Source organism: Capricornis sumatraensis, chromosome 8, assembly GCF_032405125.1.
Source record: "Capricornis sumatraensis isolate serow.1 chromosome 8, serow.2, whole genome shotgun sequence".
NCBI classification, from domain to species: Eukaryota; Metazoa; Chordata; class Mammalia; order Artiodactyla; family Bovidae; genus Capricornis; species Capricornis sumatraensis.
In genome coordinates, this window is record NC_091076.1 from 24,164,364 (window position 1) to 24,219,193 (window position 54,830).

The following is a 54,830-nucleotide window of genomic DNA, read 5'->3' on the forward strand; positions in this document are numbered from 1 at the left end:
ACTGGACTGAGCCCAGGCAAATGATCCACAATAATGTCACCAACACAAAGTCCACATGCTGAGTTACTTCTGTAAAGTAGTAACTTTTGCAACTAAAGTAGCATACAGGTGACCCTCCACATCCATGGGTTCCACATCTACTGATTCAACCCACCATCAATCAAAAGTATTCTAAAGAAAATTAAATTCCAGAAATTACCAAAAAGCGAAATTTAAACTTACCACGTACTGGCAACTATTCAAATACCATTTACATTATTAGCTTTTATAGGTAATCTAGAGATGATGGAAAGCTTCAGGAGGATGTGCACAGGTTTTTTTAGGCAAATACTAAACCATTTTCTATACGGTGGCTTCCCTGTAGGCTCAGCAGTAGAGAATCTGCCTGCCAATGCAGGAGACAAAAGAGACACAGGTTCGATTCCTGGGTAAGGAAGATCCCCTGGAGAGGAAAATGGCAACCCGCTCCAGTATTCTTGACTGAGAAACCCCATGGACAGAGAGCCTGGCGGGCTACAGTCAATGAGGGTCACAAAAGAGTCAGAAGACAATAAAAACTGCTATTTTATACGAGGGTTCTGGACCCGATCCCCTTCAAATACCAAGGGACAAGTGTACTCATAGATTCTGGAGATTGAACAAGGATTACCTTTAGGTGCCAATATTCTACTTACCAGGGCTTCCCTGGTGGCTCAGATGGTAAAGAATCTGCCTGCAATGCAGTAGACACCAATTCAGTCCCTTGATCTGGAAGATTCCCTGGAGAAGGGAATGGCCACCCACTCCACCAAAGTTAAATTGTTAGTGCTAATAATGCAAGGACGTAAAAGTAAAGAATAGGATGCTTGTTTAAAGCCAATACTAACTTCTAAACTCTGTCTTTCATCACTCGAAACCAGAAGAATTTACAAGCCCCAGGATATGAAAGATTAGTGAAAAGCAGCAAAATATCTGGAAAATTCTTATTGTAATGGTTATGCTGCCTCTACTTTAATCATGGTTAGGTAAAATTTTATAAATTCATATTTACTAATATTTGAGAGAAACTTTATCTGTAAATTTTTGATCACCCTCTAATTGATTCATCATTTCCAATGGCCTATATTTACACTTTTGAAAAAATTAATTTATATGCAAAATGAAAATTAATTCTATATAATGCTATTTTAACTGAAGTGTTAAATCAGGAAAACCAAAGGTAAATACAGGTAAAAGATAGCTGAATGAAGGTTGGAGACCAATTCTTGTAATTCTGCTTATATCCTAATTCACTAGGAAATCCATTGCCATTATTTAACCTGAATTGTTATTAAAATGCAATGATTTTGCAACAACAAAAAAAATCATTGTTAAGTGACAACAAATATAGTTGGCACTTCTCACTGTTTTAACTTTTTAATGAATTCCCATGTTACTCAAAAGTCCCGTACTGAGCTCATTAACATAGCAAAGAAAGTCTTCAACAAATAGGGTAATTTAAACCTAATTCAGTGGGGCTGGCCCGAGTTGGACCAGTCTTGAAACTGAAAGTACAAAGACTTCATAAACTCTTAAAAATACTGAAAATATACTGTTGCACTTTTATGTTGATTATGATCATTACCAACACTGTTATAATTGCAGTAATGATATTTGTTTAATCAGTGTGATGATACATTGATTCTAATTAGTTAAGTTACTTGGAAAATGGGAACTACTTGTCACAAATTTCGGGATAGCTAGAAAATTCTTCACTCTTCTTATACTCGCTTGTAAATAGATGTTTCAAATTATTGTTTTTCAGTATCAGAGATGGAAGGGAAAAATATACCAAAATAACCTGACCTGTAGAGATTTTAAACAGTATTCACTTGCTAGATAAATTATAACCCTCCGACTATGGATGAAGAGCATTCGACCAGAGAACCACTGTGTTATGTAATGAATTCATTGATCCTTCCACTTACCAGCTAATTCTCACATATTCCTTCCTCCTAACTCAGTTGTAAAAAACATGATCATCTGTCCCATAAGATCACAAGGATTCTCAAGGACTATAGCAAAATGTGCCAAATAATTTATGTGGGGTTTGTCAAGAGTAACACAGTCTTCTCCATCAGTCTTCTCGTGCCCTTGGAATGGGACTTATGCTATTGGCTCTCAGATCCTCAGGTCTTCAGACTTGGTCTAGAATTACAGCACCAACTTTCCTGGGTCTCCAGCTTGCAAATGGCAGAAATGAAACTTAACCTCCATAATCATATGAGCCGATTCTTCATAACAAATATGTGTGTGTGTGTATAACAAATCTCTCTATATATAAAACAAATCATCATATAATAAATATATACATACACACACGTGCACACCCCATTGGTTCTGCTACTCTGAAGAACATTGTCTAATACAGTAATCTTCCTATTTTTAGAGCTTTTAAATTTTTGGAGCTTTTAAAATTTTGGAATCTTGTGTTAATTTATAGTATAGAAAAAATAATAAACATAATTTTCACACAACATAAAATATATATGAGAAGGACAATCAAATTCCGGTATTCCCTGGAACAGGAGTTACATTTAATAACTTTTATTTACAATTCAAGAGAAAAAATTCTGAAAAAAAAATTATTATTGAGACCCCTTCATAATGACCGATTACAAATCCTTGAAGATTTCTGCATCTTAAGAGCCCAGTTATTTTTAAATTATTAATGTGATTAAATGTTCAAGGAATTGCATGTTTTTATTCTTGAAATTATGAATGAGAAAACAGAACTTGAGGAAGGTGTTCTGAAAAAACCTAAATGGAATATTCTTTAGTGGCCATTTCCCCTTTCTTGCATTGCAGAAAATATGTGACAGTTATTGTGTTGATACATAGTTCAAATTTTTTACAGTAATCTAGGACTGCATTATTTCCAATATATTTCCAATAATATTTCCAATAATACAGCCTGCAAAGTATCACCGTTGGGAAGAAGTTAGCCTCACAAATGAAAGGCTGAAATTAGACATCCATCAAGAGAAGACTGTCTAGGTCTTGGTTAATTTAAAATGTACCACCCTGGAGGTACAGTTGTTGGAAGTCCGCCTTCCAAAGCAGGCAACCCAGGTTGATCCCTTGTCCAGAAAGATTCCACATGCCTTGGGGCAACTAAGCCCTTGCACCACAACTACTGAAGTCTGAGAGCCTAAAGCCTGTGCTCTGCAGCAAGAGAAGCCACTGCAATGAGAAGCCCAAGCACGGCAAAGAAGAGCAGCCCCCACCTGCGGCAACTAGAGAAAGCCTGAGAGCAGCCTTGGAGACCCCACACAGTCAAAAATAAATAAACTTTGTAAATGGCATGAAAAGGGTGACAATAGATGAAATGTTTACTATTTGTCACTGTAAGATGTTGGGTAACCACGATGTTCTACCAACTCCTCAAACTTGTAAAAGAACCACGATAGATTCACTCAATTTATATTAACGTCAATAAGATTTTACAAGGGAGGAAATGTATAATACCTTCAGTACTGCTGCTGCTAAGTCGCTTCAGTCGTGTCCGACTCTGTGTGACCCCATAGACGGCAGCCCACCAGGCTCCGCCGTCCCTGGGATTCTCCAGGCAAGAACACTGAAGTGGGTTGCCATTGCCTTCTCCAATGCATGAAAGTGAAAAGTGAAAGGGAAGCCGCTCAGTCGTATCCAATTCTCTGCGACCCCATGGACTGCAGCCCACCAGGCTCCTCTGTCCATGGGATTTTCCAGGCAAGAGTACTGGAGTGGGGTGCCATTGCCTTCTCCAGCCTTCAGTACTAGTGCTGATTAACACGGTATGAGGCAAAGGGAAAGGGAAGTCGCTCAGTCATGTCCGACTCTGTGCGACCCCATAGACGGAAGCCCACCAGTCTCCTCCATCCATGGGATTCTCCAGGCAAGAGTACTGGAGTGGGGTGCCATTGCCTTCTCCCGAGGCAAAGGAGATGATACAAATCTGAGTGACAGGAGAACCAAGGTCTCTTGGCACAAAACCCGGCAGGAGGCTGGAGTCAGTTTGCACCAGCCCAGGTGAAACAGCCTGGTGAGGATTTGCTGGGACTGTGAACACTGATACAATGTGCTGTCAGACTTTGATCTAATGCTGCAAAGGGAAAGGATAGTCCCATTCTGACCAATGGAACTTAACAGAGAGCACAGAGTTAGGGCCACATGTGCAGGATGCTAGTGTGGGATTAAGGAGACATCACAAACCATTGAAGACAGGATGGTTTGTTTATTAGCTTTGGAAAGAGAAAAACTGGATCTTTACCTAATTTACATATAAATATCAACTCTATTATAGAAGTGTTAAATATGTAAATATGAGGGTAAAACTATAAAGTTCGTAGAAAAGAGTATCCACCTATATATTTGTGATCCAGAGATGGGGGAAAATTCTTAAATAAAACTTCAAAAGCACAAAACATAAAGCAGAAAATGGCGAATTTTGTGAAAATTAGGAATTGATTTTCAGATAGAGAACGGCAAAAGACAATGTCTAAAATATAGTAAGGAATTAATATCTCAAATATACAAGGAGTATATGAGTCATTAAGGAAAAGACAATAACTGCAATAGAAAAAATGGGTGGAGGGATAAAAAAAATTGGTTTACAGACAACACACAAGTAACAAGCTTACGAAGAGATGCACAAATCATTAGCAACCAGAAAAATGCAAATAAGCAGTTACGTTGTATGCATTTGACCAGAAAAAAACGACGCCTGCATCATGCCGTGTCCATAAAGGAGGGGCAGTGCTGGTGTGGCCTCTCTGAGTTTCCCAGTGAAGCATCACTCTACTGTCCAGGAGCGCCGCCCAGCCCACTTCCGTGCCCTTGCCTTGGCATGACCCCGCTCTCTGTTTTTCCAGTCAACTGTCCTTGCTGTTGTTGCCATTTAGTCACTCAGTCGTGCCTGACTCTTTCACAATCCCATGGACTGTAGCTCGCCAGGCTCCTCTTTCCCCGGATTTCCCAGGTAAGAATCCTAGAGCGGGTTACCATTTCCTTCTCAAGGGGATCTTCCTGACCCAGGGATCGAACCCATGTCTCCTGCATTGGCAGGCGGGTTCTTTACCACTGAGTTACTTAGGAACCTTTTTCCAGTCTAATAACTTTCATCAAAAAATAATTTTGCTTCAAGTACACAGATTAACGTCTTAAGAAAATTAAATATTTTATTGCAGGGTTGCTCTCACAGGACATAGTGACAATCTCTGATATCTCTTTTGTTGGTGTTGTTATAAAAAAAGAAACCTCCCTACTTAGAAATAACTTTTGTAGATACAGTTTTTGTTCTATCTGCTATTCTTGCAGCTGCAGGAGAGATGGGATATTTCTATTTCTTATTTTGAGGAAACTTCTTTCTCCAGAGATTAGTAGGGCCTATAGTCTTCAAGGCTAAGTGCTAGAAACACACTGTTCAACCCTGAAAGAGGCACAGTCCTGAGAGAAAAAGAAATCATATGGAACATAAAAGGTCAAAATAGGATTATTAATCAATGGAATATGGAATATTTACAGACAGAAAATGGAATGTCCTTAGGACAGCAGATCAAACTCCTTTAATCAATCCTTTGATCAAAGGAGATCAAACCATTCAATCCTAAAGGAAATCAACCCTGAATATTCATTGGAAAGACTGATGCTGAAGCTCCATACTTTAGCCCCCTGCTGCGAACAGCTGACTCACTGGAAAAGACCCTGACACTGTGAAAGACTGAGGGCAGGAGGACAAGGGGGCCACAGAGGATGAGATGGTTGAATGGCATCACAGACTCAATGGACACGAGTTTGAGCAAACTCCAGGTGATCGTGAAGGACAGGGGAACTTGGCGTGCTGCAGCCCATGGGGTCCCTACGAGTCGACAAGACTGAGTGACTGAACAACGCAATGACAGATGGAATAAGGAACACGAAGATTACTGACATCCATTATGACTGTATTCATAATACACCCTTTTATTCTCCATTATGAATTTCTGCTTGTAATTCTGATGCATTTACCAATTTTATTTTATCATAATCTCTATAACTCATGTGCATTATTCATGTGTATGTATGTGTTTACATATTTAGCATTGCTATGATTCACAGAATCACTCATAATTCCTGTGCTCTAACAGACCCAACTCCCTTCCATTAGAGACACTGTTTTCCTCAGTAAGAGGTAACTGCTGCTGGCTTCCCCAGGTTGAGAAAGGACTAGGAGGGGAAAAAGACTTCCTCTCAAGGACATGAATCATATCCAATGCAAAAGCCGCCTGGCTCTGAGTTTTGATGTTGTCACTATTCCTCCACTTCTTGACACGTTTGTTGCTGGGAACGTGTAGAAGGCAAGGAAACAGAGGGAAGGGAGCAGCCCTGGAGGCGGTTCCGGAGGCACAGGCAGAGAGTGGCTCGTGGCTGGACTTGTAGGTGCTGCTGAGAAATGAACAGGGATCAAGGCGGCAGTCTCTGGAGCAGGATTCCACCCTCCAGTCCTCCTGGGCCGTGTCCACGCCCCACACAGAGAGCTCCGAGGACAGGCTAGGGGACTACACCCCACGACAGCGGGGGGACAGGACACGACTGCAGGGAGTGAGAAGGCCTGACAGCGAAGGGCCTGGAAAGGGCCCCAGGGTCCCCAGAGGGGCCTGGAGAGGGAGCGGGTCTGATTAGGGGAGGCTGGAGAGGGGTCTGTCCTGAATGATGCTGAGATTGTGTCCAGAACCAAACACACAGCCACAGGCTCAGCCTTCAAGTCGGTGTCCAGCCATCAGTCCTGGAACTAACAGGCTGTCCTTATACCAAGAATGACACACAGTCTCAGGATTCCATCTCTTAAGCATTTATTAGATCTGCTGCCTTCTGAGGACACAGAACTCTCTAGGTCAGTGTCCCTGCCCCTGGGGACTCACAGCCCCGTTTCCTGAGCAGAGAGAGAGGCAGCTCAGTACTTGTCAGGCAGGCCAGCAGGTCTGAAGTGGTTGGGGTCTTTGCCGCTCCGGCCCCATTCGTTGGCAAACTGGTCAGCCTTCGAATCCTTCCGTACCTGGTCCCTGGTCATACCCTTGAGCAGAGGGTCTGTGATTCCCTGAATAGTCTCTCTGGCATTACTGGAAAGGAAGGCAGGGAGGGGATTAATCCAGGACTATGAGCCACAGCCCCACACTCCCCATCTCTCCTCTTTCCAAGAGATCAATGCCTCTGAGAGGAGCCAAGGAAAGAGGGGCTACAACCCTGAGTCTCCCTGGGCTCAGCCCACCTCAGCCCTGTGCTGGGTGAACAGCACCCATAGGGGCAGGGTGGAGAGTCGCCTGTCCCACCAAGTTGCTCTGCTCTTCAGCCACTCAGACCTCACACTGGGCACAGAGCAAGAGGGTGGGTAAGAGGAGGAGGGCCCACAGCCTACAGGAAAGTTCTCCAGGGCTTGGCCCCTCCAGGTTGTCCTAGGCAGCCAAGCTCTGCTCACCCATCCCTGCATCCCCAGGGGCCCTGGTACCTGATCACTTTAGCAGCCCAGGCGCCCCCTGGTCCCCTCTGGGCAGCGTCATAATTTCCGCGGGCGTGGAAGTATTTGTCTGCACCCTTGTAGTTGGCTTCTTTCATGTCTCTGTAGGCTCTCCACATGTCTTTAGTCCCTGGGAGGAAAAGAAAATGATGAGATGAATGTGATCATGTTTTGGTGAAAGAGAGAAATAAATCATTTCCTCCCACTGATTCTAGGTTTCAGCCTTCGACTAAGCCCTTGGAGATTATTATATTGGCTTGAAATGAATACTTCTTTACTTCTCACTTACTTCCCTGATCTGAAGTTGTGAGTATCACACTTGGTGCAAGGTTTATTCTGTTTGATTTCATTCTAAGTCTGTTGGAACTTTGTTTCTGGAGGTGTGTGATGTGTGTGAAGAAGAGGTCAATGCCCTTTCTTTAAGGGATGTTTGCTTATGCAATGAACCTCCACCTGGAAAGAAGCAGGAAAGGCTCTGACCAGAGCTTGAGAAGGACGATACTGAGAAAGGCTGTGGATATAGGATACTCCCAGCCTGGTCAAGGGGAGAAATCCAGCCCTGGAGACTAACTCAGGCCTGAGTACATCTGAATACTCAGGGCATGTTTGCACATGGGCAACTGTCAGGATTAAATCAGCAGGTGATAAAGCTGAGCTCCCTAAGAGGGCTTTGAAGAAACAGGGTAATCAGATGCAGAAAAAGGGCAACTGAACCACCAGCTCTAAAGTTCAGTGTCCTCTCCAGTAAAATGGAGGAGTGATGCCTCCCTCAGGGTGGTTATGCAGAAGAACTGAGGAAATACAGGTTGAGTTTATGGAACATTGTAGGTGCTCGCTATGCTCTCACCCCTCTGGTCCGCAGAATATCAGGGCAAAAATAAATCAATAAAGGAACTAAAGATCAGGGAGGATGGGCAGAAAGTCCAACCTAGATAGAATAAAATGGCGAAGGTTTAAAAGATTAGCTTATTAGGGAAAAGAGGAAAATATAATATGGATTATAATCATAGTTTATGTAATATCTCTGTGAGATAACTTATCTTTATTTTAGGTATTAGCTATTTCAGGTGTTCATAAAAATAGTTTTGTTGAAAGAAAGTGAAGTCACTCATTCGTGTCCGATTCTTTGCGACCCCATAGACTGTAGCCCACCAGGCTCCTCCATTCATGGGATTTTCCAGGTATAAGCACTGGAGTGGGTTGCCATTTCCTTCTCCAGGGGATCTTCCCAACCCAGGGATCGAACCTGGGTCTCCCGGATTGTAGGCAGACGCTTTACTGTCTGAGCCACCAGGGAAGTTTGTAGTTTTGTTGAGGGCTATGATATTCTTACTATAGCTATTCACCCTGAGTTGCAGATTTAAATAGTTCCCTGGAGTCTAGAGTTGCTTAATAAGTGCTTCCAAATGCACAACATATTTGTCCCTTGGGTGCAAAACCAGGTAGTGTTCTTAGTATTTCCTGTGCACAAAATCAAGGGGGTGCTCAATAATGGACAGATTTACAGAGAGCCCCAGGGACCGTGGTTCAGGGAAGGGACCATGTGTGGATCCAGGCACCTGCATTCCACAAAGCCCCCCAGACCATGGGTGATTCTCATGCAAGTCATCCTTGAACAACACTGACCTAAGAGATGGAAGATACTTTTATCTGGGTCTGTGTGAATTTAGATGGAATTAAGAACAAACTCTAAACAATTATTCAGTAATTATCACAGAAAAATAATAACAAATAGTTTTGGGAAATAAATTATGGCCAGTTTGCTCTGGCTAGTGAGGTCTATGTCTCTTGCTGTAGGATTCTCACCAGGTCTCCGCCTCAGCAGAACTGTCATTGTGGAAACTCATGCTGCCATTTACTCTGGGGAGGAGAACTCTATAGGGTTTCCTTCCAAAGGCAGCAACCCCCACTCTCTGCCATCTGCTCAGATAAAGAGCAGGACGCATGTTCACAGACCCCTCACCCTCCACGTGTACTCTTATCTGGGAGGCAGTAGAAGGGCCGAAGTTAACAGCAAGGTCTCAGGATACTGGGTTCAATCCTGCTCTGCTGGAGGACGTAGGAACCTATCTTAGTATCTTGGGGCAGCAGGTCCTCTGATAAAGGGTAATGGTCCCTACATTGCAGGACTCAATGATTAAACCCTGAGGGAGAAAACGAGTCGATTCCTGCACATATAGCTCTTAAACAGTCCTGAGCAGCTACTGAAAAATCAGGTATTTTAGTTATAAGTATCAGTGGTTGCATCTACTTCTTTGCTACAGACTTGGAAATGAGCCGTCTCTAGTTGCCCACGAGGGGGCAGCAGAGCCTTACTGGCATTTTGGGAACATGTACCCCGCCCTCTAGATATCATCCTCACTCCAGCTGAAGGTACAGACTCAAACTTTATATGACCTCGGGCTTGGGGATGCCCAGAAAGAGTGCAAAGCTGGCCAGAAAAGCTTCGGGAAGTGCTACCATGAAAACTAAACTCCTTTTCTGCCCACCTGTGGCCTTTGCCCTGTGGGGATGTGTCCTCTGCTCAGGTGAATCCTGAGGAAGAAGACACAGCCTCCCCTGGCCCATCCTTTGGTCCTTACCTTGACCAGCTTCCCTGAGGAATGTCCCCCATCCCTGGCTGCTGACGCCCAGGATCAGGAAGCAGAAAATGATGCCCGTGGAAAGGTTCATCCTGCAACAGAGAGATGAGTGGACTCAACCAAGAATGACAGGGCTTGGGGCTGAGTTGTAATGTGGATACACTCTTACATTCCAAACATAAACCCCTCTGAATTTTATTTCGATAGATAGATAGAGGATAGGTTGTAACACGGAGGATCCAGCTCTCATTTCCACTGAATCCTGGGAATCCTAGTTATTTCCTGCATGAAGGATTGCAACGTGATTTTAGCATAAACCACTTTCCAGTCCAGTCATCCTCTATCAGCCAGAAACCCAGCTGCACTGCAAGTTTCCCAAAGGCAAGAGGAGTCTGTTTGTGCCGCCTCTCTGTGATACGAGACGAGGTGAACGAGGCACAGGTGTCTGTGGCCCGCGTGCCCACCCCATCACTGCCTGTACAGGAGACGCAGACAAGGAGAGCCCTACTCCCTGAAGTGCTCACATCTGGTGGATTCTAATGGTCAGAACAGTGGATTCAGGAAGGAAGCAGAGAGCTGAGCCGCAGCACAAGAATGCTGCTGAAGAGAAAGTCTCCAAAGAGGAAAAGTGTTGGGGAGTTCTAGCTCCTCACCTTTGGCTGTGACCTGCTGCTGAGGCTCCTGGTGAAGCTGAGCTGCCTGTGCTGCCTGCCTGGGAGATGGGGCCGGTGCTTTATATACTGACACTTGGGCAGTGGAGCAAATGAGAAATGGGGTGGAAGCAAAAAAAAAAAGAGAGAGAGAGAGAAGGAAAGAAAGTTTGGGAAATCCCTCCTGACCAGAACCCAGCATTCAAAACAGCAGTGTTATTCTTCACTCACATCTAATTTTCCTAGATTGTGCAATCTGGCAACTTTCAGAATGTAGCATGTTGGACCTTTTCTTTCCATTTCAAGTCTCACTCCAGTGGCAAACGTGTTTTAATCCCCCACAGTAGTGTATTGACATTTGCTGTGAAGGGTGTGTGTGCTTAGGTAGTCAGTTGTATCCCACTCTTTGGGACCCCATGGACTGTAACCCACCAGGCTCCTCTCTCCATGGGACTCTCCAGGCAAGAATATTGGAATGGGAAGCCATTGCCTTCTCCAGAGGAGCTTCCTGTCCCAGGGATCGAACCAACCTGGGTATGTTGTACTGCAAGTGGATTCTTTACCATCTGAGTCACCTGGAAATTTCAAAGATTAACATTAAATAAAGAGAGTTGAGTAAAGAATGTGAGCATACAGGGCAAATGAAACAGCAGAACGGGTCCCTTATAAGGGACAGCTCAGGATGAAGCTGGGACCTCAGGCTACAGCAGCAGGAAAGGAAGGAGATAGAAACTCAGGAAAATCCAACTTCTAGTGCCCACACGGGGTGGATTCAGCCCTGGAAAAGGCAGTCTTCCAGCTTCAAGTGTATTCATGATCAGATGCTGTTGATGGTCATAACAGTAGGTCATATTGAGAGGTTATTATAATCCCGGGAAGGATGAACTATAGTGTAGAAATCTGCTGTGATACTGCATAGAAATGACACCATAAAAATGAACAGGAAAAGTCCATATGTCTGTTAAATTATCAGGATAGAATATTCAGGAAGGATACAGAGAAAGCTGATTTATCACAAGAATGCTGGAGTGTATGATGTCAGAAAATAGCTGTATCAATCAGAAAAGCAAGACTGGGCTTTATTCTGTGAGTTCAGGAGGATAATCTTGGGAGGAAATTTCATGCAGGTGCTCTCTCAGGGATGGTGTCTCTGATGAACTCCATGCCCCATCTCTGCCTCTTCATCCTAAAGGGAAATTTCAAAGGTCACTGGATTTCCCAGAGGAGGAGGGAAGATGCATGTGTAATATGTCAGAGATGGTGGGGACCCAGAGGACATGGAACTGCTCTTCCTCCCTGGGCTGGAAGCCTGAGGATGGCAGGAGGGCAAGTAAGGCCCAGCCCAGGAGCACCACCTCAGGATTCTTGCCTGGAGTGTTCACAGGAGAGAAGGAACGTGAGCCGTGCATTGGAGACACAGGGACGCCATCTCCAAGACAGATGCAAGCAAATCATGGAGACCTGTGAACTGAGACAAGGGGAGATGGCAAATTAGAGTCTGGAAGGATGTGGGACTTGTGCTCAAGTAGTAATCCCGAGAAGAAGGAGGGCGAAGCATTTCCAATTTGTTACAAGACTCGGGGAAATGTGAGCAGGACGTTAGAAAGAAGAGCACTGTCCCAGGAGGAAGCACGCTGGCTGAGGATGACACTGTGGTCTGGGAACCGCGGTCTTGGATTTGTTGTTGTTTAGTCACCAAGTTCACATCCGACTCTTCAGTGACTCCATGGGCTGTAGCCCCTCAGGCTCCTCTGTGGGACTTTCCAGGGAACGGTACTGGAGTGCGTGGACATTTCCTTCTCCAGGGGATCTTCCTGACCCAGGGATAGAACCCACGTCTCCTGCACTGCAGGCGGATTCTTTACCACTGAGCCACCTGAGAAGCCCTGTCTTAGAGTAGAACCTCTCAGAAATAGGATGATGCCTCTTTCTGGGTCTGGGACATATTTTATTTCCTGTAGGTATAATGAGATGAACACGTAGGGCAGATAACTGTCTAAAGGATTGCTCTGTTTGCTTTTTATCCAAGGCAAAGCTAAGCAATATTTAAATATTCTCAACATTCTCAACTCCTTGGGAAAGTTGGGGTTCCCTGAGGTTGGGGTAGTGTAGGTCCCTGAGGTGGCTTAGCTGACTTGGTCCCAGGAGTAGACATGGTGGGGAGAGGGGATGTTGTCACCATCTAGTCATTGGCCCTGAACATGCCCTGGGGCAGCTCCTCAGAGGGGGGCTGTGATGTCCACATCTCTTCTTCTGCCTTCCTTGGGGCAGAAATCAGGGGCCAGTGATCACATTCTTTTGCAACTCTTCGACTCTGTTTGGAGCCATTCGATACTGGAATTCTATTTCCCACTTTCTTGCATCATTCCAGTCATTTCTTATTTGATAAACTCATTAGAGACAAAGCAAACAATTTCTAGACACCAAGTCAAGCATTGCAAGTTCTCTTCCTTGTTACTTACGGCACTCAGTCTTACTGGAAGGAACACCCAGTTCCTTGCAGGGCCATGCTTAGAACAATAGAAGACAGTAGTAGTCAGCTCTTTTTACTTGTTTGTCCTGCAAAAGAAAACCATCCTGTCATGGTGATTTCAGGATCTTCAGGCCTTAAAGGGATTTCCCAGGAGTCTCCATGTGAAGTTGTGTCCTGGTTTGCAAGATGGTCTCTGTTAGTGTCTGTTGTCTCTGATTAATAGTTAATAGTGAGTGACAATTAGCAAATTGTTTTATTTTTGAAAGAGACCTGGTTTATATAATAAATTAGAAGGTACCCATCCCCTAATAGCCATATGTAGTAAGACTACTGAGGGGTTTAAGAGACCTTCATTTTCTGTTATAATTAAGAGAAGAGAAGGACACCAAAGCTTTGCTACAAAAAAACAAAACCCCACAGGATACACTCTGACTATTAATAACACTTAGGGCCTAGGTCCCAAAGTTTATAATATAAAAAAACACCTGTATTTGTTGCAGCTGCAGAAGAGAGAATAGTCTCCTCGCACTGGCAGTTGGGAGGACGCATAGCTTCTCTAAAGCCAAACCCTGGAATTCTACTAGATAGCACCCAGAAAGAGAGAGAGAGATACCTGTGAAGTTCACAGTTTACCAAAGAAAAAGAAACACAGCTTTAGCACCAGAAAGGCTGGCTTCCCTCCTCTTCATCCTACAGTACACCGGGGAGATTAAAAGAAAATAGCACTGAAGAAATTATTAATGCCGGGTACATTGTTGAATATGTGGCTGCATTTTTTTTTTTCTCAAAAACAGAAAAGACATGTGAGGGTTGGAATTGACACATCAGAAGAGGAAACACTGCACAGCTGCTCTGAGCTTCCTGAGGATCTCTGTTTATCTGGTAGAGGGCAGCAGCCCCCTGATTCTGAGGTGACCTGCTAGGAGGGGGTCATCTCTGCTCGAGGGGGCTCCTCACTCTGCCCCTGGTCCAAGAGTGTAGGAAAACAGCCTCCACAGACTGCTGGTGTCATAAGGAAAGACCGACTTCCTAGCATCGCACACAAATCTGACGCCAGTCACTCCAAACCTGGAAACAACCATCTAAGAGACCAGATCCACCGCGTTTCTCCTCTCAGCAAACTGCTGGCAACTCACAGGTGAGACTACACCCACAGTCATGCGTGTACACCCAGTGACTTCTGGCAGAAGCCACAACAGTCGACACCAACAACAGCTACAACACAGCACAACATGACACCCTCTGCAATGACTCTGGTTAATCTCTCAGCATAAAAGCTCTTCAGCAGCACTATTCTGAGCTGGTTAAAACCAGTTCACAAAGGTAGACTCTCCACACAGACCCAAGTGAGTGAGATTAATCTGAATTCCTCTTTCCTCGTTCAAAGTTAAACTTAACATGGAGCCTCAGATCTCCGTTTAATCAACTCACGGTGGCACATCATTTGCTAATTTAGATGAAGGAACAGCCTCAAACTTTGTAAGTAAGCACCTTTTTGTTGTTGTTATTGCAAAGAGACATAGATGTCTTTAGGAATTTAGTTAAGTATTAAATAAGCAAAAGTGGCTATCACAGCTCTCTTCTTCCCAGTATCCCCTACTAAGGCCAGTGGTTTTCCAGGAGAGTCTGCTAAAATCTCAGGGGACAGTTAATAGTATGTTACACAGGTTGGTGTAGAAAACTAATCAAGATAGAGATATACAGCTCATTTTAAAGAAGTAGAGTAATTGATTCCAAAGTAAGAGATGGGCAACACAAGAAAAGAACAGTCCCATTTCACCTCTAAAGGTGCAAACAATTCAAACAGAGAGCATAGTGTTACCAAACCAAATATGAGCATTAAAAATCCCTCATAAGTGAGTAAGGTTTCCTCTTGGAATGCAAGAATTGGTCAACATGACTACAATTAATGTAATTCATCACATTATTAGCTAAAGGAGAGAAATAATATTATCTTGATTGATCAAAAAAGGAGGGTTTGATAAAGCTGAAGTTATGTTTCTTTTAAAAAATCCTTTAAGATAGAATCACAGATGTAGAGAAAAAACCTTGTAGTATCCAGGGGATAAAGCAGGGGGTGAGGAGAAATAAATTAGGAGACTGAGATTGACAAACACATAATACTATATATAAAATAGATAACTATGGACCTACCGTATAGCAGAAGGAACACTTCTTAATACTCTGCGATGACCTATATGGGGAAAGAATGTAAAAAATAGTGGACATATATCTAATTGATATACTTTGCTGTATACAGAAACTAACATAACATAATAAATCAACAATAAGAAGGATGTTTTAAAAGAGAGTGAAAAATCCTTTAGAAAATTACATTTTAAAGGAAACCTTAATTTTATAAAATTAAGATGAAATAAAGTTAAATTAATTTCATAACATTAACAGATTTTACAATGGAAAAACTTTTAGCTCATCATTTGAAGAATTAGGAATGAGCAAAGAATGCCCACTATCACCACTACTGTCTAACACAGTTCTGGAAGCCCTGGCCAAGGCATAGAAAATAAAAAGAAAGAAGAGATATAAGGATTGGAAAGGCAGAGATTAAAAACTGTCATCATTTCCATCACTATAATCATCAACACCTGAACCTCAAAATCAACAAATTACTCCAATTAATAGGTAAATTTAATAAGATGGCCCACACTTGATCCAAAAACCAACAGGTTTTTCCATAGTAGAAATACCCAAATAGAAAACATGACCAAAACAATAAACTATTCATAGTAACAGCAAAACTATAAAACTCCTAGCAATTACTTTCACCAGTAATTCACAGAACTGCAATGAAGAAGGTGTCAAATCGCTAACACCTTAAAAGATGATTCAAACATGGAGAGAAGTTTCTAGCTCACTGATGGGATGACTTAACATTAAGGATGTTAATTCGACCCCAGATTAATCCACACATGTAATACTGAAAATTTCAGTTGGATTTTTCTGGAACAGAAGATGATTGCTCCAAAATTCACATACAGAAATAAAAGTCGATGCATTAAAAAGTCAGCCTCAAAAAAGGAAGGTATTAAGAAGAGGAACTTACTATACCAGGCGTTAAGATAAACAGCAAAATACAGTAATAAAAATAGTATTTGCTCAACTAAAGACACATGGACCAATGGGACAGAACAGAGAGTGAGAGCTAGGGTCACATGTATAATATATGTTCAAGAAGACATCACAAATCATTGAAGATAGGATGGCTTGACAGTTTTGGAAAGAGAAAAATAAAGCTGGGCCCTTACGTAATAGGGCTTCCCTGATGGCTCAGACAATAAAGAATCTGCCTGCAATGCAGGAAACCCAGGTTTGATCCCTGGGTTGGGAAGATCCCCAGGAGAAGGGAATGGCAACCCACTCCAGTATTCTTGCCTGGAAAATTAGACCCTTACCTAATACACATACATAAGTTGACTTCAGAATGTTAAATATGTAAATGTAAGATAAACTGTAAAGTTAATAAAAAATAATATCAAAGAATATATTTGTGATCTAGAGATGGTGTAGAAATTCTTAAATTTCAAAGGCACAAACCCCAAATCAGGAAGGGGTGAATTTGATTACATCAAAAATAAGAACATAATTATAGATAGAGAATGGGAAAAGATGATATTTAAAATATGGCAAGGGATTAATATTTCAAAAATACAACGAACTTCTATGAGTCAGTAAGGAAAAGATGGCAGCCCCAATAGAAAAATGGATGAAGTGTTAGGAAAATAATAGTTTACAGACAACATGCAATAAGAAATAAGCTCACAAAGAGATGCACAAATCATTAGTAACCAGAAAAATAAACTGACAAGCAGTCATATTTTGTCAGATCAATACAAATGATACCTGCGTTGTGCCATGTGTATCAAAATTGGGACAGAGCTGGTGTGCATACCCTTAGTTTCACAGTGAAGTGTCACTCTGCTGTCCAGGGGGGCAGCCCAGCTCACACACCCTACCGCAATGGGGAGGATTTCTATAGCTCTGCGCTCTTGCCTTGGCATGAACCAGCTATCCGCTTTTCCAGTCTAACAGCTTCCATCAGAAAAGAATTTTGCTTCAAAGACATAAATTAATATCTAAAGTATAAATAAAATATTAGAGGGTTGCTGTCACAGGACATAGTGACTATCTCTGATGTCTCTTTTGTTGTCATTAAAAAAAAAAACTCCTTTGTTAGAAATAACCTTTGTCGATACAGGTTTTGTTCTTCTATTTGCTATTCTTGCAGTTGCAGAAGAAATGGAACATTTTCTATTTCTTATCTTGGGGAAAATTCTTTCTCCAGAGATTAGTAGGGCCTGTAGTTTCCCAGGCCAACTGCTAAAACCACAGTGTTTAACCCTAAAAGAGGTACAGTCCTGAGAGAAAAAGAAATCATATGGAAAACAAAAAGTCACAATAGGATTATTAACAGATAGAATATGGAACATGAAATTACTGACGTCCTTTCCCTATTATTTTCCATTATGAATTTTTACTTGTGACTCTGACACATTTATCCACTTTTATCTTATCATAATCTTTATGAATTCATGTGCATTATTTCTGTGTGTTTGCACATTTAGTGATGTTGTGGGTGTGTGTGTGTGTGTGTGCAGACAGAGAAGCATATATATGTAAACTACAATGTAAATGGACACTTGCTGTTTTTCCTTATCTCACCCCCATGAGGACAGGAAGTAAGTTGCTGGTTTTCTTCACCACCATACTCAGTGCCTAGGAAAAGCCTCGACACAGCCAGGCTTAACGAATCTCACTGAATGAACATCTTCAGCGAGGAAACTTCAACAGTATAAAATAAACATAAAGACAAAAATGAAAGCCATACTAATTTCCTGAGCCTGGACGAGAGGGGGAGGGGCAGGAAGAACCTCTGTAGAAAATGTTTCCAGTCTATTATCTAAGTGTATGTAGACATATGAACACGTAAACGAAACAGGGTGGTACAATACTATCATTTTATGCTCTGCTTTTTTGCTACACAACTTACCGTGATAATGTTTGCATGTTACTACCCTTCCCTGTCACAGTGGCAAAGCTGAAATTCACATCTAGTCTGTGAGGATGGAGCCTTGGGATTCTTAGCCTCAGGTCATAGAGCTCACACTGCGTGTTGTGGCACATAAATAAATGCACGATATATTTTAATTCAGTTCTTTTAAATGCTGATTAGCTTAATCATAACTCTCCAGTGGAATGTTCCTCACGTGGGAGCACTGGCCTGGTCTGCCTCGGGTCCCCAGGGCCTGGCCCAGCCCCTGCCGCGTGCCGGAGGAGCATGAAGAGGGAGTTGGAGAGTGAGCAGAAGGATGAAGGAGCTCTGGAGGCGTCTTTACTAAAGGGTGACGTGAGGTTCTGCAGACGCCACGTGAGACTGTGCTGGACGGTCTAAGTCCACCCTGCAGAGAGTAAAGGGAGGTCTCAGTGCACTGGCTCCTCCCAGGTCGGATGGTTCAGGAGCGAGGCACCCTGGCCAGCCTGAGTTCTTGTCCATTTGCCCAATCCTTTCAGGAAACATACGAGTGAGTCACTCACAGGAGATTTTGTAAATATGTTTTACACAGTGTGGTTTGACAGGACTCCATAGGTAATAAATGTGTGTGTAAACCGAACACACCGTTCTTGGAGAGGACCTGGCTCTTCTTTCCCATAATTACAGATTTTGAAAAGTGTCCCCGGGAAACTAGAGGATTGTGCAAGAACTCCCTTGGCAGCCGGGTGTGAAAACAGGCTGCTGAGTGCTGCTGCTTTTCCATCACCCACAGCTGAGGACAGGGCTCCGAGGACCCCACCCCTAGAGAGGGCATCCGGCAAGCAGCGCCAGACCGCGTGAGCTCCCAAAGCCGAGGAAGAGGCAGCAGCGCTGGCTCCACAGTCAACACCGCCCCCTCCCGCAGCCCACCCCTGGTCCACGGAGGAGATGCCCGAGGAGGGGAGGGGAGACCGCAGGGCGGTCAGTCTCCTGGGGAGTGCAGCACTTGTGGAGGCAGGCGATTTCTGGCAATTGATTCAGGGTGCCAAGAAGGCAATGGCACCCCACTCCAGTACTCTTGCCTGGAAAATCCCATGGACGGAGGAGTCTGGTGGGCTGCAGTCCATGAGGTCGCTAAGAGTCAGACACGACTGAGCGACTTCACTTTCACTTTTCACTTTCATGCATTGGAGAAGGAGATGGCAACCCACTCCAGTGTTCTTGCCTGGAGAATCCCAGGGACGGGGAGCCTGGTGGGCTGCTGTCTATCGGGTCGCACAGAGTTGGACACGACTGAAGCAACTCAGCAGCAGCAGCAGCAGCCAAGAAGAAAACAAAAATGCCTGTTCATCTCTCAGCCGGGTGCATGCTTGCTGCAGACACTGCCAGCTCATTTGATGCCCCTATCCAAGCAGAGGGCAGTGTGGTGAGTTCTTGAGAGAGTTTACATGTGTAGGAGCTGTGAATATTCTGGAAGTCTCTAAAGATAGAGCACCCGTGCCAGTAAAACTGTGGTGGAGTGTAACTAGGAAGGAGATGGGGTGAGCCTTTTCCCGTCTGCCATCTCTGCAGGAAGAGAAGAGGCTCCCAGTCATTCTGGGGGGTCCACTGGAACCCACTGGCAAGACCAGTGAGGTTAGAGAAAAGGCAGTGCTGGGCCAGGTGAGGTGATACCTCAGCTAGGGAGGGGCCTTGGACTGTGCAGCATCGTCAGAGCCCTTTGTGGATAACCTGCTCCTCTCTGGGAAGGTCCTCCATGGCTGAGGAGTGGTATGAAGCTGGACTTCACCTCAGGAGCCCACCATGCCCACCACCTCCTGGAGACCCTCACCTGGACAAAGAATATCAGCATCAGAAGCACACCTAACCAGAATGAGCCCAAATGGCTCTTCCCACCCTTACGAATCTCCCAATACAAGATCTGGGAGGTGTGGTGGGAAGACACCTCAGAACTGGGCTTCTCTGCACGCCTCCACATTGGTGGAACAGGAGGGATAGAGAAAGAGCTGTCTATACCCTCACCCTCCAAGTGCCTCCAGCTACAAATCTAGCCAACAACGAGGTTGGTAGTAGGGGAGGGATGGAAAACATTAAAGCAGATAGAATACTGAAGCTTGAAACTGTGCTGCAGTTATAATAAAAATGACCCAGATGATAAGGATCGAGATGAACATTTGAAAAATCACAGTGGAAAGCAGAGTTTGGAAAATGAATCCACTTGTTGAAAGTCCCCTAAATTGAGAATCCTCTATAAACTGGGTATATTAAGATAATATGTACTCTTGAAGAACCAGAGTGTTTTGAATCTGTACATAGTAAGAGTTAGTCTTAGTGGCAATGCTGTCCAGACAGCAGTCACTCTTTTCCATGTCCTCCCACCTTGCCCTCTGACTGCACTGCAACTCTGGGAACATTTGTCAGCATTGGACTTTGAACCTAGGAGGGGAGGCTAGGCAGGCAGTCCTCACATCACTATGACACTGCAAGAAAGTCTTGGACACAAGTTCATTACCCTAAATCCTCCAGTTATGAGATTAGCTTTTCAGCTGTGTGGGTATTTCTTGTTTGCCCCACCAGTCACTCACTTACCATTCCACTTTCTACCCTGGCCTGTCCAGACTATATCAACTGAGCCCGTTGCTTTAGCCCTGGCTGGATTTGGACAATAGGGAACCTGGCCAGGAGCTAGGGAGAGAGGGAAGGGTGTTTTTTTGATTCAGTTCTACGGCTTCTTCAGGGAGGGATCGCCACAGACTTGCTGCGCCCCTCAATCAAAGGCACAACTCCTGTGAAGCGCCCCTCTCCACACACTTCTCTGTGTCCCTGTCTCTGTCTCTCTCCTTCTCCTACTCCCCCCTACCCACAGAATCTGTAATTACTCCCTCGTCTAGCCCTTCAGGACTAAGGGAGATTCCACCAACCCCACCCCACTCCTGCAGGTAATTTCTGTGTTGTGCTGAGTTGCTCAGTCATGTCCAACTCTTTGCAACCCTATGGACTGTAGCCCGCCAGGGCCCTCTGTCCATAGAATTCTCCAGGCAAGAATACTGGAGTGGGTAGCCTTTCCCTTCTCCAGGGGGTCTTCCCAGCCCAGAGACTGAACCCAGGTCTCCCCCATTGCAGGCAGATTCTTTACCAGCTGAGCCACAGGGGAAGCCCCAATTACCAGGAAGCACTCATGAAGCTGTTGTCATTGCTTTAGGATTAGTTTTTGTGTATTCTTTCCTTTTTGCTTATACACAAGAGTGAAGTAACATTAAAATCTAAGCCCAAAAGAACCCGTTCAAAACATAGAGTATAAATTCACAGTGATAGGAAAACATTATGTCTGAATTTAAATGGTAGCATTTTTCTTGGTGGTATGTAGATAGTAACACATCTTTCAGTCTAAGGGTCTCAGTATCAGAGAACCAGTGTGTGCTTTTGCCTTTCTTTAGTCTCACAGTGTTCTCTGCTAACTTGCCCCTCGATAGTCAGCACAGAACTTCAGACATTCGAAATATTTATTCCTTCTTCAAGACTTCTCATCAGCTACCACAATGACTAATAATTTCTTGCACATAGGATTCCTAATTTTCATATCTGTGAGGGATTATGCAAAGTATCACTAGAGAAAAATATTTTTCAGTTCAGTTCAGTCGCTCAGTCATGTCCAACTCTTTACAACCCCATGGACTCCAGCACACCAGGCTTCCCTGCCCATCACCAACTCCCAGAGTTTATTCGAACTCATGTCCATTGAGTCAGTGATGCCATCCAACCATCTCATCCTCTGTCGTCCCCTTCTCCTCCCACCTTCAATCTTTCCAGGCATCAAGGTCTTTTCAAATGAGTCAGTTCTTAGCATCAGGTGGCCAAAGTATTGGAGTTTCAGCTTCAGCATCAGTCTTTCCAATGAATATTCAGGACTGATTTCCTTTAGGATGGACTGGTTGGATCTCCTTGCAGTCCAAGGGACTCTCAAGAGTCTTCTCCAACACCACAGTTCAAAAGCATCAATTCAGCACTCAGCTTTCTTCACAGTCCAACTCTCACATCCATACATGACTATTTTTATGATGAAGTAAAATTATATCATTTTGGCAGGTATTTAGTATGTTATCAGTGCAGATATAACTGTCACTTCTAAGTGACTCATTACCACGTTCTGCACATCCAAATCTGTATCCAACATCCACACTTTCTACAACTCTCAAATCCCTCCACCAGTTCTGACCTCTTTTAACATTGCCTTTTCTCAGACTCCATTCATTCAACATATATTCATAAAGCAACTACGATCTGCGAGGCACCATGACAGGCACTGTGGATGCAAGGATAGCACACAATAGGAGAAATGTGCCTTTAGCCTTGAGTTTTCTACTTACCTGCTTTAGAGACAGACAAAAAACAGGCAAATACCCTGGAGTGTGATGAATCTCGGGGACAGTCACCTACATCAAGAGGAGCTACAATCGAATTCCCGCAGGTCCCATGTCCTGCAATCTCACATATGCTGCTTCCCTAGCCCTACACTCCACCTTCCTTCCTTCCGCAGAGCAAGAGAGGTTTCTGCTCCCCTGGGGATCCACCATCCCTTGTGGCTTCACCCCCTGCCTCCTGTTTCCCCTGATTCTACTGTCTCTTCTTTAGTTTCTCCCTCTTTCTTAGTTCCTTCCTGTTTCTTAAAGCCAGTCTGACCTCCTTTGAAAGAAAATTTTTTACTAATAAAACAATACATGGATTCAAGTATTCATTTATTAATTTCCAATAAGCACTTGTTGAAATTCCATAATGTGCCAGGACTGGGTATTCAGATATAAGCAAGAAAGAAATGGTCACTTCTCTCACTGATTCTATAATAGAAGGGAGGAAGACGAATCAAAACCAAATCAAAAAAAAAAATTCAGAGGAATAAACCAAAAATTTAGTACAAGAGTCACATATTGAAATTGGCAAAAAGTACAGAATAACCAGAGTAGGTCAGCCAGGATGACCAGGAAGGCCTCTCTCAGGAAAGGGTGATCTCAGGAGAGCTCCACAGGTGAGAAACACACAGTCATATGGAGAACAAGCAGAAGAGTGTTCTGAACAGAGAAAATGTCATATGCAAAGGTCCTGTGCCAAATAAAAGCTTGGCTTGTTGGTGAGATGAAAGGACAGGGAGCCTGGGAGGGTGTGGCCTGAGATGATGCTGGAGGGTGGCCAGGGACAGTGCACAACGGATTATATTCTAGGGAAATGGGAACCCATGGAAGAATTTAAGCGGGGAAGAGACAAGATCTGAATATAATTTGTACGCTAGACTGAGAGGTGGGGTAAATACATGCTCTCTTTTACCCAGGACAATTTCAGTTTATTCCTGCCACCCATGTATAATCATCAATAAGGCCCTTTTCCTCAGTGGAAAGTGACTTGGTTTAGATGAAAAATTATATAGTCACCTTAAGCAGAGGGGAAAGCCATGAAGATGGGGAGACTGGTTAGACAGCTGTTGCAAGAACCCAGGTGAGAAATGGTATGGCCAGGAGCATGGAGATGCATATGAGAGCAGGCTGACGGACTAGAGATGAATTTTGGAAGTTGAATCACAGGACTTGTTAGTGGACTGGATGTGGGGTAAAGGGAAGGGAAGCCTCAAGGACATGCCTCAATTTCTGGGCTGAGCAACAGAGGGAACAATGATGTCAGCTGCTGAAATGGAGAGGCCTGTGGGTGAAGAGTTCTGAAGGCAGATGAGAGTTCCCTTTGGGACATACCGAGTATGAGATCTCTGGAAGCCATCCAAGCAGAGGCGTTTAGAGGCCAATCAAATGTATAAACACAGATCTGGGAAATAAGGTTCTGAGCTGGGAGGTTTAGTTTTCAGAGCCATCAGCATATAACACTATTTGCTATACTTGTTGGGGAGAATATAGACATAAAAAGTGAAAAAAAAAAGAAAGAAAGAACCCAGAACCAAGTCTGAAGCACCCTTAGGGTTCAGGAGATGAAAAGACCCAGCTAAGGAGATAAAGGAGATTAAAGGGAAACAAAAGGAGGGTAAACAAAAGCCAAGAGAGAACCTACCAGACAGGAGGGAGAAGACAACTGTGCTGAGCGTGTCCCAGAGCCTTCCTGGTACGAAACAGGAACTTGTCAGCACCATGGAGGGCAGCGGTGACCAGAGCTATTCTGCTGAGCGGTGGGGACAGAGGTCAGGCTGGTGTGGGTTCTAGTGTGAGTCAGAAGTGAGGAAGCAGAACATGCAGGTGAGCAGACATTCAAGTTTGAAGACAAAAGGAAGAGAAAAACGTTCAAAAGTGAGAAGTGACGTGGACTGAAGTCTGGGTTTTCAATGTGGGAATTTATTAAGGAAGCAGACACCGAGGGCAAGGACCCTGCAAGGCACTGTTCACATGAGGAGAACAAGCTGTGGTGTGTCTGTAACCAGTCAGGCATCTCTTGGGCATAAGGGCCCTCACGCTGGAGATCCGTGGAGGAGAGAGTCCCCGCCTCTGAACCTCTCGGTCTTGACACCACATCCCTGCTCTCCTGGGGTCAGACACACCAGCCTGCAGTCCTGGCTGCTCACCTACTACAGGTGTGACCTGGAGCAAGGTCCAGATCACTTACCTCCAAGCCTCATTTCTTCAACTGAGACCTGCAAAGCCTTTGTGGTAAATCAAATGATGCATGCAGAGTTAGAACATTTACAATGAAAGGAAATGACGGCCTCTATGATTACTATGCCTCAGCTTCCCACACCCCAGCAGAGTTTGGATCGCCATCGGTCTGTGCTTCTGAGGAGGCTTCTCTTAAAGTGCCCTGGAAGTGTGTATCCACATAGCTGACATTCACTCTAGAAGTGAAAATAGTATTTTGTTTGACCCAAAGATAGTGAGGATAAAGGTAAGGGAAACTCATCTGAGAATGATTTCTTAGGTTAAATGAGCTGAGACCAGTTAACAGTTGAGTCAGGGGTTGGCTCTGGTGTTGATGAGAAACACCTGGAGTCAAAGATGCAGTTTCCAGGACAGGTGTCGTGAGACTGGTCTTCCCAAAGCAAATGTGGGGTGGGTCAGGATGCACCTGGCTGGGCAGTGGAGAGTCGGGACACAGAGAGGCCTGAAGCAGCAACACAGTGACAGGGGAGGAAGAAGTGGGGATGGGGCTGCCCAGGCTTGTGCCAGAGTCAGGCCCCCAGCCACTGAGGAGCCCAGCGTGATGGCCAGTGCTCTCCCAGCTCAGGCTTACTTAGGAGGAGAAATGGGATCCTGAGAGTCCTGGGGCTCAACGGGCTCATGTGGGCACAGGGCAGGGTCCAGATCGCCAGGGATTCCTGGGGCCTTGCAGTCACAGGCTCGTCGTCCACAGAGCTTTAACCGTCCATATGGTGCCAGCAGGCCTTTCTCCCGAGTCTGACTCGAAGACTCCAGCTTCCATCAACATGTTCAGTTCCACAAACATTTATTGGGCACCTCTGGGTACCTGTCTCAGTTCCTGGGGTGACAGAGCTCAGTGACACTATTTCCCTGTTTTTGGAGAAGTGTTGTGTGGCTCATAGCCTAGTCCCTTGAGAACAGAGGGAGCAGGACTCAGTATTTCTTCGGCAGGCCTGCAGGTCTGAAGCGATCTGGGTCTTGGCCACTCCGGCCCCATTCCTCAGCTCTCCGGTTGGACACCTGGTCCTCCAACCCATAGCTGTCTCTTCCAAGGTAAATCCGGTGCAAGAATCCTTGAAGGTACTCCCCGACATTGCTGGAAGGAAGAGAGACAGGAGAATTTCAGCTGGGTCGCTTGAGACAGCTTTGTCCTCTGACTCCTTTCTCCTCTTGCAGACAAAGCAGTGTCTTTGAGAGGAGGCTAGAAAAGCCCATCCTCAGGAAGGAGGGCTAAAATATACACCCTCTTGGGCAAAGCCATTGTTATTGGTTCTTCAAATGCCCTGAATCAGGCTTCTTTAATGACCCCTCGCTTTCTCCCAGCAGTGAGGAGGGACACATCCACACCCATATCCTGCCCTGGTTCTGCTGGCCATGTGGGTGCCAGGAGCAGGGGCAGGAGGAAGATGGGCCACAGAGCCCCCTGACTCTCTGGAAACAGACAAGCTCCGCTCAGCGCCCTCAGGAGCCTCTGTTACCTGATGATCTTTGCAGCCCAGACGCCCCCAGGGCCCCTTTGAGCAGCGTCATAGTTCCCTCGGGCGCGGAAGTATCTGCCTGAATTCTGGATATTGGCTTCTCTCATGTCCCAGTAGGCTCTCCACAAGTCCGAAGCCCCTGTCAGGAGACAAAACAACAGTAACATGGGGACATATTGGAGAAGTGGGGGGATGAGAATTCTCCCCTACTTATCAGATTTTGACTCTTGACAAAGTGATCCTTTGAAATCCTAGATTGAGATGCATACTCCTTACTGTGGATCGGATCCCGGTGTAACTGTAAGGAGAACCCTTTACAGTTTGATTGAATTGGGTGGGAATGTGGTGCTCTGAGCTGTCTGATACGGGGTTGGTGTGCTGTGTACAAAGAAGAGGTGACGGTCATATAAGGCATGTGATGATGGAGAATGAGGCTTCAGATGTATGATCAGGGACTATGTGAGGGAGGAGGTGAGAGGAGAGGGTTCTCCACTTTTTTTTACAGTTACCACAGTCCATAAGAAAAGCGCAAACTCTGAAATGCACTGACCTAAGGGATGAAATATTCTTTACTATGTGCAGAGAAACTTTGCAATGGCCCACCAAAACTCTTTTTAAAAACTGATATTCAGGGTTTCCCTGGTGGCACAGGGATCGGAGTCCACCTGCCAGTACAGGGGACACGGGTCTGGGAGGATCCACCTGCCGCGGAGCAGCTACACACGCCACATGCCTGAACTACTGAGCCCAGGCTCTAGAGCCCACGCGCCACAGCTCCCGAGTCTGAGCGCCTGCAGCCGGTGCTCAGCAGCAAGAGAAGCCGAGCAATGAGAAGCCTGTGCTCTGCAATGAAGAGTAGCCCCTGCTCGCTGTAGAGAAAGCCCTCGTGCAGCAGTGAAGGCCCAGCGCAACCAAAATAAATAATTTTTAAAAACTGATATTCAAATAAAATAGGTGAACAACAAGGACCTGCCGTGCAGTACCTGCATGTGTGCTCAGTCGTGTCCGACTCTTTGCGACCCCATGGACTGTAGCCCATCAGGCTCCTCTGTCCATGGGATTTCCCAGGCAAGAATACTGGAGAGGGTTGCCACTTCCTCCTCCAGGGGATCTTCCCGAGCCAGGGATAGAACCTGCGTCTCTTGTGTTCCCTGCATTGGCAGGTGGATTCTTTACCACTGAGCCACCTGGGAAGTCCCACTATATAGCACAGGGGACTATATTCAATATATTGTAAAACCTATAATGGAAAAGAATCTGAAAAGAAATGTGTATATATATATACACACACACACTAGTGAATCACTTTGCTGTATGCCTGAAACACTACAAATCGACTATACTTCAATAAAAATGAACAAAAATTTTTAAATGGAAATCTTTAAAAAAAAAAAAAAACCTGGTATTCAGAGAATACAATGAAAAAGAGAATAGCACATGAGTTCAAAATCAGAAAGATTGAATTTGTCAAATATCAACACAAAAATTACAAAGAATTCAATTGCAAAATTAATAGCATCACCTCTAGTCCTGCATAAGGATCTTAAATGTCAGCACTCCATCGTAACAATTAAAAACCTGAACAGACTGAAAACGCAGCAACTCTTCTTGGATCCGTAAGAGGGGGAAGACACAGGGCACGGCATTGCTTCCAAGGCTGAGGAGACGAACAGGTGGACATAGAGAGGGGAGGCCTTTTGGACCAGAAACTCAGGAGCAGAAACCGGTGAGGGAACCTGTGCTGCAGGTAGAAAGACCGAAACCAGAACTGACAAGTTGCAGGAGGTTCAGTGGAGACAACTCTGAGAGTAAAACCTCCTGAGGGGCCCAGCCATTATTGGGCCCCATAACACTGTGAGAGTTACCTTCAAGATCTCAACCAGATTCTCACAGAAAATATTGTTTAAAAATTTCCAACCATTTCACGCCAGTCAGAATGGCTGCTGTCCAAAAGTCTACAAGAAATAAATGCTGGAGAGGGTGTGGAGAAAAGGGAACCCTCTTACACTGTTGGTGGGAATGCAAGCTAGTACAGCCACTATGGAGAACAGTGTAGAGATTCCTTAAAAAACTGGAAATAGAACTGCCTTATGACCCAGCAATCCCACTGCTGGGCATACACACTGAGGAAACCAGAATTGAGAGAGACACGTGTACTCCAATGTTCATCGCAGCACTGATTATAATAGCCAGGACATGGAAGCAACCTAGATGTCCATCAGCAGATGAATGGATAAGAAAGCGATGGTACATATACACAATAGAGTATTACTCAGCCATTAAAAAGAATACATTTGAATCAGTTCTAATGAGGTGTACGAAACTGGAGCAGATTATACAGAGTGAAGTAAGCCAGAAAGAAAAACACCAATACAGTATACTAACACATATATATGGAATCTAGAAAGATGGTAACGACAACCCTGTATGCAAGACAGCAAAAGAGACACAGATGTATAGAACAGTCTTTTGGACTCTGTGGGAGAGGGTGAGGGTGGGATGATTTGGGAGAATAGCATTGAAACATGTATATTACCATATGTGAAATAGATCGCCAGTCCAGTTTCAATGCATGAGACAGGGTGCTCAGGGCTGGTGCACTGGGATGACCCAAAGGGATGCGCTGGGGAGGGAGGTGGGAAAGGGGTTCAGGATGGGGAACAAATGTACACCCGTAGTGGATCCATGTCAATGTATGGCAAAACCACTACAATATTTTAAAGTAATTAGCCTCCAATTAAAATAAATAAATTTATATTTAAAAAATACTCCAAAAAAATATTTCCCTTGGGCTTCTCGCAGGAAGAGACGAAAAGGAACCATTTTGAAACATGCCAGAGTTCTCTGTTCTCAATAGGCCTCCCCCAGAAAACTCTGTATTATCAGAATCTAAGTGACCTGGGGAAAGGAAATAACCAGCTCCAGCCCACTCCTGCCATCCTGCCCCAGTCGAAGGGTAGAAAAAGACAGAAACACCTATGAAGTTCACAGTCTAGGGCTCATCAAAAAAAACTGAGACCTAGTCATAGGACTGGGCTTCCCAGGTAGTGCTGGTGGTAAAGAACCCATCTGACCATGCAGGGGACATAAGAGACAGGGGTTCCATCCCTGGGTCGGGAAGATCCCCTGGAGGAGGGCATGGCAACCCACTCCAGTTTTCTTGCCTATTATAATCCCACAGACAGAGGAGCCTGCGGGCTACAGTCTATGGGGTCGCAAAAAATCAGACACGACTGAAGCAACTTAGCACACAGCACACAGTAATGCTTCCCCAATCTCCAGTTGACTAAAGGTGGCCTATTTAGAGCAGTTCCTTCTATCATGTACATGAAGTCTGGCTCTTAAGAAAAAATTACAAAGCATGCCAAAAGGCAAACAACACAGTTAAAAGGACATGGAAGGCATCGCAACCAGGCCTGGTAGGGATGTTGGAATTACCAGACTGGGAATTTAAAACACCTATGATTAATATTAATATTAATATGATCAAAAGACAAAGTAGTCAACATGCAAGAATGGATGGTTAATGTAAGCGGAGAGACAGAATTGCTAAAAAAGAAAAAACTAATGCTAGAGATGAAAACAACACCATAACAGAAATAAGGAATGCATTCTGTTGGCTTATTGGCAGAATAGACACAGTTGAGAAAAGAATCTCCATGACAGAAGATATCTCAATAGAATCCTCAAAAATCAAAGGGCAGAAAATGAAGATTGCCAAAACTAGGACAGAATACACAAGCACCATGGGACAACTACAAAAGGTATAACATACGTGTGTGGGATAACCAGAAGGAAAGAAACAGAGAAAGGAAGCCTTAATATCATTTAAATATTTGAAATGATAATGACCAAGAAGTCCCCAAATTAATGTCAGACATGAACCACAGACCCAGGAAGCTCAGAAAACTTACCAAGCAGAATAAAAAAAGAAACCCTCTAAACCTCCCCTGCAAAAAATCTACACTTGGGCATATACAGAAAATCAATGATTTTTTTTTTTTAATTCTGAAAGAAGTTAAAAGAAAACAAAAGTTACCTATAGAAGAACAAAGACAAGAATTACATGATTTATCCTTAGAACTCATGCAAACAAAAGAGAATAGAGTGAAATATTTAGTGCTGAGAGAAAAACCACCAACCTAAAATTCTGTACCCTGTGAAGTTACACTTTAAAAGTGAAGGAGAAAGACTCTCAAAAATATTAAGGAAATTTGTTGGCAATAGACCCTTGCAAGAAATGCTAAAAGAAGTTCTTTAGAGAGAAGGAAAATAGTACAAGTCAGAAACTCAGATGTACATAAAAAAAGGAAGAGCATTGAAGAAGAAATACTGAAAATAAAATTAAGAACAATACATGCAGATCAAAGTATTGCAACAATTAACTACCTAAATTTCCTGTTTTAACAAGTAGCCAATAAGCTTCATTTCCCATCAAGAATGGTAGGTTCGGGGCTTCCCTGGTGGTCCAGTGGTGAGGAATCTGCCTGCCAATGCAGGGGACACACTGTCCCCACAAGTGTCCCTGATCCGGGAAGATCCCACATACCTCAGAGCAACTAAGCCCCTGTGCCGCAATTACCGAAGCATGCGCACCCACAGCCTGCACTCTGCAGCAAGAGAAGCCACCGCAATCAAATATCCTGCACACTGCAGCAAAGAGGTGCCCCCGCCCCTCACCACAGCTAGAGAAAGCCCGTACAGCAACAAAGACCCATCACAACCACAATAAGTAAATCAATGAATCTTTGATAATAGTTAAAAAAGAATGGCAGATTAGGTTTGTTTCCTGGCTCTATCTCAGTCCTAGTGTGGCAGATCAGTGGGAATTTGCTCTTTTTATTGTGTGGATTAGGGCTTGATTTCCATGAGCCCTGCCTTGCAACCATTGGCCGTTTGCTTGGGTACAGGATGAGATCTTCCTTCCAAGCACAGGTCTTCTCTTTCCCAGGCACCCTCTCTCCCCGGAGTAGGGCATGACGTTTATTCAGCTCACCCTTTCCCTGGACATTCCACCCTTGGGGATGTACCAAGTTCACAGGTAAACTTCAAGACTGAAAAATTTGAGTTATGAGTCCTCACAAGTATCCGTGCCCAGGAAATCCCATGGACAGAAGAACCTGGTAGGCTGCAGTCCATGGGGTTGCAAAAGAGTTGGACATGACTTAGCAACTAAACAGCAACAACTAAACAGCAACAAAATTTGAGTTATGAGTCCTCACAAGTATCCGTGCCCAGGAAATCCCATGGACAGAAGAACCTGGTAGGCTACAGTCCATGGGGTTGCAAAAGAGTTGGACATGACTTAGCAACTAAACAGCAACAACAAGGAGCTCACCCCTTGGAAGTCCTGGCTGCCTTGGAAGTCCTACTCACTGCCCGCTACCAGCAAGGATAGGCTAGGTTTAAAGCATCTTTGACCTGGGGTCTGGAGAAGCCCATGGTGGGTGCTGAGTCAGACCAGCATGGAAGCAGAAACCCTCCAGCTCTCACCCATTTGTTTTTCAAAGGAGTATCCACATCTGACAGGTGTGTGGTGTGTGGCCTCTGCTCAGAGTAAATCCTAGGGTCAGCTGGGTGTGCCCTTCATCCTCTGGGGCTCTTACCTTGCACAGCCTCCTTGAAGAATGAATACCAGCCTTCGCCAGTGACTCCCATGATCAAGGAACAGAAAAGAATGCCTATGAAAAGCTTCATTGTGCTGACATGAAAGAAAGAGTAGGTCAGAGATGCACAACTATGATATATAAGATAGATGTTTTGCGATTTTGAATTTCAAAGATAGCTTAGTTCCCAATTCCCATTTACTCTTTTTTAGAATTATTAGTACAGGACAACTTGAAATGGATTTTAGGAAGAAGCATAAACCCTTAATTCTCAGTCCAGATCTCTAGAAAGACTAAGAGGGTTCTACCAGTGTTTTATTTGTTCGTGACCAATCTGTCATCCAGTAAGAAGAATAAAGTAGATTCATAGCCTTTCCTGAGGTCCTGCTCTGCCCAGCAGACCCAATAATGAGTAGAAAACACTTCTCCCCAACTGAAATTTATCAATTACGGGAGGAAAGGCTCTCCAAAGAGAAAAACAACAGAATTACTCCCCAGAAGAGAGTCTCACCTGTGCTTTTTCTCCAGCTGAAATTCAGTAGTTGGTATCTCTCCTGGCTTTGGTGTTATAGTGGGAAGAGCGGTCTTAAATCCAATGGGCATCGGTGATGTCCGTCTTGCTCAATTCTTCTGTGTAAACAAATTAGCATATTGAATAATAGTATTTTCCTTATTCTCAAGCAGCTTTTTTTGAATGAGTCATTCAAGATATTTGTGTTCCAACAATTTTTCCTAATTGACTTATTCTCTTCTTAGTCGTATTTGAACAGAAGAGAGTTGTATTTGAAGAATCAAGTGTGGGAGAACACGGGTCCTTCTCCACTCTACTCCCTTCTCATCCCTGTTTGGAAAAGGGATCTCCCCCCTCCCCAGGTTACACATAGATATTATGTAATACCAGATTGCACATAGGTATCATGCTGTTACGAGGTGATCAATATGATTAGCAAAGGAAATGTTTACTTCTCTCTTGGGGTTTCTGTCTAAGGTACGTGAGGACACAGGACAAGCAAGATTTGTCAACCCCACCAGCAATGATATGAGGTAATGATTAATGATTCTGGGAGAACACAAGGAACGGCATGAAGTAGGGTTTCTAGGCAATACCCTTGATACAGATTAAAACAAAAACAAAAAACAAAAAAATCTGTATGTGTGTGTGTGTGTATATATATATATCCCTTTCAGACAAATATACATTGTTTTGTACTCTTTTAACTAAATATATATTGGAGGTCCTCCCTGGGTTTTTTGCTTATGTTAAAAAATAGCTACATAGCATTCCATTGTATGGATGGACCACAATTTATACAATACTGATGGCCATTTCAGATGTTTCTAGTCTTCTGTTAATGCAAATAACCACGAATTTTTAACTCTGTGTGTGTGTGTATATATATATATATACATATATACATGTATATGTGATAAATTTCTAAGAAAGGAATTATAGGGGGAAAGTGTGGCTCTTTGCGTTTATTTATATATGTTGCAAATTGCCTTCTGTCAGAAGCTCTATAAATCTTCACTCCCACCAGAAATGTCCCACAGCATCTCCCAAACAACCCTCTATCAAACTTTTTGGTCTTTGAAATTTTGGTAAATAAAACATAATTCAGTGTAATTTAATTTGCATTTCTACTGTTATGAGTTTGCTTTCACAGTTTTTCCTCTGTATAAGAACCATTTGTATCTTTTAGCAAATGTGAATTCATTTCTTGTATTTTAATATTTGTATTGGTTTGTTGGATTTTTTATCAATTTGTAAGAACGTTATTATATGGACAAAAATAGAACTTATGAGTTGTAAACACTTTCCCAGCTTATTATTTACCCTTTGATTATGGCTGCTCATGTTTACCAAAATGTTCTTTATGTTCCTGTCCTTTTTTTAGTCTCTTCTGAATTTTGTCCTGTAGCTGGAGAGGCTTTCCTTGCTTTGATTTATAAAATAATTTCCCCATGTGTTCTCTATGTAGTATATATTTTATTATTTATTTTAAAATATTTAGTCCATTTGAAACTTGACGTAACATCATTTGGAAAGTATATTTTCAGTTTTATTTTAAGATGGCCACCCAGTTTCTTAATCCCATCCATTGACTTGTCCCTGTTTTACCCATTAGTTTGACAGGCAACCTTTAAAGCTAAATTACCATATACACTTGTGTCTAATTCTGAGTTGCAAGAATCAATTTTTCTATGTTTAGGTCAGTACTATCTCGTTCTATTTATTGAGGAGTTATTCAATGCACTAAATGCCTTCATCATTCTTCCTTTTCAGAGGAAGTAGTTGGGATTTACTTTCTATAATTTTTTTAACTTATTTTTGTATCCAGAAGCACAGCTGATTGATTAAACAATGTTTGTGGCTCATGCTCCTGTCCCAATACTCTCCCTGATTGTGGCGATGTTTCAACCAGTGTCTGGGATATCCAGGAGTCCCATTCCACGGCTATATTCTCTCTTAAACCCACTCCACTTAGTCCTTCGGGCCACTCTTCACTGCAGCCACCTTGGTGAGATGGGCAAGGATTCCATTCTGCTAATCCAAAGCTCATTCTCTCCACTACTTGGCAGCATCTGACACGGCTGATCAATAACTGTGTCCACTGGGATTCGGGAATGCCACACTCTCCTGGTTTCCTGCCGTTCACAAAAGCTGCTTCTCCTCAGTGTTTCTGTTGGCTCCTCCTCCTCCAGGCTTCTAACAGATGAAGACCCTCTGCTGCACCTTCACCTCTTCTCTTTTCAGCCTTTATTCACATTCTGAGGGAGCTCAGCCAGGCCTTTGAGTGTAAGCTCCCAAAGGCCAGGATCTTATCTGTGATTGCTCTTCACACCAAAAATCCACTGCTCCAAACAATGCCTGGGTCACAACAAGTACTTATTAAATATTTGCTGAATGAACGCATGGAAAAACTTTTTTGAATGTTTGAAATAGTTCCTAATTCAAATCACATGTTTAAAAATGATAAGTATTTCAATACGGCTATAGGATGAACTGAAGTCATGGGACATAAGACTGAAAAGATTGGATACACAGACTATCTTGTCTAAAAAATAGCAAATATTGTGAATTGCTGCTAAGTCACTTCAGTTGTGTCCGACTCTGTGCAACCCCATAGATGGCAGCCTACCAGGCTCCACCATCCCCGGGATTCTCCAGGCAAGAACACTGGAGTGGGTTGCCATTTCCTTCTCCAATGCATGAAAGTGAAAAGTGAAAGTGAAGTTGCTCAGTCGTGTCCAACTCTTAGCAACCTCATGGACTGCAGCCTACCAGGCTCCTCCCTCCGTGGGATTCTCCAGGCAAGAGTACTGGAGTGGGTTGCCATTGCCTTCTCCAAGATATTGTGAATTGGAGGAAGAAAAGAGACGTGTTATGTATGCTGCATTCTTCACATTTCATAAAGGGAGCCTCATTGTCCAGTTGTTAATATTGGTAAATTTTAAAATAACAATATAATTCTACTATTCAAAGTTAATAATATTTGAAAGAAGTAAGAAGAATGGGAAGTATAACAAATGGTGGCCTCTAGAGAGTGGGGTTTGGGAAGACTCCCCTTTGCATACATTTCTCAATCATTCTGAAACAATGCATTACTGCTATGATAAAGAAAACAAACAAAAAAATGGAGTCAGGCCATGGTGAACTTTCAATCATCCTACAATAGACTGTATCCTCTAGTGATAAATCCTCACCGTGCATGTTCACACTGACTGACATTGCTACCCAGGCTCATAATTGTCAATGACAAGTTCCAGAACAGCAATGACTCACTGGAAAGTGGACCAGGTAGGGCAGGATGAGGTGAGTGGAAGCGGGGCAAATGCAGAGAAATGTCTCAATGAGGGATCACATCTCAAACAGCTCTGGTCTCTGAATGGCTCACAAGCCCTCTACAGGAAATCACAAGTCTGTCCAGCATCTTGATAAATCTTGCTTGGTCTCCACTCCAGCTCCTGAACACGTCTTCCAGTTTAGAGGACAAAGATGCGTCCTCTGGCATCGCTCAGTCCCTGAGAGGCTCTCCCCCTTCAGCACAGGTGGAAGTCAGCTCTCCCCCTCGGGCCAGAAGAATGGAAGAAAGATAAGGATGTATCCCAAGAACTGTCTTATTTCCAAAGCCAGTCATGGGTTTTGCTCTAAGTTTCCATGTCTGTTTCACATTGCAATGCTACATGCTGAGGGTCACGGTGTTTCCTTCGTCTAAACGCAGGAGACATGGAGCTCTCTACTGGCATCTCTGTGTGCTGGCAGCTCCCACGGTGGGAGACCCAAATGGGGTCAACCCCACTCTCCCCTTCATTCCAACCATCAGATCTGCTGTCTTGGAGAGAATGCTTCCTCTTATGTTAATTTAGGGAACAAGGTCACAACCAGGCATTGCTTCCTGGAGCCGGATTGCTGGTACCCAGATTCCATTGTTTCCTGGCTTTTCAAAGTTTTCTTCTGTTGTGGATCTGGCAGAGTCCCAGAAGGAAACAGCCCAAACTGGAATAATTGAGGAGTGTTGCATGAGGGGGCTAATTGCAGAGACAGGCAGGGGTTAGGGAAAGTGACAATGCATGGAGAAGCCCCCTAAGGCAAGCAGTCGTGAAACATTTCCACCTCGATGTTTAAAGGGACCAAGGAAGGAGCAGTTGGCCAGAGAGTGTGTGACAAAAGAGGAGAACAGGTATTGGGGGCATATTTGAAGAAAATCCTTACGTGAAGATTTTTCTCGGGCGTTCCTCACAAGTAATGAATGACGGAGCAGGGAACAGTAGGAAAGCCCAGGACAGGGCAGCAGGAGATGGGGTGGTGTGGGCCTGCTCTTCACAGTGACATCCCAGGAACATCCTTTGATCCCTTAAGTCTCAGCTTCTTCCTCTATGAAATGAGGCTATGACAACAGACGATCTTTAAGGAACATGCTAGATGCCAGGGATACAATACTGAACAACAACGGGCGAGACTTAGTCCTTATGGAGCTTCCGGTTTGGACTATATACACATATATATCTCACACCAAAGAAAATAGATTCACAAACCGTTAAGTGCCCTACGCAGGGATGGCAGAGGTTCTGGCTTCCCCCCAACATCCTTCCATGGTCAATCAGGGCTGTGGGATCTTGCTTCTCTAAGAGAGGGAAACACGGATGATTCTGCCCTTGGTTTCTCTCTGGGCCATAGCAGAGGACATATCCTCTTCCCGCTTGGAGGTCTCCTGCCCCCGTGAGTCCTCTGGATTCCAGAGCCTTTGTGAAGCAAGAAAGGGCTTCTGCATTCTGCTGTCTGTTCCTAAATGAGTTCCACTCACATCTGTGTTCTCTGTTTGACTGGCTTCTCTACCTCTGTGTTTTGGAGTTTGCTTATATGAGTCAGTTTTAGTTTTGGCTTTGGTTTTTTTAGGCCACAATACTGAGTGCCATCTTGGATTTACTTTGGGAGTCACTTCTCTGCTTTTCCGCACATCCACATGTAATCAACACCACAGCAGTGGTGGGTCTGGAGGGCTGACCAAAAGTGTAGACCCTAAGGAGACCTACTGGGTTCAGATTCACCCTGTGTGAGACCAGGAGCAAAACACTCGTCTTTATTGTGCTCCATTCCATCTGTAAAATGGGAGTGATACTAGTTCTTACCTCAATAAGGCTCTTCAGAGGAGTAAAGGACACCATACCTGATAAACCCTCACTCAGCTCTCCCACCCCCAGAGGTGAGCTAGTGCTCTTTCTCGGGGTGAATTCTGCAGCAGCGTCTCTACATTCCAAGCCCTGCAGCTTTTTTACTTCCCCTCATAGACTCACAGACTCATCCTGCACAAAAGCTCACTCAGCAAACCAAACTCTCCCAGTGATCCTGCAGGGGAGAAAAATGGAGTGGGTTTCTGCTGCTCACACCCTGCACCCCACTTCACAGTGCCCCCAGACATCCCCACACTTCACATTCCTCTTTTCAGTGGCCCTCTGACCTCACCTCGTTTACTTTTCCTCCACTGTACGCAGCTCAGCCCTAAATCCTACCCCTAAATTATGCACTGAAATGATTCTAGGTGCTCAGCAAAGCCTTGTGGAGTCCTCACTTCAAAGGCACCTCAGTGATCCATGTAGGTTATTTGGGCAGAATGTCATTCTAAACACACACAGCTCTCCACAAGAATGAGATCTTCATCGTGTTACAAATATGTGTCCTAAGGCCTTTATTGTACATCTATACTAACTTATATTCCAAATCCTCAGCTTCACTGGGCTCCATTCATTCATTCACACACAGAATGAACACTTATTGAGAACACACTGTGGGGATATAAAAAGCTCTCCTGTCTTCATGGAGCTGACACACTGAGCCACTGCTAACCCAGCTGGCCTGGCCGCCCTCGCACCTCTCCTAGCAAGAGATCACATGCGTCTCATGTCCCTAAAGCACAGTCTTCTTTCTTCCCAGTGGATGGGCTGCTCTTAGTCATGATGGTGGCCTGCAGTCATTTCTATGTCCTCCTGACTTCATGCACCTGGGAGGAAATTTCTGGCCCAGTTCAGAAGTAATGATCTGGCCCAATGCCTCTCCTGGGCTCTCAGATTCTATCCCAGACATTTATTTTTCCTCTTTAGGAAATTCTGGGGTCTTGGCATAACCTCTGGGCAGTGAGTTCTGGTGGGGGTGGGCCTCCATAACACCCCCATGTCAGTAGAGGATTTGTGTTATAATAGAGAGAGCCCCCGCATTTGACTCAGAGAGAACTGGGTTTGAATCCAGGTTCCAGGTTTCCATGGCTATCCAGATTTCAGTAAGTACCTTAATCTCTGCAAACCTCTGGTTCTCTCCTCTGTGACACAGGGGTGGTCACTCCCACCTAGCAGGGTGGCCTTGAGAGCAAATGATCACACAGCAGGTGCTCACATCTTGTTTGTGTTCCCAGGGGCACAGTGGAGGGTTTCTGAGCTTAGATCTAGTCATCCCAGCCTAGGGAACCAAAACCACACCAATGAATGGAAGTGACCAGGCCCTTCATCAAACCCTAGACGTGCAGATCCCAACCCTGACCTTGCTGCCCTCATATCTGCCCTGGTCCTGGCATGAAACACCATTTGCCCTGGCTCCTGGGCCTCTCTGTGCACAGGAAAGCCTTCTCCTCTACTTCCTCAACCAGGCGGGGCTGGTTTCCTCTCCCTCACCTTCCAGACTACACATTTCCTGGAGGCACTCCTCACTTCCTTCCACTCTGTCTCCAGCTCCATCACCAACTGCTTCACCGCTGTGCTGACCTTTGCCTACCTCGAGGGCCTGACCTCGCTCAGCACCATTAGCCCCAAGTGCTGCCTGTCCATCCTGGGCCCCATCTGGTACCACTGCTGGTGCCCAAGACATACATCAGCTCTCAAATGTGCCAGCCCTGGTCCCTGTGTCTGCTGCTGAATCTTCTGGAAGAGAAATATTATGGCTTCCTTTCAGGGATTTTGACTGTGATTGGTGTCCAGTATTTTATTTCATCATTGCTGGGTAACTGATGTTCTTATTGGTGGTTCTTGCTAGCTCCAACCTGGCCCTGCTGGTCAGGATCCTCTGTGAGTCCCAGCAGGTGCAGCTGACCAGGCTCTGCGTGGTCATCCTGCTCACGGTGCTGGTCTTCCTCCTCGGCAGCCTGCATTTTGGGCATCCAAAATTTTCTGCTGTACCAGTTTCAGGAGGATTTCAACATGTCCTTACATTATCTTAAGACAGGGGTGGTCCTGTTAACAGCAATGCCAACCCCATCATTTGCTTTTTTGTTGGCTCCTTTAAGCATCAGAGGCAAGGGCGGCTGGCCCTCAAGTTGGCTCTTCTGAGAGCTTTGGATGACACAGCTGAGGTGAAAAAAAGTGGAGGAAGCCTTCCTCGGGAAACCAGGGAGGTGTCAGTAGTTTCATGCAGTGATCCTGTATTAACCAGGGTTCAGTCAGAGAAGTAGCGCTTACAGAAGATTCTCTATATCACTGTGTAAATATGTTCATATGTTTGATCGGGCGCAGTTGTAGGTTCTGGTTAGACTGTCTCTGCAAGGCTGTTGCCTGCTTGTCTGATGCTAGAGCTTGAAGCCCACAGGACAAGCTGGGACTCAGGAGCATGAGATAAAGCCCATGAGAACCAACCAGAACTTGTGTCAGTCTCTCTCAGCACCTGCGGTTTTGCTGAAGTCTGCAGAGCTTGGCTCCCTTCCTGGAGCTAACCACACACCTGGTCCAGGAGCCAGAGAAGCCGCAGGAGTGTCAGGGGAAGGTGGAGCAGCTGTAGGCCCAGCAGCTGCCTTGTGCCAAAGAGATGAACCAAGAGAGAAGCCACACACGCATGAATGTCCTGGTCCCCCAGCACCAACCTTCCACACATAGACACAGTAGGACTGCGGCTTCCTTTCCAACCACTGCATCTTGTGCCAATTGGCTCTTGATGCCCACTTTAAGTAGAAGCATTAAGAGAAAGGAGTTGTGGGAAACATTGTTCAGCCTAACCAAACTGACACATCAACTTCAGACCCATCACAGGCCACTCCCTGTCAACTTAGCACCAGTTGCTGCTGCTGCTGCTGCTGCTAAGTCGCTTCAGTTGTGTCCAACTCTGTGCGACCCCATAGACGGCAGCCCATGAGGCTCCCCTGTCCCTGGGATTCTCCAGGCAGGAACACTGGAGTGGTTTGCCATTTCCTTCTCCAATGCATGAAAGTGAAAAGTGAAAATGAAGTTGCTCAGTCGTGTCCGACTCTTAGCGACCCCATGGACAGCGGCCCACCAGGCTCCTCTGTCCATGGAATTTTCCAGGCAAGAGTGCTGGAGTGGGGTGCCATTGCCTTCTCTGCTTAGCACCAGTAACCACCCATAGCTAATTCTGAATAAAGACAATAGCAAAGTCAAGCTTCCCACGCATGATGTACTTATTCCATATACACCTGAAACATACCAACCTTTTTCCACAAAGAGGATAAAATCTCTTTTTGCTTTTCTAATATATTAAGCTTATTGTTTTTCTAGTGAGTTATACTCCCTAGAGTATACTCCCTAAATCCTATAACTTAAACACTGAGCTATACAGTTAACTGCTGTTAGTACATATTCTGTATGATGATAAAGAATAGAAGAGAAGAAGAAAAATATTTGTGAGAGATATATATATATAAACATTCACATTACAGAAATACTCACAATAGACAATCCTTTCCAGTTGGTCACATGGCTGCTGTTGCTGTGAACATATACCTTCTCCTACCAACTATTCCATCTCACCTTTGTACCTCACCTTTGCCTACAGGGGTAACTGCAATCTGTATTTCGGAATGGTCTGGGTCATCACAGTCTTCTTACATGGGTGTTGTCCCCTTCCATGACTTTTGCTCACACGGCCTTTTGGCGACATAATCACAGGGCAGAGGATAGCGTCTGCTTTGAGGTCATAGAGACGTGGTTTTGTATACCTACGTGTATATACGTGTTTTGGCCCTATCGGTATGGTCAATTTTCTTAAGACAGCAACCATCCTGATAATGATTAAGTGAGACAATGCCTGTTAAACAAAGTGCAGTGTCTGAAGGATTACCTTATTCAGGGGACTTCACCCCATCCCCAGGGGAGCTTTGCCAATCCTGGGGTCCAGGACTGCTTCCACTCTTGAAGAAATCCACTTTGAGCAGAAGGTTGAAAGCAGTACACGGAAAGTGTAAATATGTTTGGTCACTGCATTCAACCAAGAGGGCAAATTAAATGTTTCTGATAACTCTTTCCCTAAATGTTCTACAATTTCCATCTCAAAACAACTAAAAGAACTAAAATTCAGTCTACCCCTCCAAAAAGGGAGTCATCCCTAATTTTGACAAGAAATATTCTAGCTTCACCCAGGGCCTGTCATAGAGTAAGCACAGCAAATATTTGTTAAATAATTATTGAATAAAGGATTTAGTAAATAAATAAGTCAGTGAATTTTTAGTTCAAGCCTGTGATAAATCTCTAACAGATTTAGACCACTTAACTTTAAGTTTATTAGTTTACCAATTTCATCAGAAAAATCAACTACAAAATGTATGCTTCATGAAAGAGTTCTTCATGCAGTTTCCTTTCCTTGCCCTCTTAAAGCCACAAGTACAAGACTTCTGCCTGCTCTGTGCCTTTAACCTGATTTGACGGGATGCTCCCTCTCCTCCCTCATTGCAATTTTCCACTGATTATAGATAGACAACATGTCCCTTTAGGGCAAGGCCATATAAGATTTATATTCCTAAATGCTTCAAAATATACATTTTACTAATTTAGTTATATATCCATATTTTTAATTATTAAAATATATGATATACTTATTTATTGGGGATGCATTTTCTATTTAATAATTGTTATGTTTAAGTTGTTATAGACTGAATGTTTCTGTCCCCCTAAAACCCACAGGTTTAACCCTAACTCCGAATGTGATGGTATTTGAAGGTGGAGTCTTTGGGAGGTAATTAGGTCATGAGAGTGGAGCCCTAATGAGTGGAATTAGTGCCCTCATAATACAGACCCTAGAGAGCCCCCTTGCCTTCCTGCCATGTGAGAAGACAGGAATAAGACAACCATCTATGAACAAGGAAGTAGAGTCTCACCAGACACAATCTTCTAGCACCTTGATCTTGGACTTCACATCCTCAGGAACTGTGAGGAATAAATTTCTGTTGATTATAAGGCACTCCATTAGTGATATTTTGTTATAGCAGATTGAATGGACTAAGAGAAAAGTATAACTTCCATACAATGAATTTCACACATCTTAATTTACCTGTCAATGAGTTTAGCAAATCAATACACCTACGTAACCCACATCCTCAAGAGATTTTGAAGGTTTCCATCATTTCGGAAATTCCCTCTCAGCCCCTCCCAGGCCATTCCCTCTGCCTCCAGAGGCAACTACTGTTCTTTATCATTAAATATCAGGTTTTTTTACCTGTTCATGAACTTCATATAAAGTATACACTCTTGTGTAGGTCTTCTTCTCAATATAATAATTTGAGAAACAGTCATGTTTATTCCGTCCCCTTTATTGCTGAATAGAAGTCCGTTGTCCAGATATGTCCCAGTTTGTTTACCCACTCTTCACCTGATGGGCATTTGGGTTGTTTCCAGTGTGAGGCAGCATTTCTCTCGTGCCATCTGGGCCTGATGTTAAGCTGTCAGTAGAGGGCTCTGGAGGGACAAGCAGGATGTACCGCCATCTCTTCCAGGTCCCGTGTCCTTCCTTCCATCCAGCTCCCGGGGTGCTCTTCTCACGCACACGACACCCACTGGCACTCTGGAGTTTTTATGTTATTCCCAGCCGCTGAAGTTTCCTGGCAATTGCTGTGGCCTCACAGCTGGATTCCCAAGGTGTTCAGCAACATTCTATCTCCCTAACAATACATGAATACTACAGACTAGCTGGCTTCAACCAGAGAACTTCATTCCTCACACGTCTGCAGGCTGGAAAGTCCAGGACCAAATTGCAAACCAACTTGGTCCCTGGTGGGAGCTCTCTTCTTGGCCAGCGGATGGACACCATCTCATTGTGTCTTTACAGGAGAAAGAGAAAGCTAGCTCTCTGATGTCTGTAACATTATAAGGACTCTAATCCTTCCAGCCCAGGCTTCCACACTTATGACCTCATTTAACCTTATTTACTTCTTTCATCTGAACAGCTCCATTAGGAGTTGGCTTCAGCATAGAAATTGGGGAGGGGGGACACGTTCAGTCCGTAGCACTGGCCTTTCCATGCTTCCAGGGAGCTCAGAGGCCTTCTACCCCTGCCCCATGTGCGCTGCCTTCAGGTGAGTTCACAGGAAACCCCAGCTGCATGCCCAGTCAGTTCAACTGCACCCCTGAGCGGTTCCATACCAAGCGTCATGGGTACAGGGGGGACGTCTTGCTTGTCAGCTTTGGATTGGGACACCCAGCAATCTTTATCAGCCTTCCCACAGGCTACAGGTTTCCAAAAAGATCAAAACCTCAGCTTTCTATATTTCTTAATCTCTTAGTAGTTAATCCAATACCAGTTAATAACACCTCGTATGAAAATTTCCCTTTATAAACCACTAACTGCTTTCTTAACACTCACATACACAAGTAGACTCTCTGTCCTGCTCTCTGCCCACTAATATTTCTGCAAGTGAGCTAGTTAAAATAAGAGGCTATGAGGAAACATTCACAAGCAAGGAGGCTCTATGTCTACATTTAGGCTTCAAATAAGACCAAAAAATATAGACCATCAGGAAACAGTGTTGGAGGCAGTTCTGGGTGGCACAGAAAGAAACTGGTTCATAGATGGATTTTGAAGAGCTGCTGAGTGATGAACAGGGATCAAGGTGGCAGTCTCTGGAGCAGGATTCCACCCTCCAGTCCTCCTGGGCCGTGTCCACGCCCCACACAGAGAGCTCCGAGGACAGGCTAGGGGACTAGACCACGCGACAGTGGGGGGACAAGACACGACTGCAGGGAGTGAGAAGGCCTGACAGCGAAGGGCCTGGAAAGGGCCCCAGGGTCACCAGAGGGGCCTGGAGAGGGAGCGGGTCTGATTAGGGGAGGCTGGAGAGGGGTCTGTCCTGAATGATGCTGAGATTGTGTCCAGAACCAAACACACAGGCACAGACTCAGCCTTCCCGTCGGGGTCCTTCCATCAGTCCTGAAACTAACAGGCTGTCCTTATACCAAAGAATGACACACAGTCTCAGGATTCCATCTCTTAAGCATTTATTAGATCTGCTGCCTTCTGAGGACAGAGAACTCTCTAGGTCAGTGTCCCTCACTTGGGGACTCACTTCGCCATCCCCTGAGCAGAGAGAGGGGCAGCTCAGTACTTGTCAGGCAGGCCAGAAGGTCTGAAGTGGTTGGGGTCTTTGCCACTCCGGCCCCATTCATTGGCAAACTGATCGGCCCTCGAGTCCTCCCGACCCTGGCCACTGGTCGTACCCTTAAACAGAGGGTCTGTGATTCTCTGAATATTTTCTCTGGCATCACTGGAAAGGAGGAGGGTGGGGGGAGATTAATACAGAACTATGAGCCACAGCCCCACCATCCCCATCTCTCGTCTTTCCAAGGGATCGATGACTCTGAGAGGAGCCAAGGAAAGGGGGGCTATAACCCTGAGGCTCCCTGGGCTCAGCCAACCTCAGCCCTGTGCTGGGCGAACAGCACCCATAGGGGGAGGGTGGAGAGTCGCCTGTCTCACCAGCCTTGCTCTGGTCTTCAGCCACTCAGACCTCACACTGGGCACAGAGCAGGAGGGTGCTTAATAGTAGGAGGGCCCACGGCCCTACTGGAAAGTTCTCCAGGGCTTGGCCCCTCCACGTTGTCCTAGGCAGCCAAGCTCTGCTCACCCATCCCTGCATCCCCAGGGGCCCTGGTACCTGATCACTTTAGCAGCCCAGGCGCCCCCCGGTCCCCTCTGGGCAGCATCATAGTTTCCGCGGGCGTGGAAGTATTTGTCTGCACCCTTGTAGTTGGCTTCTCTCATGTCAGAGTAGGCTCTCCACATGTCTTTAGCCCCTGGAAAGCAAAGCACATGGAGTAAGGATTAGCAGGGGAGAGAAAACTGTGACACAGCTTACAGAAGAATCAAGGAATGCGAAATCTTCCACTGACTCGGTTTCAGCCTGTGGTCTTAGCACCACAGATGCCGTAGGGTGAGAAGAGCACTCCTTATGCCCAGTTGTCTGCTCCTGGTACTGGAATGAGAGTCACTGGGGTGGGGTGGGGAGGGGCTACAGCTGTGGGAGCTGTTTGTCTGACCCCTGTGATGCTGTCTCTGTGTTGCATCTCAATGAGGGCTCTACCCGATATGTTTAAGGACAGAGGGAGTTATTATAGGACAGGATTCCTCAGCAGCATTCTATTGAAATTTGAGACCAGGTACATTGTCGCTGTTCAGGGCCATCCTGGATATTATAACATGTCTAGCAGCATCCTAGACCTCTCAAACTGTTCCCCAGTATGACAACTGAAAATGCCCCCAAACATCACCAAACGTCCCCAGGACACAGTTGCCCTGGGTCCAGAACCGCTGTTGTAGAGGAAGCTGCACATGATAAGCTCCGGGGGAAGTGGGTGAGTGAGGAGGTGACATGCGGGACAGGTTCTGAGAAAGGGGCAGACATACAGCTGCTCTGCTCTGACGCCTAAGAAATATATTCCTGCCTCACAAAGGATCACTTGTGACTTGATTCCCCTGCCTGTTAGGTGAGTGAATGGAGTCCGGCGAACTCTCTAGTCGACGGTACTGATGATGTGGGCTGCTTGAGGCAGTGGGTCTTTTCCTCAGCCCTGGCTGCACTTTCCAATAATCTGGGGAGACACTGAAAGGCCCCTGAGCCCTCACAACCCAAGCCAATCAGCTCCCCATCTCTGGGCTGGGCTCAGGCAGCAATAGTTTTCATGGCCACCCAGGTGACTCCAAACTGCAACCAAGGTTGCTCAGTCCCCGGCTTGAGGAAGTGGTGCTGGGAGAAGTCTACTCGGTGAGAGCCTTGGCCTCAAGCTCAGCTGGGTTCCCACCTCTGTTCTGCTACCTGCTGACGGACGCTCAGTCCGTGAGTGACGGACTCGCTGCTCTAAGCCTCGGTTTTCTCCCCTTCATGCCCCCTCACAGAGGTTTTCTGCAGGTAGGTAGGTGACCAACTGTCCCAGCTTGACCAGACTGCCCCTGTCTTCATGGAACTGCCCCAGCTAGTGCTACTAGTATCCTGGAAAACTCCCCAGCCCTGGGCAGAGCAAGACAGTGGGTCCCTCTAAATTGCATGTAAGAGCCGAGTTCGTTGCGGAGGCTTGAAATTTGTTATTAGGTTTACACACACACACACCTTTTTTTTTCATTAGTACAAAAAGGATCTTCACAACCCGGATAATCACGATGGTGTGATCACTCATCTAGAGCCAGACATCTTGGAATGTGAAGTCAAGTGGGCCTTGGAAAGCATCACTAAGAACAAAGCTAGAGGAGGTGATGGAATTCCAGTTGAGCTGTTTCAAATCCTGAAAGATGATGCTGTGAAAGTGCTGCACTCAATATGCCAACAAATTTGGAAAACTCAGCAGTGGCCACAGGACTGGAAAAGGTCAGTTTTCATTCCAATCCCAAAGAAAGCCAATGCCAAAGTATGCTCAAACTACCGCACAATTGCACTCATCTCACATGCTAGTAAAGTAATGCTCAAAATTCTCCAAGCCAGGCTTCAGCAATACGTGAACCATGAACTTCCTGAAGTTCAAGCTGCTTTTAGAAAAGGCAGAGGAACCAGAGATCAAATTGCCAACATATGCTGGATCATGGAAAAAGCAAGAGAGTTCCAGAAAAACATCTATTTCTGCTTTATTGACTATGCCAAAGCCTTTGACTGTGTGGATCACAATAAACTGTGGAAAATTCTGAAAGAGATGGGAATATCAGACCACCTAACCTGCCTCTTGAGAAATCTGTATACAGGTCAGGAAGCAACAGTTAGAACTGGACATGGAACAACAGACTGATTCCAAATAGGAAAAGTACGTCAAGGCTGTATATTGTCACTCTGCTTATTTAACTTCTATGCAGAGTACATCATGAGAAACGCTGGACTGGAAGAAACACAAGGTGGAATCAAGATTGCCGGGAGAAATATCAAGAACCTCAGATATGCAGATGACACCACCCTTATGGCAGAAAGTGAAGAGGAACTAAAAAGCCTCTTGATGAAAGTAAAAGAGGAGAGTGAAAAAGTTGGCTTAAAGCTCAACATTCAGAAAAACGAAGATCATGGCATCCGGTCCCATCACTCCATGGGAAATAGATGGAGAAACAGTGGAAACAGTGTCAGACTTTATATTTTTGGGCTCCAAAATCACTGCAGATGGTGATTGCAGCCATGAAATTAAAAGACACCTACTCCTTTGAAGAGAAGTTATGACCAACCCAGATAGTATATTCAAAAGCAGAGACATTACTTTGCTGACTAATGTCCATCTAGTCAAGGGTATGGTTTTTCCTGTGGTCATGTATGAATGAGAGAGTTGGACTGTGAAGAAGGCTGAGCACTGAAGAATTGATGCTTTTGAACTGTGGTGTTGGAGAAGACTCTTGAGAGTCCCTTGGACTGCAAGGAGATCTAACCAGTCCCTTCTGAAGGAGATCAGCCCTGGGATTTCTTTGGAAGGAATGATACTAAAGCTGAAACTCCAGTACTTTGGCCACCTCATGCTAAGAGTTGACTCATTGGAAAAGACTTTGATGCTGGGAGGGATTGGGGGCAGGATGAAAAGGGGACGACCGAGGATGAGATGGCTGGATGGCATCACTGACTCGATGGACGTGAGTCTGGGTGAACTCCGGGAGATGGTGATGGACAGGGAGGCCTGGCGTGCTGTGATTCATGGGGTCGCAAAGAGTCGGACACGACTAAGTGACTGAACTGAACCGAACCAAACCAAAAAGGCTAGAAAAAGATAGGAAACAGACTAAAGCAGGGAGAGCATCACTGAGTACAGGAAGGACCAACAAGGTGCTCTGAAGGTTGCTGAATTATCCAACCAGGAAATGGAAGGTAGGAAGAGAGGAAGGGAGGGAGGGAGGAGCAGGGCTGGAAAGACGGGAGAGAAGAACAGATGGACCGCTTTCCCCCTACTTCATGCAATTGGCCTGATGGAACGTTCGTTCCATTTCAGACTTGTTTTCTGTCTTCCATTCAAACTGCTATTTCAGCTGGGAATGATGCTTGTTCTTTCTCTACTACCTGATGGACATAAATCCTATGCTTTTCAAACTGTCTGGAAAAAGCTCCCCCAACACCTGTCATATTCTACCACATAGGGGAACACCTCCTAGGATGGCAGCTCCAACCCCCAGCGGTGTTTAGGGTGAAGCCTAGAGGCCCAAGGATGCCATCGCCCCTCCATCGGCCTTACCTTCATACGCCTCACCAAGGAAGGACAGCCACTGGCTGTGGACTCCCAGCACCAAGGAGCAGAGAATGAGGCCTGTGAAGAGCTTCATTGTGCTGAAAGGAAAGGAGAGGGTCAGGGAGACACGGACGAGCCCTGCACCCCTCTCCGCCTGGGGTTTAATGTTGAGGAGAGCCTGGCTGTTCATCTCCACTAGACTCTCAGTGATCCTGCTAGGACACACTGCAGTTGGACCTTACTCGCAGCCTCAAGCCCTCAATTCTGAACCCACCAGCCCTGAACCCAAGACTGTCTAAGCGATCACCCAGATGGTTTTGATGGAAGAAGAGGACAGTTGGGTCCAAGCTGTGTCTTACTAAAGCGGCCTGTCGTTAATCAAAGAGCATTTCCCATGCACCACTCTGTCAGCACTAACCACATATAGGAGAAAGAGAAATCAGAAAAAATTATGTTTTAAAGCAAATGTTTTCAAAGAAATGGCTCCTTGAAGTGGTTTCTCACCTGATCCCCAGTGGAGGAGAGCTGCTGGCCCCTGCCTGCTGCGGAGAGGTGGCTATATTTATACTGAGCCATCGCTGGGAGGGTCAGGGGTGAGGAGAACAGCTGGTCTGGTGCCCGGGGAGAGTCCCTGCAGGTCATTTCTCCTACATATCTGCAAAGGGTGACTTACCGGACAGCAATGGCTGTCCTCATCCACAGGTCATTTAGCTGGTTGTGCAAGCCTGAGGAGATGAGGGAGGCCTGATCTGCCTGGTGGCCACTATCAGGAAGACGGCTGTCCTCAGTGGAGGGACTGAGGTGGGGCTGTGGGCTGTGGCGCTCCAAGATGGCGGCCTTCAGGCTGCTGGAAGGTGTGTAGTTAGGGGTGATGCCTCCAGCCTGGACCTTGCTTTCCTGGTCATTTCCAGGATGGTCCCTGCTAGAAATTAAATCCTTTGGGTTCATGTCCAAAGCCCTTGAGCTTCAAAACCGACAGACCAGCCCCAGGGAACCTCATGGGTGCCCTGAGCTCCTTCCACTGCTCCCTGAGCCAGTGCTGAGTTGTCAGTTCCAGGGCACAGAAAGCCCTTCTCAGTCTCTTAGCCATCAACGGTCAACACTTACTAATGATTTTTTTTTTAAGTATAATAAAATAAGAGAACCTTTTCGACTTGGTAAAGGTTAAGTCAATAATCTGTAACAGCCGTTGTCACAGTGTATTCTCTGCAAACCTGAGGATCTCTTATGACCCTTTCAGGAGGAGTCTATGATATCAGAACTATTTTCACAATAATATTCAACAGTAATATTCTTTTCCTTTTTCATTCTCATTTTTCATGAACGTACTGGGTGTGAAAGGTTTATTGATACAGTTTTAGATTTTTGCATTCAACTGACCTTTAAGAAACTACCATTTGTCAAGTTTTGGTATCATATCAAAGAATAGTCTGAATTATCTTAAAACTCTGTTAAAATGCTCTGCCCTTTTCCATCTATGTTTCTGTGTAAGGCTGAATTTTTTTCACCTTACTTGGGTTCATACTTCAACCCAAATAATGTATTATGACAGATCGAGCACAGGGTCAGATGTGAGAACCCAGCTATCTTTGATTACGTCAGATTTTTTTTTTAATTTTGAATGTAAACTTACTATATTTGTTATTATTATTTTTTTGTTTTGGAAAGAGATTATTTTCTTTAAAATATATTATTTATGTTAACATAATGAATTTATTATTATCTTTATTTATTCAACCATTTATTAAACACTCTGCAAATAGTTTTTCATAAATTAACTCAGTCATCATAAAACTTAATAATATCATGAATGATATATTATGGTGTTTCAATATTCTTTAACATTTTTTCATTCTAGTGTGATAAATCCTGATAGAGTCTCCATAAATAAAAGTTCTCTGAGGTCTTCAATAATTTTTAAGAGTATGATGGGACCCTGAGGCCAAACAGTTTGAGAATCATTGCTCTACAGCAAATATTATGTGTAAAAAAAAACTTCAGGTGCATTCTCAAGAAGGCCAGGGATAAGACATGGATTCCTCTTCAAATCAACTAGTTTCACATTCTCCTGGAGGACCTACCCAGTGCTAAGACAAGAAACAGGAGGAGTGTAAGAAATGGAAGGGAAGAAATGAAACCATCATTATTTCAAGATGATACAACCTTTTACATAGAAAACCCATCAGCATAAAGTGGACAGAGGAGGCTGGTGGGCTACAGTCCACGGGGTTGCAAAGACTCGAACATGACTGAACACATGTGCACAACAAAGCCTTTCAGAGAATTCAGTGAGATTGCCATGTTTCACATTAAAAAAATCAATTGTGTTTCTCTACACTAATTTTTTTTTATTTTACTTTATTTTACTTTACAATACTGTACTGGTTTTGCCATACATCAACATGAATCCGCCACGGGTGTACATATGTTCCCAATCCTGAACCCCCTTCCCACCTCCCTCCCCATACCATCTCTCTGGGTCATCTCAGTGCACCAGCCCCATGCATCCTGTATCCTGCATCAAACCTAGACTGGCGATTTGTTTCTTATATGATATTATACATGTTTCAATGTCATTCTCCCAAATCATCCCACCCTCTCCCTCTCCCACAGAGTCCAAAAGACTGTTCTATACATCTGTCTACACTAATTCTTAACAGCTAAAAAATACAACACAAAATACCATCAAAGCATTAACTATCTAGGGAAAAAGCTTTAAAAATACACGAATATTTACAGAACAATTTTAGTTTGTTAAGGGATAAAAAGTGGGGATGTGGGAATGTCATGTTCATGGAGAAGATGTTAGTAAAGATGTCAGTTCTCCTTGGATTAATTTATAAATTCAGTTCAGTGCTAATCAAAAATTCCCAGTGGAATTTTTTTAGGAACCCAACAGATTTATTCTTTATGGATGAATGAAGGGCCGTGAATAATGATGTCAATTAAAAAATAAGAGCCAAGAGGGAACATGCCCGAGTCTTTGAGTTGCATGAGCTTGAGATTTACCCCAAGTGGGGAGACAATTCTGAATGGTGTGTCTGTGTCTTTAGGTCAGAGGGCATCCCTGGGGCCGTGAGAACTGAGAGCTGTTTGCAGTACCAGTTATATTCAAAACAGGCATCAGGGAAGGGGATCTGCACAGCTTTAAAGATCCTTCTCACTCCGGGTCTGGATGAAATAATTTCACATCAAGTAATGGATGCCCACGGAGAAGTGTGTGTACCATCCCCTGCCTCACCATCCTATGGAGAATGTTCAAATGGTGTTGGGCCACCCGAGGATGATTCACGAGAGATGGGACGGAGAAGGTGAGGATCCAGCAGGCATCCTCTTTCATGCTCCCTGCACCAGTGGGAGCAGTGTGGCCAGCGCTCTGTGGTGTCCAGGAACAGGTTTGTTACTTGAGGTGGGGAGCAGGCCAGGGAAAGAGGAGTGTGAATAGTGAATGGAACACACTGGGGAGTGAAAGTTTCCCTGGGATGGATACAAGCAGGTGGTGGAGGAGTTGGAGAGTGTACTGTCTGGGTTGTGATTGTGGAGTAGCAGGCTGGGGGCAAAAATGTGTAAAAGTTGAGAAAAAAGGAGGCACTTGTACTTAACTGCAGAGAAGGCAATGGTGACCCACTCCAGTACTCTTGCCTGGAAAATCCCATGCGTAGAGGAGCCTGGTAGGCTGCAGTCCATGGGGTTGCTAAGAGTCGGACACAACTGAGCGACTTCACTTTCACGCTTCACTTTCATGCATTGGAGAAGGACATGGCAACCCACTCCAGTGTTCTTGCCTGGAGAATCCCAGGGACGGGGGAGCCTGGTGGGCTGCCGTCTATGGGGTCGCTGCTGTCCATGGGGTCGCACAGAGGCAGAAGTTCACGTCATCGTTACCCATAGTCTTTCTCTGAGTGACACCTGTCCCAGCTTCTCTTCTGACCTGGAGTCTCCTTGCTGCAAGCTCCCCATTCCTGGGAGTAACTGTTGGCTAGTTTGAACACTTTCACCTGACTCTTGGCATAGAGGCTGGTTCTTAGCATAGGAGCCTGGAGCTCCTGAATCAGGCTGGGGGCTTCAGAAAAATGGGGGCTCTACTTTGGGCAGTGTGCCCATCTAGCAAGTCTACCGAGCATGCACTACTGGGGGTATGGAAAGAAGACACTTTGTGCAAGAGAGATGTGAGTCTCTGTTTAGGCTGAGAATCAACTTGGTTCAAAGTAAATTGGATGGCCAATCACTTGGAACTGGATGTACTTTTTTGTTTATTGAACCACTGTGTCGTAAGTCACACTTCTCAGAAGAAAGACTAAGGGGAAGCAGTGAGTTCCAGGATGTTTAGGACACAGGGAGCTAAACAAGGGTTTTGCTAATTAATCAGATTGAGGCAGATTCTTCCAGTAAATGTAAAAGTTCGACTTTGTTCAATCATAAGCAGTATATGTCTCGTTAGATTTTCCTGCCAATGACTATAGAAGGGAAAAGAGTCTCTTTTTGAAAGAACATTTATTGTTCATCTAGAATTAAAACCTTTTCTATTTTATAAAATTGAAAAATATGCTTAATAATCTAGATATTTGAAGAGACTAGCAAGTACAGAAGGTTTAATATGATTCATAAGATGTACTTAGTGTTAAACACTTGAAATTTAAACTAAAAATAAGATGAATTATTGGGACTTTAAAAATTTCCCCTCTCATCACTTATGTGTGAAATCTAAAATATGACACAAATGAATTTATTTACAAAAATATATTCACAGATATATTTATTTACAAAATATATTCACAGATATAGGAAAAAAACCTGGTTACCAAAGGAGAAAGAGGGGTGGGGGGAAGGGATAAATTAGGAGTTTGGGATTAGCAGATACACACAACTGTATTTGGGGTTTCCCTGTTGGCTCAGTGTTAAGGAATTTGCCTGCCAATGCAGGAGACGCGGGTTCAATCCCTGAGTCAAGAAGATCCCTTGAAGAAGGAAATGGCAACCCACTCCAGAATAATTGCTTGGGGAGTCCCATGGACAGAGGAACCTGGCGGTGTATAGTCCACGAGGTAGCAGAATTGGACATAACTTGGTGAATAAACAACAATAACAACTACTATATATAAAATAAACAACAAGGTCCTACTGTATAGCACAGGGAACCATATTCAATATCCCATAATAAACCATAATGGAAAAGAATACAAAAAAAGAATGTATATATATATGCACACAAATATATATATGTATATAACTGAATCACGTTGCTGTATACCAGAAATTAATGCAATGTTGTAAACCAACTCTACTTCAATAAAAACAACAACAAAATTTCCCCTCCCCAGATGAGTTCTTCATTTCACCAATACTGCACAATTCCATAAGAGATTTGGGGTTTTGAATTGTCGGTAACTCAGTACTCCCTTTCACAAGTGTTTAAAAAGAAAGAAAATAAAGTATCTTAAAACACAATCAGAGCCTTTTTTGTACGTTGTATGTTGAGAGACAGCACCAGTTGCAGACTCTCAGCGTGGCCTGTTGCTGACAGTGGGCTGGTGACATAATCCCAGCATGCTCCTCAATACTTGTCCTTTATCTTGACCCATTCCATCAGTTAGAGTCCAGGAGGCTTCAGAAGAGCAATAGCCTCAGCCAGCAGCAGCCTTTGGGGGAAGAGACTCAGAATTATGTACAGACAGTTTCACATGGGAAGTTCCTGGTGCCTAGAAAAAGCAGATTCTATGCTAGTAGGAACGCGAACTGTCTTCATGAGAGTTTGTGGGCTTGGCAAGAAGGGACGCACACCAAACAGAATTAGGAGTTCATATCCTTAATTAAATCGGTGATCTTTTTACATGTGTAATGGTGAGCTTGCTAAGTAGAAGAAACAGGAAGAAAATAATTTTCCCCATCTTCCCTACTGCAGTAACGGAGAGTCCACTGGCTGGAGGAAATAAATGGGCAGGAAACCTCTGACAGCTGAGCTACTTCTCATTTTATGAATTTTAAGGTGGACAGGATGGGAACGAGTAATGAAGTTAGCATCTGTTGTTCCTTGGGAGGAGATAATCTTATGGGGATTAGT

General features: G+C 44.6%; 3 protein-coding genes across 3 annotated transcripts; all 3 read right to left on the reverse strand.

Annotated features, from left to right (window-relative positions):
* Positions 1-6,931: 6,931 nt before the first annotated feature.
* On the reverse strand, positions 6,932-10,834 carry LOC138084288 (serum amyloid A-3 protein). The gene is made up of 4 exons (XM_068978480.1): positions 10,728-10,834; positions 10,075-10,166; positions 7,484-7,622; positions 6,932-7,097 (listed from the first exon to the last, which is right to left on the reverse strand). The coding sequence occupies exons 2-4, from the start codon at positions 10,163-10,165 to the stop codon at positions 6,932-6,934; spliced, it is 396 nt and encodes a 131-aa protein (XP_068834581.1). The 5' UTR covers position 10,166; positions 10,728-10,834.
* Positions 10,835-21,460: 10,626 nt separating this feature from the next.
* Positions 21,461-32,694, reverse strand: LOC138084287 (serum amyloid A-4 protein). The gene is made up of 4 exons (XM_068978479.1): positions 32,406-32,694; positions 31,895-31,989; positions 26,289-26,427; positions 21,461-25,906 (listed from the first exon to the last, which is right to left on the reverse strand). The coding sequence occupies exons 1-4, from the start codon at positions 32,495-32,497 to the stop codon at positions 25,744-25,746; spliced, it is 489 nt and encodes a 162-aa protein (XP_068834580.1). The 5' UTR covers positions 32,498-32,694; the 3' UTR covers positions 21,461-25,743.
* An 11,872-nt stretch (positions 32,695-44,566) lies between these two features.
* On the reverse strand, positions 44,567-49,328 carry LOC138084289 (serum amyloid A protein). Its single transcript, XM_068978482.1, has 4 exons — positions 49,274-49,328; positions 48,776-48,867; positions 45,250-45,388; positions 44,567-44,859 (listed from the first exon to the last, which is right to left on the reverse strand). Exons 2-4 carry the CDS (start codon positions 48,861-48,863, stop codon positions 44,694-44,696), a joined length of 393 nt encoding a protein of 130 aa, XP_068834583.1. The 5' UTR covers positions 48,864-48,867; positions 49,274-49,328; the 3' UTR covers positions 44,567-44,693.
* Between the last annotated feature and the right edge of the window lie 5,502 nt (positions 49,329-54,830).

What these genes read in the sequence shown, in the direction of transcription:
- LOC138084288 (XM_068978480.1), bottom strand. Translation starts at nt 10,165, where the DNA reads ATGAACCTTTCCACGGGCATCATTTTCTGCTTCCTGATCCTGGGCGTC. An exon ending in CCTCAGGGAAGCTGGTCAAG is followed by an intron (nt 7,623 to 10,074) that starts GTAAGGACCAAA and finishes TTTTCCTCCCAG; the next exon opens with GGACTAAAGACATGTGGAGA. An exon ending in TGGGCTGCTAAAGTGATCAG is followed by an intron (nt 7,098 to 7,483) that starts GTACCAGGGCCC and finishes CTTCCTTTCCAG; the next exon opens with TAATGCCAGAGAGACTATTC.
- LOC138084287 (XM_068978479.1), bottom strand. Translation starts at nt 32,497, where the DNA reads ATGCCCATTGGATTTAAGACCGCTCTTCCCACTATAACACCAAAGCCA. An exon ending in CAGCTGGAGAAAAAGCACAG is followed by an intron (nt 31,990 to 32,405) that starts GTGAGACTCTCT and finishes CTTTCATGTCAG; the next exon opens with CACAATGAAGCTTTTCATAG. An exon ending in TGGGCTGCAAAGATCATCAG is followed by an intron (nt 25,907 to 26,288) that starts GTAACAGAGGCT and finishes TCTTCCTTCCAG; the next exon opens with CAATGTCGGGGAGTACCTTC.
- LOC138084289 (XM_068978482.1), bottom strand. Translation starts at nt 48,863, where the DNA reads ATGAAGCTCTTCACAGGCCTCATTCTCTGCTCCTTGGTGCTGGGAGTC. An exon ending in CCTTGGTGAGGCGTATGAAG is followed by an intron (nt 45,389 to 48,775) that starts GTAAGGCCGATG and finishes TTTGCTTTCCAG; the next exon opens with GGGCTAAAGACATGTGGAGA. An exon ending in TGGGCTGCTAAAGTGATCAG is followed by an intron (nt 44,860 to 45,249) that starts GTACCAGGGCCC and finishes CCTCCTTTCCAG; the next exon opens with TGATGCCAGAGAAAATATTC.